General features: G+C 42.7%; 1 long non-coding RNA gene across 1 annotated transcript; it reads right to left on the reverse strand.

The window, feature by feature from the left end:
* Positions 1 to 23917: 23917 nt before the first annotated feature.
* LOC311603245 lies at positions 23918 to 25180 on the reverse strand. The gene is made up of 3 exons (XR_014781019.1): positions 25085 to 25180; positions 24859 to 24889; positions 23918 to 24407 (listed from the first exon to the last, which is right to left on the reverse strand). It is a non-coding gene; the product is annotated as an uncharacterized lncRNA (long non-coding RNA).
* Between the last annotated feature and the right edge of the window lie 46909 nt (positions 25181 to 72089).

A 72089-nucleotide genomic window follows, 5' to 3' on the forward strand; every position in this document is an offset into this window, starting at 1 on the left:
ACACACACACACACACACACACACACATTCAGGATATAATCTGAACAAATTATAATAAATTTAAATTTTACACAAACGCATGTGTATATGTGTGTGTGTGTAAATTTTTAATTTATTATAATTTGTTCAGATAGACCTCTGACAGAAGGGGACCTCCTTCACAGCATATCAGGTCTCATCAGGGTAGCCTACTTCCCCTCTATTTAACTCTGTGTGTGGCCGGGCCTCCATTCATCACACTGTCCTGCGTCATTTTGAAATACTCCAAACCCCATGAAATACTCCTGATGTGTGGGTCTGTGTCTCACCGTGCTTTGGCTGGGGGTATTTTGTTCTTAGAGCACATTTGGCAAGCATGGGTCACTCTGGGCTGTCTCAGTTGGACAAAGGATGTTAAAAAGCTTCCAGGGAGTGGAGGCCAGCATGCCACCCAGCACAAGGCCATCGGAAGGAGGTGTGTGTGTGTGGCAGGCACTGAGCCTGCATCCATGCTTCTGCTGGACACTTCGCTGCTAAAGACAAAGGGAGAAAAAGTTACACGATGAAATTGTTAAAATCACATTGGAATTGAAAGTGGCATATTGTGCCTTTCTCATGGATGTGTACAAGGTGGTGTTTATAACTTTGTGGTCACAATGAGGACTCATACCTTCTCTCTTGTTCTTAGGCCACTGTCTCCTTTCTTTCCTGAAAACCTGGGCTGTGATTCAGCCATCTTTCCTGAAAACCTGTGCTGTGTTTCAGCCATGCAGAGAGTCCAGCGCTTGAATCTGGATATTCCTAATGAGCAATTGCAGTTAGGACCCATAAGAACTTGTTGTTTATAGAATTAACTATAGAACTATTTACTATGTATGTACTGCATTTACCATGTTCTTATAATGAGGCCAACGACCAACTGCAAATCTCAAGCCTAAACTATCAGCATAATGAGCTGCATCAGGATGAGCCTGCGATCACCACGCATCATGCCCTGGCTTCAGCTTGCATGGTCCTGCACACTGTTGTGCAGGAGACACTTGCAGTCTTGGTGCTCACTCTGAAGTGTGAGCCACTAGCAGAGATAAAACTGTGACAGGTTCCTACAGTTCTATCAAATAAAATGGAAAAACTTTTTTTCACCTTGACCACAACATTATAAAACACCAACCTATACTCATCCATAAGAAATGAATAAAATGTCACTTTCAATATAATGTAATTTTGACGTTTTCATCATGTCATTTTTCTCTTCATTTTTTTGTGCATTTTAGTTTTATAGTCCAGGCTGGAACCATGACATTGGGATATAAAAATTTTAAGAATATATAAAAAAGATATAATAAAAAGATTGCAAAAAATAAACATTTTAAGAATTGACAAAGCAGGATTTCTAATCACTTGCTGAACAATTTAAAACTAAATCTGTACTTAGCAAAATGCAAAAAAAAAAAAAAAAGAATCAAAAAAGAAAGAAAGGAAAGAAAAAGGTAAATGTGACCCACAAGTACATAAGAAAAGAAAGGTAAGCTACACACATATGCAGCTGGGTCCCCGTCACAAGCAGATCTCTCGAAGTCAGTCCCATGTAGGAAATAAGAAGAGGGGAGGAGAGTTTGGTCTCTGCATTGTTGTGGGAGGAAAGGTGCTTCTGCTCCTCTGATTCATCATGCAAAACCTTGGTCTTTGGCTACTAACCTCTGACCTCAGAGTGTCCACAAAAGACTGTTGTGGTTAACTGACATTCATTTTAAGAATTTATACTTAATTCTGAATGACTACTAAAGGCTCGTTATTAGTTCTTTGCCTGCTAAATCCTATCCACATAGAACTGGAATCAACTGGGTTGGCAGAGAGCAGTCTCTGAGCCCTCTCACGTGCATGGGCTCTACCCATGTGTACCCAAAATGACCCAAGAACATGGCTTTCTTCCCACTTAGCAAAGTCTGTTTTGCTTTGATCTTGAGATCCCCTCCTGTGTCTTCACTCTTGTGTTGGGATCAAGGCTTTTTGCTGTGTAATAGGAATGGCAGTCTACCGTTGGTACTGACTCAGTTCCTACAGTCAGGAGAGCTTTGGTGGAGCAAGACAGGATACAGAGCCATCAAGAGATGCTGTTGACTTGTATGACCACTTCTTTAGCCTCAGGAGGTCTGTCTGAGGACAGGAAACACAAAGCTGTGTGCCTATATTCCATCATCAAGATGAGGATGTGACTGGATACATCCTCTCACCTTTGTCCTGAGTTTGATCTTATGTTCTATTGCCAGTGTTCAATATCTTAAGAACCCAACTTAGAATAGCACCATCTACTAAAAATAGGGATGGCATCTTGGCATCAAAAGTATCACACAGGCCTCCCATTGATACTGTCAACATATCTACATGTCCATTTTAAGTGGAAGACCACTATAAGTCAATAAAAACAAGTTGCTGTTGTAGTTTTATACATATGGAAATGCATGGTCGAAGACACCCAGAGTTGAAAAGCTGAATGAAGTAGAGAAAGGAAGAGGTTGTAGAGGATATAGAAGCAAGAAATCCTGAGTCATATAGTGCTTTTAAAGTTTGGATGGTGCTTGGACTTTGCCTGAAAGCTGAAAGCATCTTCCATCAATAGGACAACCTTAGGCATACATGAGTTTTAAGGGATTCCAACTGAGAATCTCAGAAGAATGGTTTGAGACTCTTTTTCCCCAGGATAGTGCTATGATAGTGACTCAGGAGCAGAGTATGAGGGCTTGAAGATGACCCATAGATTGATGCACTAACATCTATTAAACATGCATAAAGGGGAGAAAAATGGCCTCAAGTTTCTGGCTATTCACTTGGTGAGTATGAAAGGAGTCACAGACACTGGGATCTAAGCAAGGAAGGAAGACTTGATGCATATGGTGAGGCAAATGGCATGGTATCTGAGCTCTTGTGGGCAGATGGATTTCTGGGAGCATTGAACAGGTGGACAGCTTAATCAGGAAAGAACCCCAGGTTCTAGCTTCTGGTTAGTGTCTCTCCTTAGAATTTCCTTTCCTTTGAAATCAAAAGCCCACTTCTCCTAAGGTAAGAGAACTTATTAGTAATCCATTAGTAATCTAATTAGTATGGTACATGGATTGTCTCAAAAGACACTTTAAGGTTTTGTATAAAATATTCATACACAATGGTTCAGCCTGGAGGGTCCCTTTTCTCTACCACCAATACCACTGTTCAGTCTAACATGCAATGACATTAACATGGCAGTATCCATTTCCTGAAAAATCGTGGATAAACTTGGAAGCAATAAATGAATAAAATAGAAGGAGCCTTTTTCCATTCCATGATTAGAATACAAGAAACAGGCTGAGAATATGTCTCAGTATATATGGTGTATTTGCTTCCAGCTCTTTCACCATGGCTATTATCACCTACTTTGAGCCCACAGAATTTTTTTTTCTATTTTTAATGTTTATCTTCTGAGGTTAGATTGACTTTAAGATTGAACTAGTTTATATGTGTGAGAGCTTATTTCCTTCTGATCTTTCTAATGTTAAGCCTATTCTTGGTTGTTATAATTTAAAGGTAGGTTTTTATAATATTAATGTATTATCCAGGAATGCCTATTGTTATAGATAGCAGATGGAGTGGCCTTCCAAAGGAAGGCCCACGGTACTATGAATTAGGAGGTCTCAAAGCTTTATTTGGTAGGCTTTAGTGGGAGGAAGTTGGGCTATGGGGATGTATTTTTTAAATAGGGATTCCCTTGGGACATGAGATACGGAATGGAAGTAGGGCGGGGAGGTAGGGGTGGCAATGGTGACAGAGATGGTAAAAGTATGGAGATAAGGATATGGAAAGATACCATATTTGGTTCCCCAGTGTAGATGGAAAAGAAGGAAGGACTTTCTAAAAGTAGCTCAACTCACTACAAAGCTAGAGCATCAGCATCCTGTTATCTCCCAGATCACACTCAATCTTCTTCCTGTTGGGAGGATGGGAAAGAGGCCAAGCAATGGAGTACATGAGGGAGGGGAGAAGAGAGGAAGCTTCTTCCTCCCCAGGGCTGGGCTGTTGGTGGGAAAGGTGCATTTCCTCCTGGTCAGGAAGTGAGATCACTGACTGTAAGACCTGGGCACCTCCCTCTTCAGAGTTACTGTAAAGCGTTCTGGATGGTAGCTCTGGTAAGCCAAACCACAGGAATGGGGATGTGTTGGGAAATAGCAAGATGAAATGTATCCCTTCTCATCCTTTCACAATACAATTACCATCACAAACTTTCTAGAAAAGGGATCCGAGATAGCCACCTGATCCTCAGGATGAACAAGCACTCAACAGTGCAGATCCAGCACTCGCCCTGTCTTAGGTTACACTCGCATCCTTCTGAGCATCCCTAGGTGATTGACTCGTGCATCCCTCTGATGAGCCCAGATTCTTTTTTAATTATTGCCCACAAGGCAGCTCTAATGCGCTGCTCCCTGCCTCCCCACCAACTGCACTTGAATGAGCTGACCTACACTTGGTGAATTATTGATTAGCAGTGGACGAAGTGAAATTGGGAGACTATGGCTTAGGCTAAATAGAAAACATTTTCCCTGTTTATCCAACTTTTCAGTAAAGTGCTAGCATAAAGCCTTGAAATAGGGGTTGTTGGCATAGCATTGCAAAGTTGGTCCCCACTCTGTAACCCAGGTGACGTTACATGGACCATTGCTCAATTGATTCATTTTGGTGTGAACTTCAGGTGCTCATTTTTTTTTCTATTTTTTCTAATGTGTCTCCACTGATATTAAAGGTTGCAATTTTTTAGAAGAAAATGTGCCATCCTGGGGATAAAGTTTATATGTAAATGTTTGATCTGGCAATTCTGTCCGATCACTAGTTTTCTCATCTGTCATTTGGCAGCAGTGTAGGGGAGGGAAGGTTAGCCCACTCCTGGCTGAGGACTTGACCAACTCTGTTAGAGAGTTGACAAGGAGCTCACTCATGCCTGGATCTGACTTGCTCACTCACCAATCACTCTTTCTTAGCATGTAGTTAGTAAACAGTAAATATTTAATCAATTAATGAGCATAAAAATGGAAACATTGTACAGAATCAGCTTCAGATTTAATAGCAGCCTTTGGGGGGCAGGGGGCATGGCATTTCCTCTAGTGAGCATTGGCTGAATCAAGTGGGCTGGCTCCCAGGTCATTTCAAGACTACTGCATGTTAACTGTCAGAAAGTCTATCTGTACTTTTCCTGGGGAAAGAAAAAAAACTTCATGTCTCCATTCTGTTCCCTAGAGAAGATTCATAAGAAGACAATAGGCAAGTGGTAGCAGGCTTTGGCTCCTGTGGTTGTAGCTTCATGTCCAGAGGCCACGACACACTGTGTGTGTGGCTGTTTCCAAGACCCAGATTCCAGGTAATGATTCCAGTTGTAGGCTGTTCCTGGCTAGAAGGTATGCCCCCTTTAGAAGTTTATTATAATCTTAGAAAATTTCAATAATATTAAAAATTCAAGGTATAGCTTTATCACGGTATTTATGAGTGTTCTCTCTCTTCATAAAGAATGATAGGAGCTGAGAGTGACAATATTGCTAAAAATCACAGACTATTATTACCTTGAGTCCTTTATGGGTCAAAAGTATTTACACTACATTTCATCCTACCACTTACTTGCATTTGATTATAATTATGCTGTATTTCCCCTAATTCCAAATGCATTGTATTTTAGCAGAAGTACCTAGTCTACTTGGGTCCAGAGGGAGATGGAAGGTTACAAAACTCATTTGTCCATGCATCTACCTTCTAACATGTTTAATAAACAAAGAACAAAGACTGGGGTATGAGGTGGTACAGAGGTCAAGCTCCGCATTCAAGGCTTGAAGACAAGGATCATGAACCCGCACCCCTAGCTGAGGAGCAATGGACAGTTGATGACTTCTAAAGGAGAGAAAGTCAGTTAGCTTTCCAAAAGGATACGGTTCCTGGTACGTCAACAACACTCCAGTGTGTGTGTGGGGGGGGGCCTCCACAGCCAGAAATATATTGACAGCACAAAGTTGATTCAATAGATTACTTAATAAAATGGTAATAAAAACACCATAAAGTGATTCAAAGAGGACAGTTGCTCTAGATCTTTGAGGTCTTGTAGAAACACATTTAAAATCCTGAGGAAGATAAATTAAATGCTTTGTCCAAAGAATGGCTTCCTTAGGAAGAGGACATGCCAGACACAGAAGGTTCCGACACCATTCCCAGTGAAACCACAATCTATCCAACAGGACAGCTAGACACCTATTAATCCTGTGTGCTAGTGTATGCATTAACCACACATGAGATGACTCAATATGGATCAAAGCAAGAGAAAAATGCCAGAAATAGAAAGAAACTTTCAGTGTGATGCAGAGCAGAGGGCTTAGTGCTGCTGCTACTGTCTGCAGGGGAGGAGACCAGAGTTCAAGCTAGTAATTTCCCTGAACTAACTGCAGTCCATGGTCCAGAAAGTCCAGTAAGTGGCAAAAGTTGGAGTGTAACTGGTATATAGAAAGTAAGTGGGTATAAAACTCCCAAGCAGACAGTGTTCACATCACAAGATTTTCTGGAATGAGTCATAGACCCAAAATAGACCATAGATTCCATGCATCTACGCTTCTAAGATTTTTTAAAAATTGTATTTATTTAATCACTTTACAGCCTGATTGCAGGCCCCGTCCTCCTCTCCTCCCATTCTCACTCTCACTCCCCTTCCCAATTCCCCATCCTCTTTCCTCAAACAAGGGGAGCCCCCCCCCCATGTGTACCAACCCACCCCGGCCCATCAAGTTGCAGCAAGACTATGCCCATCCTCTTCCGCTGAGGCCAGACAAGGCAGCCAAGCTATGAGAAAGGGATCCAAAGGCAGGCAACAGAGTCAGAGATACGCCCCCTCTGCTCTAATTGTTCAGGGACCCACATGAAGAACAAGCCTCACATCTGCTACATATGTGTAGAGGGCCTAGGTCCAGCCCATGAACGCCTTTTGGTTGGTGGTTCAGTCTCTGTGAGACCCCGTGGACCCAGGTTAGCTGACTCTATAAGTCTTCTTATGGTGTCTTTGACCTCTCTGACTTCCTCAGTCCCGCACTATTGTTTGTCTATGGATTGTTGCATCTGTTTCTATCCACTGCTGGATAAAGCCCCTCAGAAGACAGTTATGCTAAGCTTCTGTCTGCAAGCATAGCAGGGCATCATAAATAGTGACAAGGGTGGACTCTCTCCCATACGGTGGGTATCAAGTTGGGCCCATCACGGGTTGGCCATTCCCACTATATCTGCTCCACTATATTTCTTGATCATTGGAGGTTTCTGCATCCACCATTCTGCTGCCATGTTCAGCAGACACAGGAATACCAGCCCCCAAGTCTCTGTCATGAGTAAAATCAAGGAAAAGGTCAAAGGAGATGATCTAAAATACAGTGTTATAAATTCACACTCCAGGAAATACTGCAAAACATCTGCTTGATGTGGCCCTTCCTTCACTCAGAGATCGGGAGATAAAGTTAAACGGAACAAATCAAAAAGAAAAAAAAAACAAGCCAAGGTTAAATTGGAATGTAATAAGGAGGAGGAAGGGCTCCAGCATCTCTCTAATGCGGGCCCTGGAAGAGCAAAGCAAGATGAAACAAATAAATGCATGCCTTTTCGCTCCGCTCGCACAGAGGCACAGCTTCACCGCAGCCCTGACTGTGTCGGAGTGAACACACACACAGCACAAAAGGAGAAAACTACACAAGGAAAGGGAGCGGTACGTGACACAGTCAATGACGGCGCTAATCTTGGAGTTGAATAATTTTAGACATAAATCTAAAAGTGTATGCTTACTTATTTTAGAAAATAAGTAAAGTATTTAACTTTGAAAGAAAAGATTTAAAGAGCTTGGTACATAAAATCAGAAGCACTGAGGGAGAAAATATTGAGGTTTGAGGAGATCAGATGTCTATTCTGCCTCTGACCTGAAAGTCTATCTTGATTTATGAAGATAAGGCAGAGATGGAATTGTGTGTCTGTGTGCCCACAGGTGACTGGGACTACTTTAGCCTTGTTGGAAAGGCGCTTGCTCTGTCTCTGTCTCTGTCTCTGTCTCGCTCCCTCCCTCCCTGCCCCGCGTGTGTGTGTGTGTGTGTGTGTGTGTGTGTGTGTGTGTGTGTGTGTGTTTGTGTGTGTGTGTGTATGTGTGTGTGTGTGTGTTCCCACAGAAGCCAGTGTCCCCTGGAACTGCAGTTAGCGGCAGTTGTGAGCGGTTGGTATAGGTATTGGGAACTGAATGTGTGTCTCTGTAAGAGCATTGTGTATCTGCAACTGCTGAGCTCTCCCTCCAGTCTCACCATATTTTTGGATACAGGGTCTCTCATTGAGCCTGGGAGTTTGCTGATTGGACAGAATTGGCTGACACACGGATTGTAGGAATCCTGCTGTGTCTGTTCCCCCAGCACATGGATTGCAAGTAGCGGCCTCTGAGCCCAACTTTTTAAAATGGGCATTATTGATCAAACTCAAGTCTTCCTATTGGTGTGGCACTTTACTCACTGAGCCATCTCCCTGGTACCTGCAGCAGCATGAAGAAAGGTCTAATGTATATTGTGTACCTCAGAATACTCACTGTAAACTACAGCTACGTGGAGAGGGTGATGGAAATGTCAAATTACAACAGCAGGAGAGTACAACAAATTAAAAAGTTAAAAGCAGCTATGCCTAGGAATATTATTTAAAATGCTCCAGATCTGCATTAAAAGTTTAGATTTCAAACATAGCATGCCTTTTACATTACTCTTTCCAAGTCCCCCCCTTACCCCCCTGAATTTTCTCTAGAGGCACCTTTTTATTTATATATTTTTAAGTTCACAACATTCTTTCTTTCACTGCACTCAGTTTGATTTTTTAATGTACTCTATTGGGCAGTTACGTCAAGGTTTTTATGACTTTACTTCTCTCGAGGGTTATGTGCAGAAGTTCAGGCGGTCTGTTTTCCTTAGGGCTTAGAGGGATGCATGGCTTTGGTTTTGTTTTCCTGGTAGCTTTTCTAGTTTGCTTTTTGCTGCTCGCCTGGTGTGTCCTTCATTGTAAGGTGCTCAGCTCTTCTTTCACGGACGCTGATGTGTGGCAGTGCCCCAGCCTGGGTTTGATTCAAGCTTCTTGAGCAAGGATTTATATTTGGGTTGTATATCAAGGTCAAGAGCACTTGAACAAATACTTATTTGAGTCTTCATGACAATGTGGCCACGGTCTGCGTGCCAGAGGAAACTCATCCCAGATTGGAAATCTGCAGGGAAATTGTTTTTTCCTCCTTAGCCACCATCTTAAAGAGGTGGTTTTCCTCACAGTGTTTTGAAGGTGGGGACGCTCTTACTTTTATTACGTAAAATAAAGCTGTTATCCTCTGGGGTCCCATCCATGTTAGACTGGCTCTCAGAAAGTCCTAAAACTCACTGTTAGAATCTACAGTCCTAGGACTCGAAATCAAATGCCATCTTTCTATCACATTTTCCTATTTTAAATTATGTTTTAGTCTTCATGGTGTTGATAAGCTTTCTTTTAATTCATGGACGTGTTTAAAGATTCTATTACTTGTGTGTCTGACCTCTCATTGTTTGAAGTTGAAGGTTTCCAGGCTGCCAGACCCACAGAGCGCTGACAGCCAAAACCATGTGTGTATTTTAAGTTTTTGGTCAGCTGCTTCAGTCCTTAACAGAATGTATTTTCCGACACAGAGGCGTGCTCAGTGCAGTTACACACAGGACATCAGGTATATTCAATTGCCTGAACGATTCTGGAAAATAAGTTAGAATGAGAGGCCTGTGAGGTCACCAAGGGAGAGCGTGTGAAGACCCAGTAAAAGGAACACATTGGAGATCTTGGGGGCCTGACTGGGGAAGGCTGGTGTAAGCTGGGTTGAAAGCCTTGGAGAACTCAAAACCTGAAAGATGAAAGATGCACAGGGGAAGGTGCATAGACTGACATGGAGGGGGAAAAAAAGACTGACTTAGAGGCTTTAGGAATAATGGTTTCATACAACTGCTTTGTGGAGAAGAAAAGAACACTGACTCAAGAGTTAAGTGCAGGCATTAGTGTCTTTCATGTCATGTCAAAGTTTGTGGTTTACTAGCGTTAGTTATTTGGACATCAGTAAGTGCCAGACTGAAGAGAATCTATCATTTGTTAGAATGTAGCTGGCACAAAAAGTCAGAGTTATTTGTGTGTCGAACTTAAATTGAATGAGGTTAATAATGCAGGGTAACCTGTTGCCATCTACTCACCTTTCTCTAATACAGAATCCATCCTGCCCCTCCCACTGCGCTTCCCACTCCAGTGCAGAACACATCTTTCCTCACTGCCCTCAATTTTCCCACAAGTTCTCCATACTCCAACGTCTTCAGGAATTCGACAAATTTCCTTTTCACTTTGTGTGTGTGTGTGTGTGTGTGTGTGTGTGTGTGTGTGTGTGTGTGTGTGTGTGTATGCGTGCACACATGCGCACTCAGTATCTGGAAGACACCTCCGCATATCTAGTGATTCCAAACGTCTACGAGCTGTCTACATGTGCACAGCCCTCCATGTCCAGTGCCCAGTTTCCAAAGTCTTTGTCAGATTTAGGCCTGAGTTTTGACAAAGTCCAGAGACTGAAGGTGGTGGCCAGGGACAGTGTGTGAACTGCTTGCTACTCTAGGGTTCATTGACTGAGTACTTTTACTTAAGCTGAAAATATTTCTGTGATATACTGACCAGCTATACTATAGCTAGCTCATAGTAGATTCACTTTTAGTTTTTGATGAGCTTCCATATTAATTTTTATAGTGATTGGACACACTTACAGATCTACCAGTATGTAAGGGGTGCTTGCTTACTACCTCCTAACTAACATTTGGTTTTGGCACGGCACGTGTGTGTGTGTGTGTGTGTCTGTGTGTGTGTGTGTGTGTGTGTGTCTGTGTCTGTGTTTATGTGAAGTAAATTCTATATACATTCCATGTCCACTGGGCTCCTCCTCTCAGTTCCTGATGAGATGGTGGCAATCACTTCTGAGCCTCCCCAAATATGTGTCCTGTAGCCCCATACATACACCTCACCCGTGTGAGATAGAGTCCCCAGTCTGGTAACAGGCCTGGAGTAACTCACAGCTGGGACTAATGTGGTTCAGTGTCGATACCTGTGCCAAGTGAGTTAACTAACCTGAGTAGCCTGGTTTGGTCATAACGATCCAGTGTTGTAATTTTGTTATTTTCTAAATGGATATGACAACAATTCTAGCACTTGAGCTACTTACTTATTTAGTTGCAGCTTATTGAAGTATTCCTAGAAGACTTACTTAAGCAGAAATTCTAACTGTATTTAATAATTAACAAGAATCACCTATGGATATGAACTCAAGCCTATACGTATTGTGAGTTATTAGAGCATATTGGAAAGAATGCCAAATAATTATAGGTTTCTCGGTGTGTAATTTTATGTTCTTATTTGTTTACTGTCCCTCCTGTCGTGTATCAGTTGTAGTGGGAGTCATAATACACCCAGGATTTACTTTTGGAGTAAGGAAGTATCATCCTGTTTGTGGTAATGCTTGGCACAGGCCACCATGGTGGTGTGTTCTCCAAGCCCTTGTGAGAACATATCCTTTAAGGACAGGTGGAGAGTGGCAATTGCAGTTGCCTTTCTGATGGCTTTGGGCATTTTCTTTAATGTTTAGTGAAGTGTGTACTTGTTTTCTATTTATTTATATAGGAAAAAGAGGCTTGATTTGAACACCATAAAAATGAATTTTTGAAAACTCATTCAGGCCCAGGATTGTCTCCAAAACATGTCACAGCCCTTGCCAGAGCTGCCAATGCAGCAATGAAATCACCCAGTGTATGTCCTCAGAGAAAGGGTAACAGCGGTTTGTTTATAAACGACCCACTTAAACTGGGAAAGCTGTGTGGAGTCATTTCCTCATGCAAATTACATGGAGTTCCAGCTGCACAGCTGTTCTGTGATGAGAGACTGGGGACTCTGGTCCTGTTGAGATGTCTCCAGGTGCCCAATTGTCTTGCTCCTCAGCTTCAGATCCCCCTGCAAGCTCCAGGAGCTTACCTTTGTGGAAATTGAAATAGGTGTCAAACAAAGTATATGCCAACTTTTACTCATCCACTCTTCATTGTCTAACAAGATAAATGATCATTACTTAAAGGTAGGAGAGTAAGTAGTAGGTTGGTAGGTAGGTAGGTAGGTAGGTAGGTGGTAGGTAGGTAGGTAGGTAGGTAGGTGGTAGGTAGGTAGGTAGGTAGGTAGGTGGTAGGTAGGTAGGTAGGTAGGTAGGTGGTAGGTAGGTAGGTAGGTAGGTAGGTGGTAGGTAGGTAGGTAGGTAGGTAGGTGGTAGGTAGGTAGGTAGGTAGGTGGTAGGTAGGTAGGTAGGTAGGTAGGTGGTAGGTAGGTAGGTAGGTAGGTAGGTGGTAGGTAGGTAGGTAGGTAGGTAGGTGGTAGGTAGGTAGGTAGGTAGGTAGGTGGTAGGTAGGTAGGTAGGTGGTAGGTAGGTAGGTGGTAGGTAGGTAGGTGGTAGGTAGGTAGGTAGGTGGTAGGTAGGTAGGTGGTAGGTAGGTAGGTAGGTGGTAGGTAGGTAGGTAGGTGGTAGGTAGGTAGGTGGTAGGTAGGTAGGTAGGTGGTAGGTAGGTAGGTGGTAGGTAGGTAGGTAGGTGGTAGGTAGGTAGGTAGGTAGGTAGGTGGTAGGTAGGTAGGTGGTAGGTAGGTAGGTGGTAGGTAGGTAGGTGGTAGGTAGGTAGGTAGGTAGGTAGGTAGGTAGGTGGTAGGTAGGTAGGTAGGTAGGTGGTAGGTAGGTAGGTAGGTGGTAGGTAGGTAGGTAGGTAGGAGAAGTAGGCGCGTTATAAAACTGACTCAAAGTCCAGGCACAGACCGCTGTTTTCTTCTATGATGGAGCATCAAAACCATAAAACATTGAGTGATCTGACATCATGTGACAGGGAGATTCTGGAAACCAGGGTTCATTCCCAGACTCATGCTCTCAACCTTGAATAGCCACCTATCTTCTGTTGGACGCAGTTTTGCTAGAAAATGTTTAGGTTTGGCTGCTAGTCATCTCCAAGCTCCAGTTAGCAGTAGATAACTCTTGGATTAAAATTAAACCGAGGCAAGAGTCAAGGATCAGTTGATTTCTTTTTCCAATTTACAAAATTAGTATCATGTGGCATCTTGAAGCTTCCAGTGCTGGTTGGATTCTCTGAGAGAATTCTGTATCTTCCAGAGGCATGAACCGTGGCAGGTATTCAGACAGGTATGAAGGATAAAGCACAAATGGGTGGTTCTGTTTTCATTAACCTGGCTGAGCTGTGCTGCAGCCTCAACCATCTGCACACTTGCCCATTTCTCTGAATCCATCTAGTATTTGACTAGAGCAAAGTCACAAGGTCAGGAAGTCAGACAGTCTGGTACTAGCCTGTACAATTTCAAAGAACTTATGGTCATCAGTTCAAATAGGCTGTAAATCTGGAACAGAGAAGCTTTTCTGTTTCAGTGGGAAATCAGAATTTACATGGAATAAAAAAATAGGCAACTGTATCATACACAGTGAAAATTACAAAGCTGAGAAAAAAGGCCATTACATGGAAAGCCATTGGCTTTACTTCCCCCACAAGGTTTATTTTTAAATGGTGGCATCATCATGTGTACATATGTCTGTTCCTTATAAGCTTTCTTGTTACACAGCTCCGTCCCAGGACATGAGAAATATACAAACAAATCTTGTCTCTCCGAGGTTATCAAAGCCATTGCTCTAACCATTGAAGGAAGGACATGCAGTCACCTGGGTTCCAGTTTTGCCTTAAACACAGTGATGAGTTCATGCCTTACTAACCTTTGCTAGTCCAGCAGGGGGCGATAGTGGGGCTTCAGTTGGGGTCACAGGGTCTAGCTTAGCGATGGGAAACTGAGAACACAGTGGATCAGCCATGGGCTTCCAGACTGATTCTCTGCTCAGACAGCTCACGAGGCCTTCAGCTTCACACTCCACATCTGTTAGGGGCCCCTGCTGGCCTCTAGTACTGCAACAAACTCTTCTTGCAGGTGGCTCTGGACTTCACTGTTTATGACTAATCAATCCATTGTACCATTATTTCACAATCAAACCATCTCTTCTCTTAGCAATGGAATTGGTTTCTTTTTTAAAAGTTAATTTCATTATAACTCAAGCAATAAATGAAACCCACACCCCAAACAAAGCTTAACCCTTTAAGATTAAAGAGTTTATTTTAACACTGACCCATTATATAGGACCTCTTGTCTACTAGACTCCCCAAAGCATGTATCTCCCATAAATCCCTTCACACATGGCCTGATGTTGTTTATTTACTATCACTGCCATCCATGCATGTAGACTAGCAATGTTCATCCATGCAGTCTGGTCTGGTCCAGTTTGCTCTCTCTCTCCTGGATCTCCAGTGGGACGTACACAGCTCCATCCTTGCTTCATCCCCTGAGTGATGTCACTTCTCACTCTTTCTCTACCTGAAGGCAGCTTCTGTCCCTACTGCCTGGCAATGACTGCCTAGAATCTACCATCCGATGAGATCAAAGAGTATTTGCTCTGATCTGGGACTAGCAGGATGCCACAAGGCCTCCGGCACTGACCTCTGAGGAGTAAATGCTGGACCTGGCCCTTTGCCTACCTGGTGATGACTATGGGGGCATTCTGCCATGCTTGGCAGGGATAATGTGTGAATGAAGACCTGAGCTTCCCATGACAATGTTTAAAGGTAGAGTATCTTTGTGTAAACAATTCATTTCAGATTCTTACATTATGTCTGTCTTGACAGGGTACTCTCCCATGCCACAGAATTCACTTCTTTTATTTAGTTTAGCAATATCCAGAGTAGACTTCCTCCAAAGGCACGTACCATGTGCTGTTTATTTTCCTAGTACATTTTTAGACCCTAGAGAAAGGTATGATACAGCATTTAGGTATGGCCCACAGAGACCTACACCATCATAGAGCACAAGCTGGGTGAACTGCATTCAGAAGTTCATACTGGAGCCAGCACTTAACACTCTCATGTGTCTGGTCAGAGGCCACACACTCCCACACCGGGGAATCTCTAGATGCTGACACCATGGATACCAAGGGATGTACCCTATACTGGGACTTCCTATTATATCTGGGGAGCAGGTAGGAAAGGTGACCCAGGTTAAGGTAAAATGGGACATAGGGAGAAGAAAGGATTCAGGAAATAAAGGACAACCTGGATGGGCAGTGACAGCAAGATGCAGAAGAGAGAGGAGGATGGGAGGTTTGACAGAGGCCTCTCAGAACTGCAAGGTGTGCGCACAGAGATGGAAGGATGAGCACATCAAGGTATGGGAGAAGGAAAGCACCTACAGCAGCAAGGAGGGCTGAGGGGCACAAGCAAGCTCTCTTCTGCATCCCATTCGTTGGTAAGAACATCAGAGTGTTTGTGTACGAATTACACGCTTCCCACCAGAGCAGGGTGCATGTCCCTTCTGTTATGACATTGTCAGAAAGCAAAGGTGATGAAAAGGAACAGAACAGTCTCCTGTCCTTCTCTCTTGCCCTGGGGTCTCTGAACACCCTGTATGTGTGAGGACCACAAGGATCTTGGCCATACAGACATCCCCCAAGTGCCAGAGCTCACTTTTGGAATCCATTTACAGCCAGGTCAGAAGGTGAGAGTGGAAGACCAAAGAGGTGTGGTTTGGGAGGGGTTGGGCCACCGGATCCTAAGTGCTGCCAGGCTACCCAAAGCACTCCTGTCACAAGCTCCTCCAATGATTCTTCTTACAGGATGTTTACCAATATCTGTGATTCCAGTGGCTGCTTCAGTTACTGTACCCTGCAATTTGCAGCTTACAGTAGAGTCAGCTGAAGTTCCCTAATACATTGGCTTGGAAATGCACAGTAATAGGTATTTTTTTTTAACTGACAAAATTCTTCCTCTAATGCCAGGAACAACTGAGAATTTTCAGGAAGAAAAACAGGAATATTTCCTTGTGTAAATAATAGATAAAGAATGAAAAAGGAAAAAATGATCATAATCCAGCAGTCATGCCCTCAGGGGCAATAAAACCTGAAACGCTCAATCTGTGCAGCAAGATCCATTAGGCAGGAAGCTGGTGAGCCAGACACTGGGCCCAGCTCTGCGGGGGAGGGGACCAGGGTCTGATGCCACAGATAAGAAAGTACCGAAGGGAAGAGCTTTGGGGCTCACATCATTCTCATTACATTAGGAAAAGCAGGCCCCTCTTGGATGAGTTCCCCTCACTCTGGGAGACACAGGGCAGCAGCCTGTGTGTGGCCACCGTGCAAGTCAGTGGAGTGCAGGCCTGGCGCTGCTCCCCTGTGATTCTGCGTAGCAGCACTCGAAAGCCTTGCTCTGAGAGTCTTAGAACCCGAAGCTTGTGGTCTTGATTCATAGACAGCTGCTTTACAAAAAGGTGACTATCTCATCAAGAGAATTAAGTTAGGCTTGTAAAAGTCAGTAAATTTAAAGCACAGCAGTCCTATGAACTTTACACACTTGTTTTCTACATGGAAAAAAAACAAGTAATTTAAGCTGAAAGCCTTCCTGTGACTGAAATTTTTCTTATAATTTTACCTAATTTTGATAAGTATAAGCCCAACACCAGGGCCTACTACTTGGTGCCACTTGCACCTGGGGCAGCAGTCAATACATTCAACATGCTGTCCTTTAATGGGAGAAGGCAATCATAAGAGGTTTTTCTTTTTTTGTCCATAAGGTAGGCCACAGGTGAGGTCCATTCATTTAGGAGAGGCATGTAAGACACTAAGCTATGCTGCACCAACTTCTGTAGTGGCCTTTTCCACACAGACCTGTTATGGGCTCACTCAGTGAAGGAAGTATGGAAGACAAGCCTGCATTTTCTGCCTTATCTAGCTGACTATCCATGTGTTTAATTTATGGTGATGTGTACAAGTATTTTCTCAGCTTTCTAATATGGTGCCTATGGGTGAAGTTTGAACTCCTTCATCTCCATACAGATTGTAAACTGACACGTGCCCCATCAGTTTGTACTTCTGTGAGCAGCAGGGGACTACATCTGATTGGCCTAGCTTCCCCCTGTGCTTTCCTTCAAAAAGGCCCTTATTAGGGCGTACACAAAGAATCACAGTCTGCTTCCTCTGTACAACAGTGAACTTGCTGGAATAATTTCTTAGCATTTTCAGAATGGGAATATTATCTGGGTTGGTACTTGTGCTTGAGACACTCAGGGGACTCGAGCTGCGAGAAAATAAGGATTATTTATGCTGAACACAGTGGCCACTTTATGGAAAATAAGTGCCATATATGTATTCAAGAAGGCTGGAATGTTGGATTCATATCATTCTTTCTACAGTTAGAAATTTATGAGTGCGTTATAGAAAGTTTGTGCAGCTTTACAACTTAACTGAGTGTGCTCATTGATCCTCTTTCTCCTTTTGGACCCAAACAGATGTCAAAAAATAATTAAAGCAAGATAAATTCCAGACAATTTCTGAGAGGCATGAAATATAAAAAGGTGTCATCAGCATACCTCAGAGTCCAGACATTCTCCCCACTGTGGCAAGGTTGGGCGACTTTTAAAGAGGCAGTTCTGAGACAGGGCTGGTGGGCAGGGAGGGTGGGTCTGATCACAGGGGAAACAGACAGAATAAAGCAAGTGGAAGAGTCATCATTCCTGCACTCAGCCAGGACACTCAGACTAGAGAAGCCAGCCATTCTCTCTCCTCAATACATGCTTAGGAAATGTTCTGGCACCTTTTCAATACGCTGAAGTAGAATTGTGAATGGCAAGGCTGATCTCAAGAAGACCGGAAATCCTTGTACCAAAACATCTAGCTGTGTGCTCACCAACCCCACAATCACAATGTTGAGCCATGGTGCTCCAAAGGAGCCTCCATCCACACTGACTAGAGAGCTGAAAGCACACAATGGGTATCTGAGAAACGTTAGTATAGGAACCATGCCTAGGTCTCCTATTTCCTGTGTGACAGGGCTGTCTTCTTTCTTTTAGGACCTCTTGTTTATAGGATCTTGCAATCCACATCACAAGTACCACAGGAAACTTCTCAGAGGAGAAGAGAACAGGCAGCCTAGGGGCCTTGGGCACTGAGGAACAACCCAGAGACAACTGCACCTCATTCTCAGCCTCCAGTCTTTCTAGATGTATCTCTGCTCCCTTGAAGCTCTTGATCGCTCAGCCCAGGTAAGACCCTGGTCCCAGGACAGCTCTCACCCAGTGCCCATGCATCTCTTTGCTTCCAGCCTCCCAAAGAGATGCACATAAACTTCTAGGCCAAGAGCATCACAAAAGTAGAATTCCAGGTAGCTGCCCTTTGGGTATGGGTTGGGCTAGATAAACCAACCATAGAAAATAAAGACCAGTATGTATCTCTTTCTAGGAAGATCAGACAGATACCTTCTCCGCACATGATTTTTACCCAATGGAAGATGAAGCTCTTATCTCTTTCCCATCACCACCATCACTTCTTGGAGATGGAACTAGGCCCTCAGAGGGACTCCATCACTACTGGACAGTTAGTTGCAGGAGGCTCTAATGCTGGCATTCTGGGGTGGGTGGGCTTGGCTGGGCAGAACAGGACTAGTTCTCCATTTTCTTTTCTAAGAGAGTGGTGACCTTATTGCTCCAGTAGCTCAGTGGTTCTTATCTCTTGAGCTTGCCCCCAATCTCACATCACAGTAGAGACCAAGTACAGAGCAGAGACACCCTATCTCTCTTGGGTGTGGCTTCAGTGAGGGCTAAGCAGGTGGTTTGAGTTTGCACTGTCCAGTGTCCTACTCTTTGCTCCTTATCTGATAGCAAGTAATCCTGGCAGTATCCTGGGACCTCGTTCTTATGTAAGGGCAATAGGTAGCACAATGAGAGGCCGTTTGCTCTAGGCTTCTGTGGGGAGCCAAAGATAAACATCTATTCAGGCTTCACGGTCCCTCACCGGAAACACAGCTCATAGTTAGAGGAGACAAACAGGACCCAGTTTCTCCCAATACAGTACATGAGACTCTGGGATGTGACCAAATCACTCACCAAGGAAAATGGGAGCATCACTGTAATACAATGAGAGATAATCTATAGCTACTGAGGCTGGCACTACCGAGGGTTAGATTCACAGTCAAGGCCTGTGTGCTAGTTATTCTTCTGCTGCTGTGAACAAAAGCAACTTGGAGTAGAAAAGGGTTTATTTTAGCTTACAATTCCAAAGGAAATCCACCCCATCGCGACTGGGATGGCATAGTGGCAGCAACAGCTTCAGGCCAGCCTGGAGGGCATTTCATCTGCACACAGGAAGGAAATATAGATAGCTTAGATGATAGATCAATAGAAAGATGACAGATAGATAGATAGATAGATAGATAGATAGATAGATAGTAGGTAGATAGATTGTTGTTACATGTGGAGGTTAGGAGAAACAAAGAACAAGAGGTAAGGCTAGGTTACAGACCCTCAAATCCTGCTTCCAGAGACATATTTCCTTTGGCAAGGCTCTATTTTCTGAAAATTCAATAATCTTCCCCGCAAAATGCCAGAGACAGGGGACCAATAATTCAAACAGATGTGCTTATGGGGGCCATGTCTCATTGAAAGCCCATAGACTGAAAGCAGCAGTATAAACAGGCTCATGAAACAAGTGAAAAAGCTAGGAAAATTTAGCAAGGTACTAGAAGATACACATTGAACATCACACAAGGCAATGTAATAATTTCAAATAATCTTCAAAAAAAGTATAGAGATAACATCAAGTATGGGCCTTTCAAAAGTGTGTCATAGTAAAATAAGACCTAAGCCTCATATTTTAATTTTTTTTATTTCAAATCAGATCATGAAGTTATATGAACTATATAAGATTACAAAACTTAAAAAAAAATAGAGACAACCAAAAAGGTTTAAGGATGAACGTGTTTGTAGATGACAACAAAACCACAATGCATAAGGAGAGAAATGATCAAAATGGCCTCTGTGATGATTAATCTCATTTATAAATTTGATGGGATTTAGAATTACCCAGCAGACAAAACTCTGGGAGTGATTCTAGGGTACCATCTTTATTAGGTTAGCAAGTGTAGGAAGGGTCACCAACTATGTGTGGCACTGCTGTCTGGGATGGAGTCCTAAGCTATACACAATACTAAAAGCAAGCTGCCCACCAGCTGACCACAATTCATTGCTCTCAGCTCCTTACTGAGGATACCATGTGACCAGCTGCCTCAAGCTCTTGCTGCTGTGTTCCCCTGAGTGATAGACTAGAACCCTGAACTCTGAGCCAAAACAAACCCTTTCTCAAGGTGCTTTTGTCAGAGTGTTTTATCACACAGAAAGGCAGGAAAAGTAACTAAGACAGATTTCATCAAAAATAAAATTCTTTAGTTTGGGAAAGATCCTATTAAGAGGAAAAGGCACAGCTACAGATGGAAATAACTTTGCAGTAACATATCCCATTGAGGTTTAGTACTACAATATATAAAGTGCCTTCGAAAATCAACAACAGCACTAAACTGGTTAGACGATAAAGTGGGGAAGAACCTGGAACACATTGGCACAGGAGACAACTTCCTGAACAGAATATCAACAGTCTAGGCCTTAAGGTCAACAATTAATAAATGGGACCTCATGAGGCTGAGAAGCTACTGTAAGGCAGGAGACACTGTCAACAGAACAAAGTGACTGCCTACATACTGGGAAAAGATCTTCACCAACCTTACATTTGACAAAGGTCTAATATCCAAATTTTATAAAGAACTCAAGAAATTAAACACCACCAAACCAAATAACCCAATTGAGAAATGGGGCTCAGAACTAAACAGAGAATTCTCAACAGAGGAATATCGAATGGCTGAGAAACACTTGAGACTTGATACCCTATGATCATATAGAGGGGGAGGTAATCCCCCTCAGGAACTGTCATAGGGGAGGGGAATAAGGGGAAAATGGGAGGGAGGGAAGAATGGGGGGATACAAGGGATGGGATAACCAATGAGATGTAACAAGAATAAATTAATAAAAAAAAATGATCAATGTCTTTAACCATCAGGGAAATGCAAATCAAAACAACTCTGAGATTCCATCTTACACCCATCAGAATGGCTAAGATCAAAAATTCAAGTGACACCACATGCTGGCGAGGATGTGGGGAGAGAGGAACACTCCTTCATTGCTGGTGGGAATGCAAACTAGTACAACCACTTTGGAAATCTATCTGGCACTATCTCAGAAATCTGGGAATAAGGCTTCCTCAAGACCCAGCTATTCCACTCCTTGGAATATACCCAGAAGATGCTCCAGCACACAGCAAGAACATTTGCTCAACCATGTTCATAGTGGCCTTACTCATAATAGCTAGAGCGTGGAAACAGCCTATGTGTCCCTCAGTAGAAGAATGGATAAAGAAATTGTGGTACACCAGGTCTCAGAGGAAGGACAGCAGGGTACCAAGAAGAGACTTGATACCCTATTAGCATATACAGGGGGAGGAAATCCCCTTCAGGAACAGTCATAGGGGAGGGGAATAAGGGGAAAATGGGAGGGAGGGAAGAATGGGAGGATACAAGGGATGGGATAACCATTGAGATGTAACAAGAATAAATTAATAAAAAAAGAAAAAACTGAATTAAAATTCAAAAAAAAAAAAGAAATTGTGGTACATTTACACTATGGAATACTACTCAGCTATTAAAAACAAGGAATTCCCAAAATTTGTGGACAAATGGATTGAACTAGAAATGATCATAATGAGTGAGTTAACCCAGAAGCAAAAACAGTCAAATGGTATATACTCACTTATATCTGGACACTAGCCCAAGAAGCATGTCCCATGAAAGTCTTCACTTACCAGGAAAGTGGGACAGAGGGGAAGACTTTCTATTGGGACTCTAGGTGAGAGAAGCAGGGGAGAATGGGGAAATAGAAGGATCCAGAGGGTCCTAGAAACCCACAAGTAGAACATTATATTGGGCAGATCTGGGCCCAGCGGTCCTGCTCAAACTATGGCACCAGCCAAGGACAATACATGCAATAAACTTTGAACCCCTACCCAGATCTAGCCAATGGACAGGACATTCTCCACCGTTGAGTGGAGAATGGGGACTGACGTTCACATGAACTGTGGTGGCCCATATTTGATCACGTCCCCTGAATGGGGAGGCCTGGCAGCACTCAGAGAAAGGATAGCAGGCTACCAAGAAGAGACTTGATACCCTATGAACATATACAGGGGGAGGAGGTCCCCCTCAGTCACAGTCATAGGGGAGGGGAGTAGGGGGAAAGCGGGAGGGAGGGAGGAATGGGAGGATACAAGGGATCGGATAACAATTGAGATGTAATATGAATAAATTAATAAAATATATTTAAAAATCAACAACAGAGCAGCACATCATGTGCTTAAGAAAATGAGCGAGGTCTTCCAACAGATGCTTTTCAGAGAAGGTGTGTCAAGGACAAAGAGCTCATGACATGATGCAGGATGTCTCTTGCAGGCATTGGAGAAATGCAAATTAGAACCTTAATGAGATATCACTGAGTAGCTATCATATTACTTCAAATAAGAATAGTGTCAAGGCCTAAATGCTGAGAAGAATGCTGAGAAGCAAGGCCGCTCACTCAGCACTAATAGGCATTTATAGTAGTGTGGCCGTTCTGGAAACAGGTATGAATGCAGAAGGGCCATGGGTCCCAACAAGTGGTTCTGGGACATTTATTTCAGAGACATAAAGATTTTTACATAACAACTGGTACTTGGATAAATCCTTGTCTTAATAGTCACAAACTGAAAAAATCCTTTAACCAGAGAATGGTTAAGTTGAGGCATATCCGCTGAGCACTGTTCAGTGAAAAGAAACTATTGGTACAAGAACTTGTGAATTATCTGTGTGTAATCTTATGTGTGTGTGTGTGCCCATGTGTGTGCATGTGTGTGTGCCTCTGTGTGTGTGTGTGTGTGTGTGTGTGTGTGTGTGTGTGTGTGTGTGTTTACTATCAGTGTTCAGGTGCATGCAGAGACCAGAGGTTGGTATCTTCCTCATTTTTTGAGACCGGGTCTCTCACTGAATCTGAAACTCACTCACTTGACTACACTAGCTAGCCATCCAGTCCTAGTGGTCCTCCTGGCTCCACTTGCCCAGGGCTGGGATTACAGGCATGCAGTCATCTCACCTGAGCTTTGTATGCAGGTTAAAACCAAGTCCTAATGCTTGCATGGTAAGCATTTAAGTGACTAAACCATCTCCTCAGTGCTGAAGAGAATTATCTGAGTGAAGTAAAGCTGCAAGGGTCACAGTCTTTGTGATTAGGTTAATTTTCTTGAAATAAAATAGAGAACAATTTTTCATTTAAACATGTATATAGTGTATAGCATTATATACTATAATGTTATATATAATATTGTACTACATTTATAAATTCTATGCATAGTGCTAACTATAACTTGTGCTATTATACATCAGATAATGCAATGGTATAGATGACATTATATAATATATATTATATAATGTAAAACAAAATTATACAATGCCTTGCAGACTAGTAGCTTTTCAGGGAATCACCTTGGAGTGAAGCTGTTCGTGACTCTGTCAAAACAGGATCACTGTTACGATTCCTTACTGATTCCTTGCGTGAAGGACTATCAGATCTCTCTGCGTGTCTAATTAACAGCATGTAAACATGCAATGGCCTGAAACATTTCTTTGTGAAAAAAAAAAAAACCAAAATGTATCAAATTAAACAAGAATAGGAGTTTAAATCCAAATAAAGAGAGGAAATACAACAACAAAAGATGACTTGAAAACAAACATAATTAATAAGCCCAGAGTGGTTTTAGCGGCTGGCCCCTAGGTTTACGAGGTACAGAGCGCTTCAGATTTGTTATCGACAAGTTGGTGTGTGCTTTATTGTGATCAAATCCCACAAAGTGACAATGAAGGAATAAAATGCACAGTGAAAGGGGGATGAGAAACAAAATTTGAGCCTGATAGTAAAAAAACAAAACAAAACAAAAACAAAAACAAAACATAAACAGGAAAATGGAGAGATGAGTGGAACCGATATCAGAGAAAACTGAGAGGCAAGTTCCTCGAGGGAAAGGCTCGAATGAGAGCAGTCTGCTGGTCCAGGTCCTTCAGTGGCTTGGCAGCAGGTGTAATCTGAGGCTGCAGTAGTAAAAGCAATAGTGACGTCACAGTCAGTACTCAGTGTTGGGTAGGAAAGCCTCTTTCTGGACACCGGCTCAGCCACCAGCCATTTCCTACATCCTGGAGCCAGCGGATGCGATACAGGATTCAGGTTCCGGAGGTGTGCCCCTCCGTCTCTAGTGTGGGTGCCGATTGCCGCTGAAGTGCACATTTGGATTTAAGAAGGCTGGAGCGTGCTTAGAGCAATGATTTAACAAGCTCCTGTGGGGCCCGTTGCTGCTGGTTGGAGGATCACACCTGCGTGTCAAGGGTCAAACAGCGGCTCACCTGTGGAGTCCCGCACACTGCTATGGCGGAGTCCCACCTGCAGAAACCCCTTAATTGGCATAGTGTGTGGCCTGGCGCTGAGGATTTAACGTCCCTGCTCTCCTGCTGACACTGTCCTCTGCCAAGACAGCAGACTCCTGAAAGAGGGGGGCATCTCTGAGGCTGAATGTGCACTTTCCAAGTGGGAATGGAGGCAAACGCAGACTTTTATAGACTGAAGAGGGAAACCTCCTGTCCCCTCTCTGAGTTGGTGCGCCAGGCAGGAGTTTGTGTGAGCCATCTGGAGGAAACTTAACCAGTGGGAAGACAAACAGAATAGAAGATTGTGTTCCAGCCAGAGAAATATACTCAGGCATACAAACACGGTGACAAGTGAAAGATGACCAGACAAGTAATTTTCCATTTGAATTGTAAAGGATACAAAATTACCCCAAACAGCTGGCAGAAGTCACCTGTAGCAAGAAACATGCGAGACATACAATTATACAAAACCATGAGCTCTGTAAGCTATAAACACAACTGGAGAACCACCTCATAGAGTGGGAAAGGTTACTATTTTAAAGCAGACATTTCATCCCAAAATTCCAAATTAACCTACTAAATTAAGTTCACAAAATTCATTCACTTAACAATATAAAGACTCTCACATGATTTTTAGTGGAACTGAAAAGCTGATTCTGGAACTCTAAGTTGAACAGCAGAAAATAGCATTTTCAAGAGATGTTCAGTGCGCTTGTCAGGATGGTAGTTGTGGTACAGGAAGTCCCTGGAGACCTCCCACGACAACTTTGGGCTTGCCCTAGCGTCTCTATGACATTGTTCGAGCCAAGGCCCAGCACTGTTCTGCCTCAATCTACGCACACATTCCTTGCTCTTCTCCTTTGGAAGTTTTCAATTATTTTCTTTTATTTTGTTATGAAATGCCATTTTGAGTTTTTCTGGCCCAAGGCTTTTCTTTTATATAGAACATATTGCCAGGAACTTGAGTCTAGAAACTTCAACCTTTTTTTTTTTTTAATCATTCTATTGCTGGGTGTGGTGGTGCACAGCTTTAAGCCCAGCACTCAGGGAGACAGAGGCAGGTGGATCACTATGCATTCGGGGCCAGCCTGGTCTACGAAGCAAGTCCAGGACAGCCAAGGCTACATAGAGAAACTCTGTCTCGAAAAAAAGAAATTTTATTAGTATGGGTGTTTTGCAGACATGCATGTCTATGCATTGCTTGCATGAAGTGACCTAGAATGACAAAAGAGGGCAGCAGGTCTCCTGAAACTAGAGTTAGAAACAGTTATGAGTTGCCTTGGGGGTGCTGGAAGTTTCTATCAGGACATCTTGAAGAGCAGCTAGTGCTCTTAACTGCTAACCCATTTCTCCAGACCCCAAAAATTTAAAGACATTAAAAAAATTTATTTACTCAAGATACTTTCTTTCCCATTATAGACTTTCTTTGTTCTTTCCTTCTGGGATTGTTATTCAAATATTGAAATTATTAAGTTTCTAGTATTCTCACATTTTTTTATTTATTGCCCTTTCTCCCCCCCCCCCTCTGGAATACCAATCACCTTCAGTAAAATTTTTTTGATGATTTTTATTTTACTTCTGCTGTTAGATTTTTGCTTTAAGTAGAGTTGCCAAAATTTTCAGATAAAAATACAAACTATTTTAAGTTTAATTTTAGATATCTAGCAAGTAATTTTTGTTTAACTATGGCAAATTGCATTGAGGAAATTATAAGCTAATCATTTGTTGCTCAAAAATTGTAATTTAACCGGGCATCTGACAATTGTCATTTTTATTTGTTTCTAACAGTTATTTTCACTTCACCTTGGCTCACTCACCCCCTACAGGCTCTTGGTGTTCTCTGTAAGAACTGTGGGCCCCTTCTCTGGTTTTCACCCACAAACTCTCTGTGTAGCTTCCTCTCAGTTCTCTCTCCTGGTCCTCTTGACTGCTGTGCACTAATGGCTATGAAGAGTGAGCACTGCCTGCTGCCTGTCCTCCTGCCTCCCTGTGACCACCATGTATAGACGCCTCCTGCAGGACTTAAAACTCCTTTTTCTCTTTTGTATAGTATTCTGTTCAAGTTTCACTATTAGCATATATTTTATTTTATTTTTTATTAATTTCTTCAGATTACAACTCAATTGTTATCCCATCACTTGTATCCTCCCGTTCCTCCCTCCCTCCTGCTTTCACCCTATTCCCCTCCCCTCCATATGGTCATAGGCTAACAAGTCTCATCTTGGTAGCCTGCTTATTCTTTCTTTGGGTGCCCTCAGGCCTCCCCACCCAGAGGGGGTGGTCAAATGTGAGGACATCCCACTGGGACTCTAGGTTAGACAAATATAGGAGATGGAGAAATAGAAGGACCCAGAGGGTCCTAGAAACTTACAAGAAGAGCATCGTGATGTGTGGATCGGGGCCCAGGAGGGTCTGCTCAAACTATTGCACTAACCAAGGACAATACAAGTAGTAAACATCAAACCCCTACTCTGATCTAGCCACTAGCCTATATTTTATAACACTGTGTAGAGCTGTAATGCTGTCACACTGAATTCTTGTCACATCCCCAGTACTACCTGAGTTTTCTTGTCCTCTACCTCTGCTCATGCTACTGTGTTCATTGAAATGGCCCTTCCACTGCTATTGCCCCTGCATCGGTCTGATTTTACCTCATCAAGCTCACTTCACCCCTGCTGATTTTGAAATAGCTGGCTCTTTAGAGTTTTCCTCACCTCACCTACTCTCATATAACTCTTGGTCTGCTTCATGTAAGTCAGTTTCAGGCATGGTCACCTTGGTTGGCATTCTAGCCTTGTTCTACTGGGAGGGAGCCTCCTCCTGGCCTCCTAGCCTCTATTTGGATGACAGGAGCATAGGTATCAAGTGATGAGGGCCTCACCCATCCTTCAACCTGTTTTGTCGTATTTGTGCATTCCTTGGAGGATGCAACTTTGGAGCCACTAAGCTCTCTGCTGGATGTTTGTGGAGGTCTTATGTCCCATGTTTACCATGTATTGGAGATAATCCTTTTTCGCTGTGTCCTGTGACTGCTCAGGGGAGGCTGTTACTCTTCCTCAGACTTGTTCCTGCTTTGGGATCCCTTTTATAAAGAATATCTTTCTGCCTTGCCAGTTTTGTTGGTGTGTAACACAGGGCTTTCAAGCACTATCTGGAGATTGCATGCATGGCTGCTCCTGTGAAGGCTGCTGTCTCAATTCTCCAACCCTGCCAATTCTCTAACCAAACTGTCTACCCATCCAAACTGTCAGACGATCCTGAACTTGACCAAATGTAAGTCCTTTGTGAGCTCTCACTCTATGCCTGGGCTTTAGCAGTGCCCTAGGTAGGATTACTATTGCTATGATGAAACAACAGGGCCCAAAAGCAAACGGGGAGGAAAGGATTTATTTGGCTATCACTTTCACATCGTTGTTCATCATTGGAGGAAATCAGGGCAGGGACTGAAGCACAGCTGGGATCTGCAGGCAGGAGCTGGGGCAGAGGTGGCCTCTAAGGGGTGCTGCTAACTGCCTTACTCCACAAGCTTTGCTCAGCCTGCTTTTGTATAGAACACATGGTCAGCAGTCTAGGGTTGGCACCACCCACAGTGGGCTCTGCCCTCCCCCATTAATCACTTAAGAAAATGCCTTGCAGGTTTGCCTACAGCTTGGCCTTACGGAGGCATTTTCTAAATTGAGCTTCCTTCTTCTCAGATGACTTTAGCTTGTGTCAAGGTGACATTAAAAAACAACAACAACAACAGCAACAAAACCTATCCAGCACAGGCAGTACTGTGCTGTTTGCCAGGTGCTGTCTTTCCTCCACATTTACGTGCTCAGAGCTCTTCTCAGGAGGGCTGACTTTGTACCCTGTCTGAGCTGTGTTAGACCTATGCGCTGCCTGAGAAGTCTCTGTAAATCTACCTTATCATATATCTGTGTCCTGTGACTGCTCAGTGGCGGGTTGCTCCCTACCTCCTCGTGACACTCAGTCCCACCATATTCCAGGAATATCTTGCTTTGTTTCTCCCACCCCAGTCACAGAGAATTGCAAACAAATATTTGCTGATAGCAGAGTCAGACAGAAATGATATCTAACCCAGAGGGATTTTTAGAAGAAAATACCATGGTCCCGTGACATGGTACCCTTGGTGATGATGACTCCAGTGATAGGAGCAGTGATACTGCTGTGAACTCTGGTTGCTATAGGATGCTGAAGAGCTCTCTGAGCCGGTAATAGATAATAGTGCTCATTACCACCCATCCCTCAGCTAGTGTCTGGATTTGCATCAGCATCCCTCTCTTTGCCTTGGCAGAATTCCTTTCCTGTTCCTCTTCCTTGCACAGGACACTTTCTGCCTTGGTGTAGTTTAAAATGCTGGTACTTCACTTCCAGGCCTTAAGAAGTTCATACATCACAGCAATGACTGTGCTTTAGATGAAAAGAAATGTAGCAGATTTTAAAACTGATTGAAAATGAACATGTAAGGGTTCCCATGTAGGACCAGCAGAGGGGCTGAATGCTTACCAGTGAAGACGTGACAGGAAAGTGTGGACTTGTCTGTCCAGACTCACTATCCAGAGATGTGCATTGTTGGGAGCCGCCTCTCTCTGTGTCATGTGGATGGGGCATAAACTAATAGACCATGATACGAAGTCTTGTAGGAAGGTAGGACAATAAGGAAAACAGAGAGGAGAAACACGCATGTACTTCTGGTCTCCTTTCCTACCTAATGACATCTTGACCTGGGCTGCCTCCTTGTGCTCTGGGACCCTAGCACCACCTGTCACGGGCTGCACCTGGCCAAACTGTTTGGGGTAGAAATTGATCTCAGCTTTGTGTTTGTTTCCAGCAGCTGAACAGAGAGAAGAGACAGTGAGCTGGGCCCCTTTGATTTTGGAATATAAATCCCAAGAGTCTTAAGAAGCCTGGGTACCCCAGTGAGCTGGGCCCCTTTGATTTTGGAATATAAATCCCAAGAGTCATAAGGAGCCTGGGTACCCCAGTTTGTAGTGTTACTGTGGTAAACACTATGAGGAAAAACCAATCTGGGGAGGAAAGCATTTATTTTAGCTTGTCGGTTAGGAAGAGAGGCAGGAGTTCGAGGAAGGATCCTGAAGGCAAGAACTGAACCTGGGACTGGAGGAACGGGGCTTACTGCCTTGCTTCTCCGGGCTTGTTCAGACACATCTTAAACCCACCTCCCATTCTCTACTCTCCCAAACTTTGTGCCCCTCTAAAAGTCTTTGAGACCTCCCCCCTTTTTTTTCTCCCCAAATAGTCTTGGATGTTTGTTCTTCTACTGGACAGTGGCCAACTTATCTGGGAATGTAATCTTATAAAATTACTTTCCTTCTCCCAGAAGCTAATAATTGCCATTTGAATACATCTAGGGCTGGGATTGTGGGTCCAGGTTCCCTTCCACGCTGGGATTTGGTCTGGCTTGGACTTGCACAGGTTTTGCTCATGCTGTAGCAACTGCTGTGAGATCACACCTGTAGCTGCTCTGCTGTGTCCAGATGTCTCTCTCTCTCTCTCTCTCTCTCTCTCTCTCTCTCTCTCTCTCTCTCTCTCTCTCTCTCTCTCTCTCTCTCTCTCTGTGTGTGTGTGTGTGTGTACACATATGCATATATACATATATATCCCTTCAGGGATGAGCATTCTTATTCTCTGCACTTTGGCCAGTTGTGAGCTCTGTGTTAATCACATCTACTGAAAAATAGAAGCTTCTCAGATGAGAACTGAGAGAAGAATTGGCTCTACAGGAATAAAAATAAATCATTAGAAGTCAGGTTAATAGTAAGTCCGCTTAGCAGCATAATAGTAGTAGATTGTCCCCTAAGGTTATGACCTGTATAAATACACGTCAGGTTTTTTGTTTGTTTGTTTTTGTTTGGGCTCTGATAAGTAACAGGCATTGGGTTTTATCCTGTGGAGCATGCTTTAAACCGATTAGAAGGTGGTTGGTTACTCCTCTGACATTTCTGCTTCTATTGCAGCAGAGGCCATGTCTTGCCAAGCTCGTCCTCATTGTAGTTTGCAGAGTTCACTTCTGGTTAAGATTGATGGTAGTGTACAGCACCGTCCACACGCTTGAGACATAGAACATGGAGAAACCAAGCTGGTACTGGTCAGGAAGCTTCATCTTTGCTTCTCCTTATAACAAGAACTACCCAAGAAAGGGGCAGTCTCTCTTCAGCCACCACAGCACTTTCCAAAGCCACTTGCCAGTCTTTTGGATAGTCTCAGAACACTAAATGTAGTGGCTCCAAGAACCTGCTCTGGCCCACATCAATAGCATCACCCGTGAGCATCACACATGGTCCCTTGGCTCTCTCATTATCCTGGCCTGCTTCACATTTCCCTGGTATCAGGATATCTGAGAGGCTGGCTTGCTTCAGCCTGCCCTCTCTTTCACTGTCACTTACTCTTTCTGTGTGACTTCTTTGGGCCAAGCTCTCCATACCCCCATCTCTGCAGAGCCCAGGTTGGATCCCCAGTTCTTCCTTCTGCAACTCTGAATTTACATTTTGAATCCTAATAGAAAGTATAGTTGGGCTGCTGAACATAGGCCTAGGAATTTTATTTTTCTTTTCTTTTCTTTTTTATTTTAAGTTGCTGCCTGCATTCTGTTCTACTGTTTCCTCATCGTGGTAACTGTCGATGAACTGTCCCTTATGCTTTGCTGCCCGCCGAATTTTTGATCACTGTTGTAGATTATCCTAAAGCTTCCAGATGTCTTTGCGACCTTGTTTGTCACATTCTTTGCTGATCTTCTTGCAAGATATTTTGGTGGTAAGCCTTCCCCTCACTCACAATGTGAATTCAGAGTCACAGAGAGACAGAGTAGGGGTCTAAACTGGGCTCTTCAGAGAGGTAGTATGGCGAGCTTGGTGATAGTGAAAAGACAGTTTTTAGTCAGGAAAGCCGATATATAAATGACAGGATGACAGGACAACAGTCAGTCTTCACAGCCCTCTTCCCTCTGAATGTTGATGACAAGGTCACTGAGGCTCAATCACTTCCCGAGGTCCAAATATGCCTGCATTGAGTCGGATGTTCTCAGTGTAACCTCTTCCTCCTGTAGGCATCCCACATCACTTCCCAGAGACCCATCTGTGTCTCCTCATGGATCTGCAACTCCTTTTCACCTATAATAGAGTTCTACAAGCAAGTGGTTCTGAATTATTCTCAGTAGTTTGGATAAGGATACAAACTAAGACAATATTTGGCAAGTTAAATCCAAGCCCAAAGCCATAACATTACTCAAGAGTTACTCAAGCTGTTTAGAGTGTGGCTCAATGAGGACTTGACACGGTGGGGGTGACTAAGTGGGTTAGACCCTCAGATTCAACTTTACAGTCCCTAGGGTAGCAGTGTTTACTCAGCTACCTCCTATTGGAATATGGCTGCTTTAAAATTCCTTTTAAATGATGAACTTGCAAAAAGCTGCTCAGCTTTTTCTCTAACAGGCTTGGACATTTTCCTTAGAGAGATTTCCATCTGCTTCTCCCCCATTTGTAAATAGAGAAATATCCCAACATCTGGGTACCAAATGCCCAGAACTTGTGGGTGCATCCTTGGGAAAGCTGATCTGTGAGCAGCATGTGTGGCCACAGGCTGTGTAATTGACTCATCTGCAAAACCTCTTTTTGGGGTTGTGACTTCCACCATTCGGGTCAGCATGCAGTCTACTTGCAGTGATCCACTCCTTGTATAGAGGACTAATGCATCTTACCCAGTGAGGCCAGTCTACAACGTACCTAAAGCAAAGCAAAGCTGCATGCATGCTTAAGTGATTCCATGATACAAGCCCTCATCTAAGATGGTCTGAGGCCTGAGAACTTGGGTCCTGAGACTGCTCAGCTCCACCACTGAGTTATGAGGGTTCTGTCTACCCAGCCTCTACCATCCTGTAGTAGTGCAGTTCTGATACCATGAAGACCCTAGAAAGTGGGAGCTCACCCGGAAGGGCCTTAAGACCAATTGCAGTCCTTCAGCAGATTCTGGGGCCCAGGCATGTTGACACAGGTAGAAATAATATCAGCAAATATTCAAGTTATATCACTGATTATGCTGCTGGATCTATAATCATAGTTTTATACAAATGAGTTCATTATATTATTATTTTTACTTATTTGTTCTTAAAAGATGAGGAAGGAAAATGGGTCTGATGTTTATTGAATTTTATGTATGCATTTGGTGTGGACACATATGCACAAGTATGTTTATATACTTGTGTGTGCATATACATGAATATATGATCTGTGCATGTTATGTAAGGCTATGTTTGCATACATGTGTGCATATATCTGTGTGTATACATGTATAGACATATACATGGCTGCATGTAAACATACATGTGGTATAAGTGCATGTATACCCATGGCTGTACACACATACATGACTGTATATGAACAATATGCCCTTATACTAACTACAAAGTTAGTCATTTTTCAAGTCATTTTTCAAAGTTCCAAGTGCTGGAGAGATGATTCGGTGGGTAAAGGTGTTTGCCACCAGAGTTTAATCCCTGGGACACACACAAGAAAGAAAACAAACACTTACAAGCTGTCCTCCAATTTTCATAAGTATGCCATGTTACAGGCACATGCACACACACACACACACACACACACACACACACACACACACACACACAGAGAGAGAGAGAGAGAGAGAGGGGGGGGAGGTGGGAGCACTGTGTGTGCACATGCCCTTGCATAAACAAAATGAATATTTTGGGGGAAAACCCCCAGTAAACATGGGTAACTTTCTTAGGTACGGTCAGCATTTAATCCTACATGTGGACACTTCATATAGGAAATAATAAGTGGTGATGTGTGGCTTGTGGTGGGGAGTAGAATTATTCTGAGCCAACTGGAAATGACCCAAAGAGGAACTCCCTGAGAACTGCCGGTAAAAGGTCTTGGTAGAATGGGTGCTAGACATGGGGCAGGCTTCAGGGAAGAAGGGTCAGTAGGATACCCAAACTTTCCCTTCAGCTTAAGATGCTGCAAAGGAAATCACTTAAAATTAGATTATTTTCTGTCTCCCTACATGCTTCTGCCCCAGGATGTTGAGCTAGGAGAAAGAGAGAGAAGTGAGAGTGGGGCACTGTCTCTGTATGTATGATGTTTGTATGTATATATGTCTCTGTGTGTTTCTGTGTGTGAGTAAGGGTTTGTATATGACATGGCATATGACATGACAAAGGCAAGAGAGCCCACTGTGGGTGCTAGTTATCATTGTCCACCTCATGTGAAGGAGGGGTTTCCATCATTCGCCATTTGTGTACTCTAGACTAACTGGCCAATGAGCTTCTAACAATATTTCCATCTGTTTCCCGTTTTCCATGGCACAGGGATTGCAAATCACGTGCAACCATCCCTGGCTTCTTACACTTTTTATGTGAGTTCAGGAATCCAAATTCAGGTTGTCAGGCTTGTACAACAAGCACGTTACCCACTGAGACATTCCCTCATCCTTTCCCTAGGGTGTGTTGTTGTTGTTGTTGTTGTTGTTGTTATTATTATTATTATTATTATTATTATTATTATTACTGTTACTACTATTGATTTCATCTCCTCTGCTGCAGCTGAGAATTGTCCACTTGGCTCTTGCATTAGCTAAGTCCATCAAGATAAGTTGCTGTCCAATGCCAGGTGGTCTACAGGGTGTGTTTTGGTCCATCTAAGTAGCAAACTCTCTCTCTCTCTCTCTCTCTCTCTCTCTCTCTCTCTCTCTCTCTCTCTATCTCTCTCCCCTCCCTCTTTCTCTCTCTCGTGCTTTTCTGCATGATTGTCTCTTTCACAGCTTGTATCTGTTCCCGATGTGGCCAGTTTGCAGCCAGTCTTCATTTGCTACTGGGCCACAGGCTCTACTGCCTCTTGGATCATTACTTTCCTCAGCTGTGAATGCTCTGGGACCAGCTTGGGCTCCTTTGCTTATCATATGCTTATGGCTTAACTGTGTATGCACCCCAGTAACAAACTTTTTAAAAAATTACACTAAAAACAGTTTCACATTTGGGCACATCTTAAGTCTTGGCAGTGGTGTCAAGGGCCATTAGTCCACACAATCTGCTTCTCATCCTTCTTGACCCTCAATCCTGTGAGTTTTTCCAAGTCTTCTTCCAGCTGGAGACTTAGAGGCACACAGAGGTTAAATAGCTGTTCAAGGGCTTTGGAGGAAAGCAGCCTTCTCTACTGACTCTGGAGCCATAATCTGTCCTCCTTCTGTGCCATCAACGCCCAGAGTGAAGCAGGAATCCCCACAGGTTACTGCTTAGTCTTTGCCCACACCAGCCATACCCTCAGCTAAAATGTTCTACTTTTACTATGACAGGCACAGTCTTCCAAAGTACATCGCAGTGAAGGTAGTCAACCATACTTTCAAGGAGGTGAAAATAATAGTCAAGCCTAAAAACAACTGTTTGGATGATATCTATCGTAATATCCAGATCAAAAGGGGGAAAACCAGACACTAAGAAACATGCTTTTGTTTTACCTGTTGTAATCACACTACCAGTGGGACTCCTTTGTAAGAGATTTTACTTCATTAAAAAAAAAACAGTTTTCTGTTATTTGCAGTAATACAGGTCTTGTAGAGCCACTCTTCTGTAAAGAGACATTAAGTATGTGGCCCAGGGGAAAGATGGAAAGCAGAAATGAGGAAGAGCCACACAATTTGATACTGGGAGGTGGCATACTTTGGAGACTGGTAACAGACTCAATGTCATACTTTGGAACAAGCAGGACAGTTAACAAACAGGCAGCTAAGTGACAATTGTGACAAGAATCAAGGAAAAAATTAATCATGCTTGATGTCTCCAAGAATCCTCAAAGTGTTGGCTAGACAACTTCTGGGCAAATAGATTAAATCTGAGTTTTCCTGTAAACCCAATCTCCCTCCTAGTTCTTTACTTGACACCTCAGCATAGCATGGCTGATAACTTGGGTTGTGTCTCTCAGGCAGCTTTAAAAGAGGGGAACATCAGAAGTAGCAAGGATCCCACCTCCATGCCTGGTATGACTCACAGAGCTGAAATCTGTCCCCAGGAGATGTGGGAGGTTGTATTTTCCAGTAGTTTGTTCATCCGGAAAAAAAAAGCTCCCTGCCACACACATGTGCTGTCTTCCTTATATCTCAAGAACATTGCTGCCCTCGTATGGTGCAGCTCATGTGAATCTCCTACCAACAGCAGGTGGAAGTCAGTCCTTGTTTATTGACACGAGACTTGGTTACTAATATGTTCATAAGAATGGCACTGTAGTTCTACAAATTCTGGGTCAGCCACCAGGCCATCTTGCAGAGTTGCCATGCTTACTACATGGTTTTGGGGTTGACAAGACTAGGGCAATGAGGAAATTAAGAAAGCATATACAGATAAACGTACATACAAAAAAGCCAGGGTTGGGTGTGCATTGTGTTCTTGTGGGCCAGCAGTGTCCTGGAACTCAGTGTTTATTTTACACATCTGAATTGAGGAGGTAGACCCATTTTCTCTATTTAATTCACATGCCTCAATCTTACCTACCAATCCATAGCTTTACACAATGTAAAGCTGTATATACTCTCCTGTACCTACTCAAACACAATGTAAAGCTGTATATACTGTCCTGTACCTACTCAAACACAAGTCAAGGAGCCATTGTCCAGCATCATTATGCCCAGATCATCTGCCCAGTCTTCCTTCCTTCTTCCTTCTTCCTTCTTTCCTTCCTTCCTACCTTCTTCCTTGTTCCTTCCTTCCTCCTTCCTTTCTTCTCTTTCTTTCCTTTGTTTCTCCATTATTCATTCCTCTCTCCCTCCTTTCACTTTTTATTGTCTGAGCACACAAAATTAATTGGCTTTTAACGATACATTGGTATATTTGAAGAAATGCCAGGGTTTGCAGAGAGGCCACTGCTCTGTTTTCTATATATGGAATCTGCAGCTATCAATCCATCAAGCAAATTAAATCACACATTCACTGAGATGTTCCACAACATTTCGATCAAAGTAATTTACTTGATTCTTCTAGAAAATTGAAAGAAGATGGGAGCTAACAACTTATGAGTCTGTCTCTAGCAGTGTCTGCTCCATCCCTAATAGCCCCTACCTCAGCCCAGAAGCCGTTGCCCTGAAGAGTGAGTGAACATATATTGTTAACATGGGCATAGCTCTGGTGAAGACTCCAATGCTGCAGCCCCATGGGAGTGGCAAAGCCTTACTCTTGATAAGACTCAGAGTGATGACTCCATTGGGGTCCAATGAGAGAAAGAGTGACCAGTATGCATCCAAACTAGCAACTGGAGCTTTCTCCTCCTTGCTAATTTACAGCTTGAGGTTGCTTGCCCACACACACCTTCTACTGAGACCAGTTAGCTCCTCCTCTATGTAATAAACATGCTGAGGTTCAGGGTTGAAGATTAGTGGGTGTGGCTCCAACAGAACACATACCCCACCTGACCTGAGGTCTCCTGTATGTGTACGCATTTGTTGTTTTTTTCATTCCCTGCTGCCTGTCATCAGGGTTCCAGATACAAGATGCACAGGTCAAGGCACTACCCAGACCCAGAAGTCCCTGCTCCATTTCAGAAGCTCCTTCTCTGTCACCATCAGCCCTTGTCCCATCCCAGTAGCCCCTGCCCTGTCCCAGCAATCCTTGCCCTGTCACCACCAGCCCTTGCCTCAGTCTGTTCTCTTCTCGTCCTTCAGTGAGTCTACCATTGTGCCAGACGGTCTTGGTGGCTGCAAAACCTGATGTTGTGGTTTACATTGCTTGTCAACCTGACAGGGTCTAGAATCACTTTGAAGGCCTATTTCTGGACAGGGCTCTCGGGAATTTTCAAGCTTAGGTTAACTGATGTGGGCAGACCCACCCCAAATGCAGGCAGCATAAGCCCATGGGACAGGGTCCCAGGCTGCATAAAAAGAAGAAAGGTAGCTCAGCATGAGCATTCATCTCTTTGTAATGACTGCCTGTGGCTATACGGTGGCCTGCTACATCTTGCTCTGGATGTCATGACTTCCCAACACAATGTACCATGTTCTCACATTGTCAGCAAAAGAATCCTTCCTTTCTTTAAAAAAAAAATTATCTACTTATTATTATGTATACAGTGCTCTGCCTGCACGTATACCTGCAGGCCAGAAGAGAACATCAGATCATATTATAGATGGTTGTGAGCCACCATGTGGTTGCTGGGAATTGCACTCAGGACCCCCAGAGAAGCAGTCAGCATGCTTAACCTCTGAGCCATCTCTCCAGCCCACAGAATCCTCCCTTTCTTAAGTTGCTTCTTATCAAATATCTTGTCACAGCTACAAAGAAAAGTAGCCAAGATACATGAGTTATATTTTTCTTATAGATTTTCACTATCCCCCTTTCTGATCATTCTATGTGCATGTGTAGACTTTCAGAAATATTCTTTTTCTTTATTAGAAAATTCTGGTTTTTCCTTGACTACAAAAGACATTGTCTCATGTAGGAAAAAAAACCCAGCATTTCCCTTGCAAAGCATCTAGGCTTGAATAAAGCTACATAATACATGGATGCCCGTAAGAAAGTCTGAGACTCCTCCACTCCTCCAGTGGATTCTTCCATTAAATGTTCATAAGAACTTTCTCCTCATATATATCACATAACAAGCCAATAAAATAATGCTTGGAGTATTGCTACAATCAAGCTGTAACTTCTACTGTTACTATTCTGTTCATATTAACCTGGAGCTCTTGTCTTACCGATTTCCAATTCGTTTTGGCTCAAATGGTATATTTTCTCCATAGTGATCCTGAATGTCACTGAATAAGAGCCAGATCTCTCTAACTGGAAGCGTCAGGACATTAGGTGACCCCCTGATGTCAGACTATACACCCTGCTGTAATTACGCCCTATCACCCAGCTTCCTAGAAAGGTTATGTGGTCCCTGGCGCTTGCTCACACTAGTTCTGCTTGTTTTTTTTACACGTCCTAGTGAAGACCTTTGCACAAGGGTGTCCCTTAAACACACAGGTAGTTAAGCTAACTATGGGGCCTGAAAAATGTAATTATCCATGCCCCTATCCTCCACTGCACCCCTTCCACAGTGGAAATTCTGCACAGTCACCTTGAAAAGAAAAAAAAATATCATCTCATGGAAGCAATTTCTGAACACCTGGCAGGGAGGTTGGTTTGTTGACACATGAGGTGTTCATTCTTTAACGCAGTGTTACCCCCATGGAGCCATCAATACAGCCCAGAGGCCGGGGCTGCTTTGTGTGGCCCTTCTGCAGGCAGCTTAGTGCTGTCCCCACAATTTCTATAACACAGCCGCATTCAATAACTCCAAAGCAAGTCTTGGAATTAAACCTTTGTGATTTTTGTATTACACAGAATGAAAAATGCCCTATTGCCTGCCAAAACTAAATCAGGAGAATTGAGTAGAAAAAAAATGCACGGGCTTTCCTGCTATTATGAGGCACAGTTACTGTCTCTCAGCATCGTTCACAGCTTCAGCCCAGTGTAGCTTCCTTGAGAAGGTAAGGGCCTTCTTGGTAGTCCTCCCAGCTCTGAGACCCACCTCACATATGGCTAGTGTCCAACAAACACGTAGAAAATGAATATATGTTTGTCCCCAGACCCTGAAAAATAGCTAAATATGCGAGTCAAACCACTAGCATATACACGTAGCAGAGACATCAGAAAAAGAAATTCTATTCTGCTCTTTTTGAGTGACACAAAGCTCAGGGCAGCTTTTCTCTTTACCTGACGTGGGATGGGAAGATGACCCTAACACATACATTTCTTTTTTTGTCCTCCCTTGATTATGTGCGTTTCCTTCTGTACTAATTGTGTCATCTGTTAATGTGCACCATTTGCATTTTTCCTGTTTTCGTATTTACAAGCTAAATATGAGAATTTAATAATAATAATAATAATAATAATAATAATAATAATAATAATAATAATAATAATAATAAATCATAGTGCTAAAATGGCTGTTCTGAGTCAGTTTTGCTCTAAGGAATGACCACTGGTCCACATTCCACACTGTACTCTGTAGACAAACTAGAAAATTCCAGTGTGAATCAGGATATAGTTTCAAGGTCTTGACTCTAAAGAATGCTCCAACTTTCTGTTTCTCCGAAGCAAGCTGAGATGACCTGGGCCTAATGTGATGGCATAGTGACACCAATCCCCTCATATTAAAGAGCTGCTCCAGGAATCGCCCCGAGCCTGCCTGCAAAGCCACATCATGCTTCAAAACTGAGGCCCAATCTGTAATGAACATCAGAAGAAGCAGGTGGCCTCCATGCACTCAGAAGTGAGGGTGGGTTGGGATCATGACAACAAGGGTTCCACAGTCTGCTCAGAGTGCATTCCACAGGCTTCTCAGGAGACCGAGCAGCAGGGAGGGCATATGCAGGCACCCTAAACACAATTGACTTCTCTTTGTTGTCAGCTCTATTGCCTTCACAGATTGTCACCAGCTTGTGTTCATAGGGTACAATGGAAGGTAGGGTCCATTTGGTGATGTTGTTGTCATTGTCAGCAATAGGGAGGAACGAGAGCCTCTAGGGATATGCTGTATATAATGAGGCTAAATCAGCAGGTTCCTACAACTACAGTGGATAGGAGATTAAACGTAGATTTCTGTAGGAGCCTGACACTAAAATTACAGTTGAAATAATCCTTTATATTATCAAGAAGAGAACATGTGAACCATTTCTGTAGTTTTTCTTATTAGCAAAAGAAGGTTGATTTACACAATAATTTTCAGAACTTTTCTGTATGGTTGCTAAAAAGCAGATAGTCAATAGACAATTTATACTTGTCTTCCTTACATTTATGAAACACATGGATGTGCATGCTTCAGGGTATGCAGAGTTCTGCATACATGTTAGGTACCAAAGTAGTGTTTTCCAATTGTTTGCAAGAAAAGAGAAGGAAGCAGATGTAGGAGACAGACATGGGTGTTCAGCCATGGAGCTTGCTGCCATGGCAACAAAGGAGGAGGGACTGGGGTCAGAAGACACCGCTGCCAACTTCCACCAACTCTGAAACTGATCTCAAGCTCAAGGCGTCCTCCACGGGTGAAATCCCTAGAGACAATATGCAGTGTCTCTGCTCTGGGACAGGACTCCCCTAGGAACATTCCTGAAAAGCCAGAGAGCTGTTTTCGAGAATACAAAGAGAGCTACCCAGACTTGAGCTTCAAGTTCTACAGTTTTCCTCAGGGATTCCACGTCACAGTCTGAAAAGTATCAAGCCAGACCTCTCAGTTTCCTGTGAAGAGATTATTTATCTTTCATCCTCCTGATTCCTGGTGTAGATGAAGCAGCCTGAATCCCTTTGCATATGTAATCAGGCTTTATTATGCTAAGAGCAATTTTTGAAGTTTATGATTTTTGCTAAGTTTGTGGCAGTTCAATGTGGGTAGCAAGGACATATGTATCTGAGCCCCATCTGTCATTTCCACTAGTGATGAAGCCAAATTTATAATTTAGCTCCCAAAACCTAATAATCACCAAATGTTTCACCAGACCCCCTTGGCCACTCCTAGTATAGCAGAGATATGTAAATATAATTCAATGAAGATGAAGTGCTTCCATGTGGATATTATTTTTTTTAAACTGTCCCATCTTTATTCTGCATCAAGAGCTCTCTGACACATATTACATGATTCGATCTTTCAAGGTCTTGAACCTTGGTCACACAGATATACATGTGTCTGCAGGCATGTGGCCACTGGCAGACCAGAACAATGGAACATACAGGCAGGAATTTCCCTCCAAGACATAAGAATATTTATAATGTCCTGGAGTTCCCAGGACAAAGATCATCCTTGGGAATAGATGAATTACCCTTATGTACTGTATTTCATTTTTAAAATAAGAGTTATAGGCTTTACACACACACACACACACACACACACACACACACACACACACACACACACACACACACGTTTTTCAAGACATGGTTTTGCTGGGTAGCCTTGGATGTCCTGGCACTTGCTCTGTAGACCAGGCTGACCTCAAGCTCTCACAGAGATCCACCTGCTTCTGCTTCCTGAGTTCTGGAACTAAAGACATGAGCCACCGCCTCCTGGTGAGCAGTTCTCTAGTCCCTGAAAATCACGCAGACAGTGCAGTGTGCTCACATACTCCTCTGCCTTCAAATTTTACAGTTTTTACTCTAGCCCATCCTCACAGGTAATGGCCCCAAACTGACACTATTACCATGCAAAGTCCACAGTTAGTGTTGGAGATCACATCCCCTGAGTCTTGACTGATGCCCAGTGTCGTATACCCACCATACAGTGTCAGGCAAAACAGTTCTACTGAATAAAATTCCCTTCCATTGATTCCTCCTTAAGTAAGAGTCTTACTTAACATAGTATGAGATCTGCACCTATATTGTTCTTCTCTCTGAAATCTTTTCAATCCTGCAATGATCTCTAGACTTGAAATTCATCTGTTCTCATTTGAGAAAAACCCTTCTCATCTTCATATTTAAAGGGCAGCTTTACTAGGGACATAATTCTAAACTGGCTGATTATATGTCTCTTTCAACATGTTAAATATATCTTCCTTCACTCTACCTTTATGTCTCCTTAACAGAAATCAGATTCAGTTATTACCCTTGCTCTTTTCTAGGTTAAGGTCCATCTCTGAAAGCTTTCAAGGTTTTCTGTTTGTCTTTGGTTTTCTGAAGCTTTGCTATTAATCTTGGGATTAGAGTTTTGGGGTTTGTTGTCCTGCTGTTGAAATTCCAAAGCTGTGGTTTGGAAGCTATGGATATGCACTGAGGTCCACGCATCCTTTCTTAGCCATGTGCAGGGTGCTTCCCAGCCACCCGTGATAGTCTCCATTTCTGTGACAGTGATCTTAGTGGTTCCTGACCTTTCATGTCAGCTATCCCATTGCTGTTGTTGAAGGTTGGGGAAGCAGTGGAGGTAGAAAGAGGAAGGTAAGACCTCTAGCCAGTGTGTCTAGTCTTTTGTTGCCATGAGAGAAATAATTCAGATAGTAGGCAAAGCAAGTAACTGGGTGGAAATTTTACTGTGGAATGAAAGTACATATCCAAGAGGGAATGTGGGCATCACCAAAGAAAGATGTTCAGTGTGGGCTTCTTCTTCTTCTTCTTCTTCTTCTTCTTCTTCTTCTTCTTCTTCTTCTTCTTCTTCTTCAACATTCTTTTATTTTTTACTACACATGATATCTGAATCTGAACATTATGTCATGAAAATTTCTTTTCATAAAAGCTCAAAGTAGAACATTAAATTGCCTATGGGAGATATTTACTTCTGCATCTTCTAAAGGAGAAGGTCATAGGTCCAAAGCAGAGGTTAAGAATGTGGGTTTTGATTTGAGATAGGTGTATTTCAAGTTACAACCATCTGCTTAGCAGATGCTGTTAGTTTCTGAACTTGCATGGATGCGATGGTGCCTCTGGGATAGCTTCTTCATCTGTGATGCAATTGTGTGACTCGGACATATCTGCCAGGGTGGTGGGGGTTAAACTGTGAAGTTCTGTGAAATTGAGGGTCAAAAGTGTTAGGATCTCAGCTACTGTTATTAATCGTGTACTGTGAAATTCCACCCTTAGGATACATTGTTATCTAGAATATAACAATGTGGGGATTTTGATAAATTCTTACAGGAAAAGTTCGGTGGGAAGCAGGCTTGTTCATGAGCTACGGTGGAGAATTCTGAAAACAGTCCAAGATTTACTGGAAATTAAATTTACTCCACTTTTCTCTCTTTGCATCACATCTTCAGATATGTCACAGTGTCAGATACCTGATGACATAGTCAATAGTCTTGCGCAGGTGGTTTGGAGATGCCCTGTAATGAGGCAGAGGGCAGTTAATGCTCATCTCGGTCAGCCATGTGGGTCCCAGCTGACTTGAAGTGGTCTTATGCACTGACTATTTGAGAAGTCACATGACATCCTGGTGCCACGTGGCCCTGTGGTTGCTAAGCCTTGAGCCCACATGTAGTTTGCCCTAGTATCCCCTCTGCCTGCCCGGTCCACTTCACTCTTTGGGTTTCCATCTTGCTCCTTACATTACCATACTTCTTGTAAGCTGTTCACTTTCCCATTAGATCCCTTGGTATATTATCCATAGTTGTTTTAATTCTTAAGCTTTTGTCAGATGGCAGCGCTTATATACACTAATGATAACAAAATGACTGAAAAATAATTCAAGAAAAGAAGAGCATTGACTACAATAACTGCAACATAGAAAATTGACCTAGGATAAATTTAACTAAGAAACTTTGTACTAAATATTATAAAATAATGCTAAAAGAAGTCAAAGGCATGGATGAATAGAAGGACATCCTGAGCTCAAGAGGTACAATGATTAATATTGCTAAATATCTTTACTATGCAAAATCCCCTAACAAAATTCTCTTGTCATTCTTCACAAAAATAGAAAAAAATTCTCAAAATTAATATGCAATCACAAAAGGTCCCAACAGCCAATGGCCATCATGAGAATCCCTTGCTCCTTTCTCTGAAAGTGTGTAAGAGAGTGCATAGGAGTAGCTGGACTTTCCTTCTCTAAGGGATGAGCCTCCCTCTTGGCCAACAAGGCTAGACAGGCTTCAGAAGTGCCATCATCCCTCCTTGCTTTTTCCGTTCTGCATCAGAGAACCTGGTAGAGTTTCTGGTTGATCCCAGAGGAATTTTGGCTCCTAAATGATCCATTCTCAGTCTCCAGCAATTATCCCACCACCCCGAGCATGTTTCTACCATGATGGCCCCGGAGACTTTTGCTCCTTTGAAGAGCGGCTACCTGTTCTTTCCCATCCATCTTTCCAGTTTTTAGGGTGACAGTTGGCCCACACATAACCCTGGCTTCCTGAAAAGGCCTGAGGACAGCTGCAAGTTTCAAACTTGTAAACTTCTGGTGGCTGTGACAAGAACCCATGCTCCCTGGCCCAGATGCTGAGTGCCCTCTCTTCTTTGCAGTTTGGTCTCCAAGGACATACTCTCAGTCTCACCAGGCCCAGTTTTTGAAAGAAGCATCATAAATGATTAATCTGTTGTGGACTATTTTGCTTTGCAATAAGTGACTTAGGAGATATTATCATTCTCTAAACATGTGCATGATGCTAAAGTTCTGAACCATCTTCATGCATCTGCCCTGAGTTTGGGAATTTTTTTTCTCCTTAAACATTTGTCAATCTTAATATTTCCAAACATATGGAAGCATTTTTAAATTCATAGTTAACAATTTCTGTGTCTGAAATAATAAGTAATGTGGGAGGCTGGGTGAGCACAGTCAGAGCCATTCCTCCTATATTACTGCATTCAGAGTCCCCCCCCCCCCCGCTTACTGCCCCCCCAAATACTGTGTTGACAGAGAAACAAAAAATGAGCACTTTTAAAGAAAAAGGGCATTTTACTTTTGCTTCATAAAAACTAAATGCTTATTAGGAAAATGATGGCTTTTGAGGGTGAAAGAAAGAAAGAAAGAAAAAAAGAAAGAAAGAAAGAAAGAAAGAAAGAAAGAAAGGAAAAATGCTTTATACAGGGGGAGGTAATCCCCCTCAGGAACAGTCATAGGGGAGGGGAATAAGGGGAAAATGGGAGGGATGGAAGAATGGGAGGATACAAGGGATGGGATAACCATTGAGATGTAACAAGAATAAATTAATAAAAAATTTATTTAAAAAAGAAAACAAACAAACAAAAGAAATATCATCTTTTAGTGAACTGGAATTTGCTTTAAATGGTGACAATTTTGTGATATTTTAGCATTATATTTTTATTTTTAATGGAATGATTATTAAACACTTCATTCATACTCTAAAATTAATAAGAAAATATTTAGCATACACATATGACACACTTGGATTTAACAATATGTACTTGTAGTTGTTTCAATGTTTTCTTCTTGTTTGTCCTTCTTTTCTCCCTTACTCCTTTCCTTCCTCTTTCTTTCCTTCCTCTCTCTCTTTTTAATATATTGTAGCTATTCCTTAAGTGTTGTCATCTTGCACAATTCTTCTATGGATCCTTCCTACTAAGAAATGATAAACTTATTTATATTGAAAAATGCTTAAGTTCACATAATGGTTCAATCACTAAGGAAAGCACACTAATTTCTTATAAATATAGATTTACCTGGATTATTTATACACAGTGGACATGCACAGGCCAGTTGGCCTGTGGCCTTCCACAGGCTCATAAGCGCCTCCCATCCAGAGCAGCACAGGATTCTCCTCGACACATGGTGATTGAGGTTTCTGATTTTCCAACATAACCAACAGCCTGATGTTGACTCTGGAGGCAAAGACCCTTTGTGTGCTTAAAAAAGCTCATTCCAGAACTGTCATTAGAAAGGCCAGTAGCTGTACAGTGACAGAGCCTTAGAAACAAAAAACAAAACAGTGTACAGAGCCTTAGAAACTGTTTTGTCCTTTGCCCCAATGCAAAGCCTATAGATGTGACTAAAAACTGATTGGCAGCAGGGCAGGGCAAGTGGCAAGTGGGCGTCTTGTGGAAACACTCTTCTTACCACTCTGTGTATGGAGAAGAGTCTCCAGGAGCTATGGCATCTTGGACATCATGTCTACACTTGATTTCATACTACCGTGCTAGAGAATGAACCGAGAAACAGAAGACACTGGCACAAAGGGAATAGTAGAAAAGCTTGTACCAACACAGGTTTGTCTTCATCAATGTTCACAACCCAAATCATATGTTCAAAGCAGGGATCAAGCTCACCAAGCCAGGGCTAGGCATGGTAGAGCAGTGGTTGATGGATAGGGCAAGGCATGGTAGAGCAGTGGTTGATCGATAGGGCAAGGCATGGTAGAGCAATGGTTGATGGATAGGGCAAGGCATGGTAGAGCAGTGGTTGATGGATAGGGCAAGGCATGGTAGAGCAATAGTTGATGGATAGGGCTAGCCATGGTAGAGCAGTGGTTGATGGATAGGGCAAGGCATGGTAGAGCAATAGTTGATGGGTAAGGCTAGGCATGGTAGAGCAATGGTTGATGAGTAGGAGTAGTCACAGTAGAGCAGTGGTTGATGGATAAGGCTGAGCACGGTAGAGCAGTGGTTGATGGGTAAGGCTAGGCATGGTAGAGCAGTGGTTGATGGATAAGGCTGGGCACGGTAGAGCAATGGTTGATGGGTAAGGCTAGGCATGGTAGAGCAGTGGTTGATGGATAAGGCTAGGCATGGTAGAGCAATGGTTGATGGGTAAGGCTAGGCATGGTAGAGCAATGGTTGATGGGTAAGGCTAGGCATGGTAGAGCAGTGGTTGATGGATAAGGCTGGGCAAGGCAGAGCAGTGGTTGATGGGTAAGGCTAGGCATGGTAGAGCAATGGTTGATGGGTAAGGCTAGGCATGGTAGAGCAATGGTTGATGGATAAGGCTGGGCACGGTAGAGCAATGGTTGATGGGTAAGGCTAGGCATGGTAAAGCAATGGTTGATGAATTCAAGGAGTAACTCATTGCCAATTAGATTTGGAAGTGCTTTCTGACACGTCACTTGGAACACCTGGAGAATGACAGGCAGGTGGATCTTACTTCCATCCTGCTTGAGAGCAATCCCACAGGTAGCTGTGTCGACTCGGGCCCACAAGCTATTCATGGAGCTAACAGGCGCTCTGGCCTCGGTGTCTTCCTTGAAGCTTCACTTGACTCACTCCAAAGCTGGCTTTACAGAACCTGGATTTCTTCTCTTTATATGTGAAGTATTAATAGGTTCCAGAAAAACCTTAGGGAAATGGGAAAAATTAAAAATAAACTGGTAATTTAGTTTGCAGTCTTTAAATGTCCTTTAAAAATCTTTGCTTACATTCAAGCATTTGACTTGTGTATGGATATAGCAAAATCTCTAGTCACACAATTCCTCCAGAATTCAAAACGTAACTGCTGCACAGTTTCTCTAAATTTCCCTTTGCTATTTTTTTCCCAGCTGGCTCCACAGTGATATCACAGCTATTAGGGGACAATCAGCTCACGGGTGGCTCTGTGAATGGCGCTCAGACAGACACATCTGCCGTTCTGACTTGCGCAGCTCCTTGGGCTCCATCCTGGCTCAGAAGCTCAGTCACAGGATTCTAAATAGGAGCCGGACCAACTGGGACTTCCTGCGTCAGGCGACTTTGTTTGGAATTGTTTTGCTTCTGCAACGCCCCCTTAATCAAGTAATGCTGTGGGTATTTTGGGCATGTGAGCATGTGGCTGTGAATAGATGCTAAAATCTTCCAGCTTTCAAAGATTCTGGTGTTTCTTTGTGAATGTCTGCATGACAGTCCCCCAGCATATTTGAAAGGAACCATTTGGCTTATGGAGGCAGAACAGGGTAGCTTGGAATAGAAGGTGTCCACTCAGCCTCCCACCCAGTGAGAACTCTGGCCCACCACCAAAGCCTGTGGATGGAGTCATTTTTATGAATTGAGTGTTCTATGTGCTGTTTCTTAAGTCATCATAACAGTCTTTAACTTTGCAACTTCTTGTGTCAAGTATTTACCTGTCCTTTTCTTTTTCAGCTATTTAATGCATGGCCTCACTACGCAGCCCAGGCTGCCCTTAACCTCTTGATTCTTGTACCTTAGCTTGCCAAAGTTCTGGATTTTAGGCATGTGCCATTGTGTTTGGCCAAATCTCTGTTTGTCTGTCTGTCTGTCTGTCTGTCTGTCTGTCTGTCTGTCTCTGTCTCTCTGTCTCTCACACACAGGCACTAATTTGAAAAACTATATTGAAAAACCATATTAAAATACTAATTAGAGATGAATGTTTCGGAGCCCCTCTTCTGTCTGGAGTGGAGACCAGTGCTACCCAATCCTGTAATGGTTTTGAGCCTCTCTGTGCTGAACACACGAGCTGCTAGCTTGTTTTGTTTTTGTTTTTGTTTGTGTGAAAGAAGGCCCTCTCCTTATACTTTACCACTCACTGCTATTTACAAAAATTAGGAAAAATTGACTTGTCAATGCTAGCTTTGAAAAAATACCTAATGTCCTGAAACAAAAACCTCACCCAAAGGACTGGCAGCACCTAAGCAGGTCAACCAAATGACACTTTACAAACAAATTCATCCCTGAAACAGAAGAAAGAGCTGGCAGTACTCAAGATATCTGATGGCCAGAAGTACACATGCCCTGTGGAACTCAAGACTAGCCATGGGTGTGTACTACAGTCACTGCCTCAGCAAGGAGGAAGGATCTCTCCTGGTCACTGATCTTCTTCTCCTCAGCTGAATTATCAATCCATTCATTACTTTCTGTCCTTGTTCTGAAATTTGCTGAGCACATATAAAGAAAATGACATCTGTCAGTCATTAACATGGAGAATTTATGGAAATAGCCAGACCGCTAGACTAAGAATAGATTTGGGGAGTTATGATTGAAACAGCAGGCCAGTCCACCTCAGACCCTTGAGGATGTAGGGATCCCCACTGAAGGCAGCAGGTCCTCTCCAGGTAGTGCAACCAAAACTTATCCCTCTCCGATAACCTTTTCCTTTATCCTGAAGGACTGAAGAACCTCAGAACCAATCACATTGTCTATCCTACATCTGTCCCCTCCAGTCTGGGTTTACAGTGTCTTGTCTGTGTCCTGCTCAAGGCCTAGGTACTCACTAGGTGGTCACGTGGTTGTTCAGTGTCCTCCTGCAGCCTTGTTGCATAGCTCTTTCCCGTGTTGGGTATAACCATTGGAATCCTGAGTCAGAGTGGCTGTGGTCACTTAGGCAAGACCACCATGAGATTAAGCCTACTAACTGTCCTTCGTGGGGGGGAAGTGAGGGGTGAGGTGGGAATGAACTGTGAAGTCCAAGAGGTTTTGGACATTTAGGAGAGCTTCCATTCCATCCCCAGGGTTATATGGAGGTAAAAGCTTACCTGGTGGAACTCTTCTTTAATGTTGCTGCTGTGGATTGCTTAGTGCACTTCTTAATGGTGTGTTTGGGTCACCCATGTTCATGCAAGTAACCTCAAGTTCACCAGCCTGCACTAGATAGAATTCTTACTTTGTTCTATGGGTACTCTCTACCTGGAGTGAATATCATTTATTTTCTGTCTCTACGAAAAGCCACAGAGCAGCTGTGTGCTTTGCCAGTAGTAGGTTGCATTTGTGATCCCTGGGGGAAAATCCACGTGGGTAATGGTCACCTTAGGGCCTAAGTGATGGTATTTCTTCAGGTCCAGGGGGTTCCTGGGGATTTTTCTTCCCCTCAGCTCTTTTGGAACAGGAATTGTTGATTGGCTGTTAGGAGTACATGTCTTTTCTGAAAAGTTCTGTAGAATAGAACAGTCTCCCATGTATGTGTCTTGTCCAAGCTCTGACAGTGGCTTCTGGTGACAAATCAGAGGGTCTGCCTCCTTTATACCCATTCAGTTGCACATGCTAGGTGTGCCCTGTTGCTTGGCTTCCATTGCATTTTGTTGTTCTAAACATTTCAGATTTTTAAAAAGTTTATTCTATGTACTTGGAAGCTGAGCTGGTTCTCTGGGACTCTGAAGACCCTGTGAAATGTACCTTATCATAGTAACTGGGCAGAGTCTATTTGCTTTGGCTGAAGAACGATTTGTAAGAATTGGGAGCACAAAGAGCCAAACTCCCTGTTGTTCTTTTTAAATTTTCACATAACATATATCAGATTGACCCAGTACGTGGCTCAAGAAGAAGCAACAGTTGAGTGGGGATGGGCATGGAGAATTCTAGAGAGGGGCAACTGAGGGTCTGGAAAAAGACACGGGTGACAGTGTGGAACTTGCACACCTCTCTCTCTCTCTCTCTCTCTCTCTCTCTCTCTCTCTCTCTCTCTCTCTCTCTCTCTCTCTCTCCCTCTCATGCTCAGAAAACTTAGTGATCATTGTACTTGAAGCCAGAGACCTCAGGTGCCAGGTGGACTAGATCATCTGAGAGTGGGCTATGAGGTTGTGCATGAGCATCTTGAGCTGCACAGTGAGAGATGGGACTACAGCTGGGTGGATAGAGAAAATGCTAAAGCAGCAGGCTGGGAAAGAAAAGTAAGAGACACGCCCTTTGGAAGGTTAGAGGGTGGTCGTATAGTAGCACCTCCATGTGAAGGGATTATTGTAGAGAGCCGGAAGCTTCAGGTTCATGGTATCAGGAGCCTTGAAAAGGAGTCTGCAGAGCAGGTGTCCTTACCAGGGGCTGTTTCTGAGGCAGCTGAAGCTAACCTGAAGACAGTGGGCTGATTAAAAAGATGTGATTTAACTATTGAGATGTAATCAAAGTAAATTAATAATAAAAAAGATGTGATGTATTATTAGTGTGCGATAGTGATTATTGGATTATTCTACAAACATGTGGGAGTGAGGGGAAGAAGGATAGGGATGATGGGAGCTAGAGATGCTGCAGACAGACAAGTCCCTAAGAGCCTCAGAAAATAATACCTCCCGCAGGGATGACATGGAAGACAACCAGTGTAGTCCTTACTGGTAGGAACAGAAATGAGGCGCTAGGCCCAGGTACAAGGAAGGTGAGAATAGGAACCCTGTGTCCAGGCCTACTGGGTGATTGTGGTGTATAGAGCTCAGCCAAGTCCTGTAGAGTCACAGGTCATGGATCTCCAGAAATATGTCTTTAGTACCACTTTTAGTAACTATACGCTTGGAGGTCCCATCTATGGTGATGTCCATAGTTTTAGGGCTCTGGGGGGGGGGGTGGATCAGAATATCATGGTAAGAACGTGTGGCCTAGTAGAGCTGTTCACTTAATGCTGGAACATAAACAGAGAGAAGAGAGTCGGGTCCTATGTCACCTTTCCATGTACTTTTCTAATGTCCAAAGATTTCCCACTGTGTCTCTCAAAGGTCCTATCTCCTGAGAGTTTGAGGACATGTACGATCCAAACCATAGCAAGAGCTCAGTGGACCAAGTGGACCAAGGAACCATGACTGAGTATTGAAGCGTGTGTATGTGTGTGTGTGTGTGTGTGTGTGTGTGTGTGTGTGTGTGTGTGTGTGTGTGTCTGAGTATATGGCAGATACTTATCATACCATGAGCTGGTAACATGTCTTGGGGACAGAGGCAAATGAAGTTGTGTCCAGGCCCATCACAGAGCTTGGGAAATCCAGATGGCCTACACTGCTTGCTGAAAGCTTTGATGTATCTGCTGAGTGCCTCTGCCCAGGGTTCTAACATGGAGGACCTTGCACCCAGTGGTCATGTCAAATATGGAGAATATCACTTTGAGTAAGTGATGGGTACTGATTCTAGTCTCTAAGCTCATTTGCAACTGTGGCTTATAGCCAGAGGAGAGGAAGTAATGAGGTATTTTTACAACAGAGAGTTGGAGTGCAGAGGGGCCTTGTCCTGCCTGAGGCTAAGAGGGTGTTTGATGGCAGAGCTGGGTCCAATGCCAAAGTCCACATTACTGTAATGGTGTTATCTTTTTTATCACTCTGCCATGCTTTTTAAAGAGGAATCAAGTTTAAGTTTCGTCCTTCCAGGCCATGATTACTCTACCAGAATCCATAAAAAAAAAAAGAGACTTCTTAAGCCCTATACTGTATTTCTTTCTAATGAAAGACAGGTGAACTTGGAGCCTTCTGTTCACAAATCCTGTGAAGCTGTTGAGTGACAGTGGGAAGTAGCAGTAGACAGGCCTTGTCCATCACATACTGTTGACTTGCAGGGTTGGGGGCTGTTCCAGGCTAGAATAAGGCGTAACGATGACTCAGTTTAACATTCTGGGATGAACTGGCTAAGTGATGCTGGAAGAGATCAGTTTACTTGTGAACTTCCAGAGGGGACAAGGGGGAGGGCAGACGTCAGGGCCCAGGAATGGCCTGCAGGGATACAGACAGCATCTAGCTAAGGCTGTCAACACGCCCAGGATGGGAATTCTACAAGAACAATGCACTTCTGTCCCCTGAACAGGGAAAAGAAACTCGTACAAAGGAGGGGCCTCCCTCACCTCAGCTCCCAAGAATCACACAGACATGCAGAGGGCATTGCTGAGGAAATTAGAGGAAGAAAGTACACAAAACTTGGAGGAAATTATCCAGTGTTTTGAAAAGAATGAAGATGGAAGGCATTAGCAGATTTGTAGCACTGTAGATCTCTGACCCTGAGAGGTGTGGCTGAGTTAAAGACTCACTTTAAGCAGGCATTTCTTAGTACACGTTGTATACCAGTGTGCTTTGAAAACTTAATTCTCTAAGTTGTATATGTGAATCCCATCAAGTTCAGATCCAGCTGTGGATGTGCTGGGATTCCTTTATTTATTCTTGTTTTTCTCAAGTGTCCTCAGCTAATTCTCAGAAGCTAATCTGAGGATACACAGCAGAGATGGGACAATGAATCTGGTCCAAGATCTTCACAGGTGAGCCTTGACTGGAAAGTCTGATGGCCCCTAACCTCAGGAACACATCTCTTGTGCAAAGGTTGGTGAGCAGGGGAACATAATGCAATTTATCTGACAGAGAAACTCTGAGCAAGATGCAGCTCACTCCCACTGGATGTATAAGCCTAATCCAAGACAGGTCTTGACCCATCAGGAGGAGATGCCAAATTCCTCCTGAGCCATATTATTGGAGGGAGTGGTAGATCATAGAGCTGTGTGGGGCCTGTTCTTATTGTCAGCATTTTATGCCTCCCTGGTTTATGTTGTTCTTGTAGCTAAGACCTGTCAACCACAAGGGACACAAGGCTCATTCTTGTTCCATGGGAAAAACAGTAACATCAGGGCATTTACATTCAAGATCTTCACAGGGAAGCTGACCAAGGATGATACAAGTAGCTTTCAGCCCCAACACATCTCTCTCTGCTGACAGGGGACATACGGATGACAAGGCCTAGCACTGACCTCTGACAGGATGTTCCCATTTTTGCATGAGGAGACATGACCATAGGTTCTCACAAGCTGAAAATCAGAAGAAACCAAATATCCACAGCTTTGAGACAGATAGACGCATCGAGGTAATCAGGACAAGATCTCACAGCAGTCCCCAAAGGACAGTGTGCATCTACGGCTGTGCATTTGCATATATATATATATAGCTATATATAGCTACTTATGTCAACTTCCTGTCACATGCATAGTGAAAACACAAAGCCTTTTATGAAATGACTCAGCGACTTCAAAATTTGTCCTTAAGGAAATTGCTGGGCATGCAATGGAGGAGCTTATGGGGGAATATCAAGGTAGCTTCATTTCCTTAAGTAATAAAACCAGAAGACAATGTGTTAAAATATTTTCACATTTATTTATGTTTCCCCTATATAGCCAGTATGTGAATAGACAATTATTTTCTCTATTTTTCAGGGTGGTATAAATATCCCCTAGTTAAAAAGGAGATATGTGCTAAAATTGATAGTGTTCTAGACATGTAGGAATTTTTGTCATAATTTGTAATTATCTAATGACTTATTTTCCTTATTTTGTATTTTTTGTGTTCTTAATGAACTCTTATTGTAGCTTCGGGAAGAGCCTGTATATACTGTGTATATTAACATGTATGTGCTGTGTCTTAAAAAATATATCTGCAGTTTCAAGGAGTCAGAGTATCATGAGCCAGTGTATAAAGCCATGTGGATTACCTAGAGTGTACACATGTATGCACATGTGTATGTGTGTGCTCTGTGCAAGTGTGTATATTCATGGACAAGTATGTATGTATGTACGTATATGCCTGTATGCAACCCTTTTATATATGCATTGTGTGTACATGAATGCATACATGTATGTGCCTCTGTGCACTCTGTGTATGAGTATTCCAGTGTGTGAGTACATGTATCTGGGTAAGTCTATGTGCCTGAATACACACATATGTTTGTGCCTGTGTACATATGTGAATACATATATAACATAAAATAACATAAAAGCATGGAGGTGTGTTCACAAAACTCAAGAGCCTTAACAACACTAGGAAAGCACAATGAATGCTGTGTTGAGGGTTAAGTAAATCCACAACCTAAAGTGCTTGTTCCTGTAAATCCAGAGGTCAGGCACATGGAGCTCTGTAGCCCACGGCTTCCTTCCTTCCTTCCTTCCTTTCTTCTTTCCTTTCTTTCCTTTTTTGTTGCTTGTTTGTTTCCTCGTGAAAGAAAAGAGTGAGCAGACTTGGGTGGTAGGGCTATGGGGAGGATCTAGGAGGAACTGTATGAGGGAAAACCATGATCAGCATGTATTGTATGAAAAACATCTATTTTCAATAAATATTGAATTCCTGTCGCTTTAATTTGACACTGATAATTACTCTTGATGACTTCTTTCATGTCCATAGGTTATTTATATTTGTTATTTCACAAAATATTGGCTCTTATTTTTAATGATTTTTTTTTCTTTTAGGAGCTGGGGAAAGGACACAGGGTCCTATATATGTTAGCCACACACTCTTTCAGGATCCCAGGCAGGGAACTTCTTTAAAGTAATACAAATTTAAAATTTTAGAAGTAACATATTGAGTTAAAAAAAATACTCTGCTGAGAATAACAGCAAAGTCTTAAATTTCCACCTTCCCAAATAACCTTCAAAGATATAAAATCATAAAATAAATGTTTGTAAAAAGAAATACACTCTCGACATATGGGATGACAGAAGTTGCTCAAATTTATAACTACCTGTAAGAGGAAGAAGGGGGTGGGCATACCTTTCACACTCCTTCAGCAGCCTTTGCAGTGAGCACAGACACTTAAAAATCTAATCTTTTGGGCTGCAGGCCATCATCAAATCACCATCGTAGTGAGAAAAATCACCCAAATGGAGCAAAGATGGAAAGACGCTCTGGTATTTCAGAGACGTGACATGGGGATTGAGCCTGTGATGGATATATGGTGAGCTCTCAGTCTCAAAAGGGTTTGCTATGGAAGAACGGTAGATGAGGGAGACGGAGACATTATGTAGAAGCTGAGAGGAGTTTACAGAGCTACAGAATGAGGACATTTTAAAAGTCAGCCAACACCCTCTGCCTTTACTCACATCAGAAATCTAGGCGGGACACATACTGCCCCATATGGGCAGAAGAGGGTGCTGTTGACCTAGAAATTTTGCAAGCCACCAAGCCCCCCCAAATTAATGAGGACATATTAATTATGCTAAAAGAACTACACTAAAGGCAACAGTCAAAACCAATGCTAAGTCTTCCTTTATCCCCTTTAAAGGAACATGAAGTAGATAAATATTTAACTTATTATTTCAAAATAAGGTAAACTACCCTCTTATATTTTGGTTGTGAGCCTAGCCTTTAATGGATGAACCATCTCTCCGACATAAGGTAACTATTCTCAATAACTATTTGAGACACAGAAAAGTACTGGATAGTAATAGCACTTATATTTGCACTATCATGAAAAAAAAAAGACTTTGTTGAATTCAAGAAAGAAATGGGAGAAAATATTTCACACATAAGGGATTAATTAAAATCTTCACAAATACATTGAATATAGTTAGGAAAGTGGTCAATACAATAAATAAAAAGAGTCACTAAAAAGTAGGACTGGCCAAAGGAAAAATAGATGAAGCAACATACATAGAATTGGAGTCTATGTATGAAAGAGGACAAATCTGTAAAATCATAATCCAAGAAGGCTTCCAAAGCAGTAATCCATATATTTTACCCAGAATGGTCAATAGCATCACACACATGCACACACACACACCCACACACACACACACACACACACACACACATACACATACACACACACACAGAGAGAGAGAGAGAGAGAGAGAGAGAGAGAGAGAGAGAGAGAGAGAGAGAGAGACAGAGACAGAGACAGAGACAGAGAGAGACAGAGAGAGACAGAGAGAGAGAGAGACAGAGAGAGACAGAGAGAGAGAGACAGAGAGACAGAGAGAGAGAGAGACAGAGAGAGAGAGACAGAGAGAGAGACAGAGACACAGACACAGACAGAGAGACAGACAGAGACAGACAGAGAGACAGAGACAGAGAGAGAGAGAGACAGAGAGAGAGAGAGACAGAGAGAGAGAGAGAGAGAGAGAGAGAGAGAGAGAGAGAGAGAGAGGTGCTGATGCTTATTTACAAGGCAATGGAATTAGCAAGGCAAGACTGGAGTATAACATAACATACAAACTCAAGAAAAGAAAGTCCAGGGAGAAAAATTACAGTCCCTAGAGTTTTTCTTCAAGTGTTAAATATACAAGAACTTATGGAACTCTGTGTTCAAAAGTTCACACAGAGCAATGAGCATCACTCACTAATAGTTCCAAGAAAACTGTTGGGGTGGTTGGTGGTGCATATCAATGTGTTTCCTGTAGGCCTAGGGCTGAAGAGCACCAGAATGGAACAGAATGTTTGATTCTTTCTCCTTGAGGAGACCATTTCAATTCACCTCAGTTAGAAAGAGCAAAAGCTAAAGAATGATTCCATCTAAGTCCTGTTTGGTAAGCTATTGAATTCTTTGAGGGTAACTTATAGGAACACGGGCAAAGAGTCACTCATGCGAGCATGGGTCTTGTCCCAAACCATATGGCTCAGGAGTTGACCTAATTGGGATGATGAAGAGAAGTTAGGACCAAGTGGGCCATGTGCTCTGATGGAGGTGCTCTAGGAGCAGCCCAGACACTCAGCACATTTATTACACACAGCAGCAATGAGGAGTTGGCTAGCAAATCTCAGTAGGAGGTTTGTTAGTGGAGCAGTCTCAGGTTGCAGTCATTTGAGAAGAGGAAGCTGCTGTTGATAGTTTCTGTACATAAGGTCAACACCCATACTCAAACCAGAGGAAAGCTTTGCTGTTCCTCTGAGTCTGACCCAAGGATAGCCTTGCCATTCCCATGGGTTTGAGGCATTGTGGTCCTTGACATGGCTATGCTCTTGTCAATAATACACACTTGCTTAGACTTCAGAGTTGCTTACAGAAGCATGGATGACTCCTACAGCTACATTTCTAAAAGTCCCACTTCACCATGAGTGACAAATCATTCCTTATTCCAAGAGGTACTGTTTCAATTCAGAAGAAACAACTACACAACCAAGAAATGGGAGGAGTTAGGAGGAAAGGTGCAATGCCTCAAATGATAGGCAATACCTTTAAAAAATGTCAAAATGAGGATCAGAAGAAAACCATTTCCTCCTCCTCCTCCTCCTCCTCCTCCTCTTCTTCTTCCTCTTCCTCTTCATCCTCCTCCTCCTCTTCTTCTTCTGCTTCTTTTTTTTTTTGTGAGACATGTTTCTCTATGTAACCTTGCCTGTCCTGGGCTCACTTTGTAGATTGGAGTAGCCTCAAACTAATTGTTCTTAATGCTTCTTTTAATACAGACAAAACAATTGAAGTAAACAAAATTTTACAGGTGCTGTTCTTCAATGTACTGGCTATAGACAGCTTCAATGTACTGGCTATAGACAGCTAAAAAAGAAATTAAAGAACATATCAGAAAGATCTTTCATGCTCATGGATAGGTAGGATTAATATAGTAAAAATAGTCATCTTACCAAAAGTGATTCGATGCAATTCCCATCAAAATATCAACATAATTCTTTACAGATCTTTAAAGAACAATTCTCAACTTCTTATGGAAAAATAAAAAAAACAAGGGTGATGAAAACAACCCTATACAATAAATGAACTTCTGGAAGTATCACCATCCCTGATTTCAAGTGGTACTACAGAGAAATAGTGATTTAAAAACCCACAAAAGTGCATGATATTACCATAGAAACAAACAGACCTACCAATGGAATTGAATTGAAGACCTAAAAATAAAACTACACACCCTAAGACACTTGACTTTTGACAAAGAAGTCAAAACCATACAATGGAAAAAACAAAGCACCTTCAACAAATGGTGCTGGTCTAACTGGATGTCAGCATGTAGAGGAATGCAAATAGATCCATATTTATCATCCTGCACAGAATTCAAGTTCAAGTGGATCAAAGACCTCAACATAAAACCAAGTACACTAAATCTAATAGAAGAGAAAATGGGGAAGAGCCTTGAATTCATTGGCACAGGAGACAATTTCCTGAACAGAACACCAACAGCTTAGAAACTAAGACCAACAATTAATAAATGGGACCTCTTGAAACTGAAAAACCTTCTGCAAGACAAAGGACACCTTCAATAGGATAAAATGGCAGCCTACAGATTGGAAAAAGATCTTCGCTAGTCCTACATCTAGTAAAAAGCTAACATCTAAAATATATAAAGAAATCAAGAAATTAAACACCAACAAACCAAATAGCTCAATTTAAAAAATGGGTACAGAGCTAAACAGAAGATTCTCAAAAGAGGAATCTCATCAGAGAAATGCAAATAAAAATTACTCTGAGATTCCATCCCATCAGAATAGCTAAGATAAAAAACTCAAGTGACAGCACATGCTGGCAAGGATGTGAAGCAAAGGAAACACTCAGTCCTTCATTGCTGGTGGAAGTGAAAACTTGTACAACCACTTTGGAACTCAATCTAATGGGTTTTTAGAAAATTGGGAAAATCTCTACCTCAAGACACAGCTATACCACTTTTGGGCATATACCCAAAAGATGCTCCACCATACAACAAGGACATTTGTTCAACTATGTTCATTTCAGCTTTATTCATAATAGCCAGAAACTGAAAACCACCTAGATGTCCCTCAACTGAAGAATAGATAAAGAAACTGTGGTACATTTACACAATGCAATACTACTCAGCTATTAAAAACAAGGACATCATGAAATTTGCAGGCAGTAAACAGAACTAGAAAAGATCATCCTGAGTGAGGCAACCTAGACCCAGACTCACTCATAAGTGGATATTAGCCATATAGTATATGATAATCATATTACAATGTACAGACTCAAAGAAGATAAGTAACAAGGACGGTTCAGGGGAGGATGCTTGAATATCATTAAAAAGAAGAAATAAAATAGACATCAAAAGTGGAGAGAGAGGGTGAATGGGTGAAAGAGGGGTTAGAGAGGGAGATGGGGTGGTAGATCAGATGTGGGGAGAGTGGAGGTGGGGGAGTGAGAGAGCTGGGAGAGAGAAGGGAAATTGGTGCTGGGGCATCTCTGGAATAAGCTGGAGGACTAGAATGGGGGAGACTCCTGGGAAGATATGGTGGTCACCCTAGCTGAGACTCTTAGCAGTGAGGGATATGGAGACTGACGTGGCCACTTCCTGTAACCAGGTAAGACTTCCAGTGGAGGAAAGGGAACACCAACCCACACATAAAACCCTCAACCCCAAATTTGTCCTGCCTACAAGATGTGCAGGGATAAAAGACTGAGCAGAGATTGAGAGAATGTCAGGCCAATGATTAGCCCAACTTGAGACCCACCCCATGGGAAAGAGCCACCCACTGTTAATGATACTCTGCTGCCCTTGCAGACAGGAACCTAGCCAGCACAACTGTCATCTGAGAAGCTTCATCCAGCAGATAATGGAAACAGATGCAGAGACTCACAGGCAAATACTAGGCAGAACTCAGAGTGTTCTTGTGGAAGAGTTAGGGGAAGGATTGAGGGGGCTGAAAGGGTCAAGGGCACCACAAAAAGACATACATAGCCAACTAACCTGGCCTAATGGGGGCTCACAGAGACTGAACCACAAACCACAGAACATATATGAACTGATCCTAGGCCCCCTACACATATGAAGCTTGGTCCTCAAGTGAGTCCTCTAACAATTGGAGCAGGGGCTGTCTCTGACTTGGACTCTGTTGCCTCCCTCTGGACCCTATTTCCGTAGCAGGGCTGCCTTGTCTTGCTTCAGCGAAAGAGGAGGTACTTAGTCCTGATGTGACTTGATATGCCAGAGTCAGTTGGTTCCAGGCACGTAGATATGAGGTGGTATGGGGGACGTGGGTGGGATGGTGGGACTCGGTGGAGAGGAGACAGTGGGTTTGCAATTGGGACATAAAATGAACAAATAAATAAATTAATGAAAAAAAAAACCCACAATTTTCTTCCACAATTCAAAATCAAGATACAATAGAAAAAATAATAGTTAAATTTGATAATGCTTAAATTTTTGAGGCAACCCTATACACGAATTACCAAACAACCATAAATATTTGTGAATTTTTCTTGCTCCTTTCTATTGAATTTATTAGGAATAGCTGGTGGAAATTGTTTACAATTGTCCTAACGTGTGAAGATAATAAAGTGTCCAAAGGTTTTGATAGAGAGATTGGGGCAAAAAATGTCCACACACAGATTCTGAAAAACCATTTATTAATTCCTGGGATGTTCCAGGCTGTGTGACTATGCCAGTCTATGTTCACTTCAGAAAGGAGATCTAATAAGAGCTGTCTCTCTCTTTTGGCTGCCCTCTAGAACTACACTGCAGGAAGGAAAGGCCCAGGAATGGTTGAAATAGTCAAGGCTCAAACATGTACGCCGCTACACGTAATGGCACATTGGCCACTTGACTTACTGATATTGAATATCACTATATGCCTAGTTATCAGCCATCAGCCTATGTAACCGAGCATCACAGGCAACATTTGCAGACTTAGCCTGAGAAAGTAGCTAGCAAACTAGCAGTGGCTCAAGACCACCACCAAAAAAAATCTAAAAGCAACATCAGAACTAGAATATATCCTCTCCAAGTTGACTAATCATTTTCAATATGCAGTTTTAAAAATCCCCAAAACATTATGAGCTGTGCTCAGAAACAAGAAGGCATCATGCTGATACTGGAGGAAAAACTGCCTAGAAGACACCAGCCTGAGAGACATCAGCTGTGCTAGAAAAAGACCTAAGTAAAATACACTATGAACAGAACTGATGACAACGGTGTCTAGAGAATTCAACAGCAAATATGATGTGGATATCAATGATTCTCCAAATGTAATATTATCAATATCAAGGGGGAAATTATAAGAAGTGTTAAGCCTACCATTGGAAAGTTGAAGAGCTGAAGTAAAATTTTCACTAAAGACGTTGACTACATGCCTCAGTTAGCTTAAGAGAGAGTACTCACTTGAGGGCACAGCAACTGTGTTGCATCCCAGGAAGAGAAAAGGGGAAAACACTGAATAAAGAGCATAGTCAGAGATTCCACGACCGCCTTAATTAGTTCCAGCTGCTGCAGAAAACACACCACACACTGGGACGTGACGAACAACAGAGATTTGTACCTCTCAGGATGGTGGCTGAAGTCTGAGGCAGGGGCCAGTACTGGGGGTGGGAGTCAGGATCTAGGGAGAAATCTGTCTGGCCTTAAATTGTCTTATTTTCAGATAATAACTTAAAGTTCCACTTTCTGAAATTGGAGAAGATATCAAGCAAGTCCAACATCGAGAAACCATAAGAAAAGGAATGCTAAAGATTTACTGTGGAAATAAATAGAGTAATAAAAAAGGCATTAAAAAAATCAAAATTGACAGACATACTTGATGAAACTAGAAAACTTAAATAAAATTAAGCAAGAAAGAAAGATCACGAAAGATCAGAGGGCGTGGAGGAAGGCAGAGGAGTTTACTACAAACTTCTGTCAGCAAACTAGATAAGATGAATTAAGTGAGCATATTTCTAAAAAGAAAGACCAAAGACACAGACATTTTAAGAAAAGCTAAATAAAGTTGTTACAAATGAAGAATTGAATTAGTAATTTGAAAACATCCCCAGGTTCAGACTTGACTGATGATTTCTATTGGGTATTGAACCATGATGACTACAGAGAGATGGCTTGAGGCATTCATCGCTTAATGCTTGTTCTAAAGCAGGAGGATAGAATAGATTAGTCAAACCATCCACATGCAGGCATCACAAAGCTTGGTTCATTCATATCAAAGTCAACAGGTTTTAGACAAATGATGTAGTGTTTTATTGTAGAAACAGAGTGGTTTCTCCTACTGGCTTCTCTGTAGGTAAACCTTAGACCCACAGCCTATGTGCCTTGCTGGGACTCCATACATTCTGCATGCCTGTGGACATGAGTGACTCTGTGCCTTGCTTTCATCACTAACAGACAGTTAGACCTAGAAAGGTTTGTTAGCTAGGCAATGAATCCATTTGAGAGTGTATTTAGAAAGTTTCCTCAGTTCTCTGCTTCTTTTTTACCTTTCCCCTGGCAAAGCCCCTTGGAAGATATTTTCAGCAAGTGTCAGTTTAGAAATGTGAAGTCTTGATAAAAAGCCCAGGTCTTCCAATGAGCCAGCTTACCTATTTAGCTTGTTCAATGCAGAGAGAGAAGCTTAATTATTTCTCCAGAAGGCATATTATGTAGACAAGTCACACAGTGCATGGAGGTACTGGTAAGAGGCTTTCGGGCTCCTTTTCTCTGCTCCCTGATACCTGCAGTGTCTTGAGCTGTTCATGTGGCCCTGAAAAGAGACCAAGAGATGCTCTCTCTGTCTTCTCTTCTGCCTGACTGCATTCCTAGTGAGTATAGAGGAAACTTGTAAGCAACACAATTGACCTTCCAGTCTTTCACAGTTGTTGCCTCATAGACAGAACAAGGATCCAGAGTGGCCCAGAAGTCATCAGCCAGCACCTGATACCCCACAAGCTCCCACATCATCCCTCAGTTCTATGCCATCTGCTGTCCAGTGTCTTCCTGAGGACATTTGAAATGGTGAGTTGATATCCATGTCTGTATTTAGTTTGCATGAGACAACAAACAAACAAACAAACAAATAACCCAAGCCTAGTCTGATTTTAAAAGACTTCTCACAGGAACATAAGTAGCATATATTTTAAATTTTCTAGTTCTATGTTTTGCTTCTTTGTTAATTCATGTAAGAGGAATATTGTTTTGTGATTTCTTGAGATCATCAAGGAAAATGCCTTGTTGATTTAAGAATACCTCATTCAACATAACATGAAGCCTTCGAGGCAAAACCCTTTCATAACAAGCATGCTCCTCGGCTTCCTTTCTAAACTGCCCGTTGTCAGGTGCTGTGTTTCCAGCAGAGCTAAAGACAATGAATTATTTATACAGGTGGCTGCTGAAAATGAAACACCCTTTAGAAAGGAAGCAAAAAAAAAGATTCCTGTGTTCAAATATCACAGAGTTATTCTCTTTTTGCCATGACTTTTCATATTATCCACAAAAAGAAAAGTCATCAGAATGTCTTAGCAGACATAAAATTATCAAAAATGTTCTAGCCTAAAAAATCATTAAGAACCATTGAGGTACAAAAATAAGCCACATAAAATTGCAAGCTGCAGAAACATTTTATTTGAGTAATTTTATACTAATCACACACATTAATTACTATAGTTTTTTCTTTCAGGAAGTCGACTTTTGAAACGAAAATAACTACTACTACTGAGTTGGTTTTCATGGGGGAGAAATTGTACTTTTCCATATTATGAAGTCCATGTGTCCCTGAACTTCCATGCATGTATTCAGGAGCCTGCTTAGTGTCTATACCGGGAGAACCTATGTTTTAACCTGAGCTTGCCACTTCCCCACACAAAGCAGACCCATCCACAGCCTCCTCTACCAGCATCTACAGACAAGCTGTGTCTCAGCTACCCAAGCCAGGACGAGTCCACTTTATGAGATGAATCTTGTACGGGCCAGTAGAGGGCACAGTCTTCAGTGGGATACCATCAGTACAGTGTACAGTGAGTAGAGAGAGCCACTGGCAGAGGACACTGCGTGCCAGCAGAGGATCCAAGACACTGGGCTGTGGCACACCACACTGTAGTTGGACAGTTATTTAGGATGCTTTTGACATGCCTGCTGGAACAAATAAAGTAAAAGTGTTTGGCACCAGAGTAAATAAGCCATGTCTTCTCACACGCACAGCTATGGCAGGACCAAGACTAAGAACTCTCACACACATCATAGGGAGTCACACATACGACACCTTCAATAACTTAGTCCAGGACCTTTGGTACCCTAGATGATTTCAATACTATTTCTCGGTTGCTCAGGTCAAACATTTAAATTAATCATTAATCTTTATTATCCTTTATACCTTAAATCGAATCCTTAAGGAACTTCCATTGGCTTTACTTTCAAAACACATCCAACATGTAGTTCTCACGGTTTATCTTAGCCACCTTGACCTGGGGTACAGAACACTCACAGGGCTATAACAAAAGCTCCATGCCTTGTCTCTAGCCCCACCCCTGCCCTTTGTAGCTCCTTAGCTTAATAACACACTTGGAACTGTGTCATATGTCACAAGTCTGTTAAAACCTCCGTGAAGCTCCAGGTTCCCTCTGGGTAAAGCTGTCGTTGTCCTCTTTCTCCCTGGGCTCCCTTAGCAAGGTAGTACAAACCCTTATGTCTTCCGTGCTCTCCTCTGCGCCTGCTCTTCTCTGGTCAGTTGCCCTTTCCTGGTCTCTCTCCTGGGCAGGATGCCTACCCCAGAGCTTTGTGATGTCTCTTCCTCTTATCTGGACTGTGGGTTCCTTTCTCTGAGTGGCTGATCTGAGAATCTGGTCACAGAGTTTTCTTCAGCCTTCTGGAGGCTAGCTAAAAACAGCTCTGTCCTGAGACCAGATCAGGAAGAAGGCCTTCTGGGCCAGGAGGGAGCACAGGGCAGCCATGCTCAGTCTGGGTTGAGACAATAGAAATGTATATCTCTTCTAGAGGGGGAAGGGAGCCTCTGGCTTGTGAAAGGCCTGCCTGCACTTGATCAAAATCAAAACAGTCAAGAGTCAAAGAACTAGATTTTAATTCACAAAGTAGTCAGATGTAGGGTTGGTGAAGATCTTTTCCCAGTCTGTAGGCTGTCGCTTTGTTCTGTTGACAGTGTTTCCTGCCTTACAGAAGCTTCTCAGCCTCATGAGGTCCCATTTGTTAATTGTTGACCTTAAGGCCTGGGCTGTTGGTGTTCTGCTCAGGAAGTTGTCTCCTGTGTCAATGTGTTCCAGGCTCTTCCCCACTTTTTCCTCTAACCTATTTAATGTCTCTGGTTTTATGTTGAGGTCTTTAATCCACTTGGACTTGAGTTTTATGCATGGTAACAAATATGGGTCTAATTGCATTTTTCTACATGTAGACATCCAGTTAGAGCATCACCATTTGCTGAAGATGCTATCGTTTTTCTATTGAATAGATTTGCCTTCTTTGTCTGGGTCTTCAATTCAATTCCATTGATCCACCAGCCTATCACTGTGTCAGTACCATGGTGTTTTTATTACTGTTGCTCTATAGTACAGGCATGGAGATTCCTATGGAGGATCTTTTATTGTATAGGATTGTTTTTGCTATTCTGGTGTCCCATGAAAGTCTTCACTTACCAGGAAAATGGGTCAGAGGGGAGGACATCCTATTGGGACTTTAGGTGAGAGAAACATGGGAGAATGGGGTAATAGAAGGATCCAGAGGGTCCTAGAAATCTACAAGAAGAACATTATGATGGGCGGAATATGGGCCTAGGGGTCTTGCTCACACTATGGCACCAGCCAAGGACAAAACGGGCAGTAAACTTTGAACCCCTACCCAGATCTAGCCGATGGACAGGACATTCTCCACCGTTGAATGGAGAGTGGGGATTGACTTTCACATGAACTCTGGTGCCTGATTTTTAACCACATCTCCTTGATGGAGAGGCCTGGTGGCACTCAGAAGAAGGATAGCAGGCTACCAAGAAGAGACTTGATACCCTATGAGCATATACAGGGGGAGGAGGTCCCCCTCAGTCACAGACATAGGAGAGGGGAGTAGGGGGAAATCAGGAGGGAGGGAGTAATGGGAGGATACAAGGGATGGGCTAACAACTGAGATGTAATCTGAATAAATTAATAAAATAATTTTTTAAAAAGTCAAGGACAGAGAGCTACAGGGTAGAAACGGGGAGTGCACGTCCAAACCTTCCAGCCTCTGGGCTTTTAAACTAAGCATACTTGAATAGCAGGAGACAATCCCAGGACACTTCTAGGGCTTGTCTCCAGGGTATCTTTGATACGTTTTTCTTCAAAGAGCCAGCTTTTGACACCTTTTGTGTGGGTTAGGGTCTGCAAGGAACTATTTTTTTTTTGTTTTTTGTTTTTTGTTTTTAGCACATTTGGGTCTGGTGGCTTGTTATGAAGAGCAGGGGGTCCGCTCAGCTATGTCCCAGCATGAAGCTTACCAGGAGCATCTCCTCTGTCTGCAGACAAGGGCCCACACTGGACCCCCTTTACTCAACATTTTCTCATCAGAACCTTGACTGGGATGTTACCTTTCCAAGAAGCTGCCTGATCAGGCCAATTAGGATAGCACCATGGCTTATACCCTCTCTCTATGTCCTTACCTCCATGTCTTTTTTTTTTTAAAGCACACAAATGCAAAACAAAACCTCCAGCACCAATCCATTTGGTATATACCATATGATTTTTTTTTACCATATGTGTTTGTTGTTTATTACCATGTCAGCCAAAAGAGCAAAGTTTGACAAGACACATGTTGTCTGTTTATGTGCCATGAGGAATCTTGCAGAGCTGGAAAATGGAGATCAATAAATATTTGATGAGCGAACAAAAAAAAATTACAATAAACAAGTAACATCAATATTGCCTTAATATAAACAAAGCAAATGAGACTATCATTTCCAACAAACATTCCCCTGTCCCAGTAGACTTTGACTGCCTGGAGAAAGCTATTAATGTTTGCATAGCCGTGTCATGAATGCAGGAGACAAAATATATGTATAATGCTGTAGCTTCTGAGTCCCCATATACATTTATGTCCATTAAGGACCCTCAAAATATAATGTGCAAGAGAATGGTGATTTCCTTTCCTCCTACCCACCCCAAGCTCAATCAGCTAGCCTTTCTGCTCTACGGAAAGGCAAACCTATTTATTATTGGTATAATTCAACCTGATTAGAAGTCTGTCTGGATGCCAAAATAAGATGTATTCCTATATAAGCACCGTGCACAAGACACCCCCCCCCACCATGCGCTTGGACCATGCCTGCTCCTCATGCATATGGATTATTGGGGTGTCTAATTTCCACATTCATCTATTAAGCATTTCCCATGACTTGCTACAGCGTATAAGAATGCACTATAGGTTGCATAGGTCTCAATTCAAATGCTTAACCCATGTGGTAGGATATAATTTACTTTCAATGGGAAAGAGTCCTGTTGGCCAACTCTCACTCCTGCCCTAGCGATCATGGTAAAGGCTCCTCTTGGCAGCTCCTCTTGGCAGCTCCTCTGGGTGCCATGGCATTGCAGCAACGCTGAGTAGAAGAGTATAACTAGGGGTTTGGAGAGAAGGCTCAGAGGTTAAGAGCACTGGCTGCCAAAGAAATTTCGGATTGTAAGAACAACTTTAATTGCCATATTCTGTGTGTCTCTGGGGCTTTTGAAGACCTTATTCAACTATTTTACCACATATATCGATAGAGTCCTATCTATCTGTTAGACTTAGGATACGTACTATTGTGTTAAACTCTGCCAAGTATTTGACAAGCCCATGTTTTGTATCAACCCACACTGCTGGTTCACTCAGGAATTTAAGTTTTATTCCTTCTCAAGTCTCTGAGGGGTATTGAAGACAAGATAGTATAGTTCTACAACGAAGTTTAGTTGGTTACGGGATAAGATCGTTTTAGATCAAGATAAAGAAGTTAGGGTTGAGATGGGATGGATATTGAATTTCATTCCGAAATTTAGACCCAGCAAGATAGGAAAGACACTTACTTCAAATGGGACAAATGCAGATGGCAAATTCACTATGAATGTAACATGTATAGATCTCATTATTCTCATGATTGTCACATGGTTCTCCCTGCTGTATGTAGCTTGTTTTATACATGTGTAATAAAATAAATCTATAAAAAAAAAAGAGCACTGGCGGTTCTTCCAGAGGACCCAGGTTCAATTCCCAGCACCCACATGGCAGCTCATAACTATCTGTAACTCCAGATCTAAAGAATCTGATACCCAATGCACATAAAATAAAAATAAAACAATCATAATAAGAAGCGTATAGCTGATCATGTGAGACATCTTTGAGAAACAAGTCCTGGTTGACCCTCAGACTCTGATATTGAATGATGCCCCTCATCCTCATTCAGTTTTATGAAAACCAAGAGGTAACTTTGTCCCATCTCATGCCAAACCTTACTCATGTACTTTCCTGGCTTTTGCCAGAGTGCAAAGCTGGCTTGTAGCACCTTGAGATGACCTTGCAAACCTCACTCATATGAGATACTTCATGATGTGCATATTTGGCTAACTGGTCCCAACTCTCCTAGGGCTTGTAGTTTAATTCTCAGTAGAGCTTGTGGTACCTTTCCCAGATCTGCTAAGTACAGGCTTTCCTAGGGACCCTTTCCTACTCAAGGATCAACCCAGCCTCATGACTTAGTTATTGAAGATTTATGATGCTTTTCCATGAAATTTCGCAAAGATTTCTGTAGGTTTGGTGATCCCGTGAGGAAATGAGGAGACCTGTCACATGTGTCTACTGGTCTTCTCATAGGCTCCACAAAGGCTGACCTGAGAGATGGAGACTTACTTCCTTGTTGAAGTTATTTTTATAAAGCAGTATTTCTCTCAGCTTATTACTTAACCAGGATATCACACAAATAGTTGAGACTCTATTATAATGCAAGGCTTCACAGCATAACCTGAGCAGTTTAAATCTGTTCTTAACCCTCTATGCTATTTTGTCTTACTCCCAGCAAACATCCCAGAAATGCTTGCACTTTGTAGCTTTCCTGGGCTCCAGCTCCTTCCTCCTGATCCTCCTTGGACTCCTCCCTGTGGCTCAATCCCCTGATGCCTCTCCTAACTCCTCCCCTGACCTGGCTGGCAGGAAGTCCAGCCCTATTCGCTTCCCTGTTCATCGATTGGCTGTAAGCTACTTTATTGATATAACAGGGAGAAAATTGGGGAGCAGAGTTTACACAAAGTTTAGACAGGAAATCAGAATTTGAACTACAAAATATCCTAATGCCTACACCTCCTCTTTGGGAAGGCCCCAGGTCCTGAGCACTGTGAAATCTGAAGGTGCATATTTCCCTTCCTGTTACCTTCACATACCTGCTCCTTTATCCAGACTCACCTTGGAAGAAATAGCGAGAAGTTTAAAGTACCTTATAAACAAGTGGTATATGTAAATCTACTTATGGAGTCTGCCTACCCCAAGCATTGGCATTCATTCCAATGACAGAACTGGGGACCCATCTGTGTAGTCATGACTACACTGAAGTGAAAACTTTGGAGACAATAAAGACAATTATTACTATAATATTTTCACTTACCATAAATATATACTATTTTTAAATGTTAGACCAAGGAAGTCTAAGACTTCCTGGGTGATTTTCATATAGCTTATGGAGTCCACAAACACTTGTAGGAATAACCACTTTCAACAGAAACCCTTTAATTAAAGCCTGTGTCACCAGAGGAGAGTATGCCTGCAGGATACGGAGTATTTCCTTGTGACCCATTCAGCAAATGTCCAGTCCTTGCAGCGACTGGGTGCTCCAGATACACTGGACATATGGTCTGGGGAATCAGTGCAGATGACTCCATCCTCCATCACTGTGATGAAGTTCTGGGTCCCTGGATTCCCAGCCCCCAATGTGACTCTGTAGTTTCCCACATGATCAGTACACTTTCTCACTTTTCTTCTGGCTACTCTGTGAGGTCAGCCTGGCTCCTAAGACAGAAATCCTCTTCTGCTTGGGTGTCCCTTGGGAGAATCCTCAGGAAGAGTCCCCTCCTGGAGTTCACCTGGCACTCTGGAAGAATGTGTGACTCAGAGTTTTTTATAGAGGTGCCAAATACCTTCAAGAAACCACTTGAAGAAGAAAATGTTTATCTTGGTTCACTGATACAGAGGGTTAAACCCAATTCCACTTGGTTTGTCACTCTGTGACCTGTGCAGGTGGGGCAGAGCATCGTGTGTGTGTGTGTGTGTGTGTGTGTGTGTGTGTGTGTGTTAGATTGTGATTACCAGCAGGGCAGTGATGGCACATGCCACGAGGTGGAGCTATGAGTTCAAAACCAGCCTGATCTATGAAGTGAATTTCAGTAAACCCAGGGTTACACAGAGAAACAACAACAACAAAAACATGAATACCAATAATACATACTTTAAATGTGTTGATTACATTTTGTTCTTTATATAATTGATTTTCATATACATCTGGCAATGCTCTCTTTCTCTTGGGACAATACAAGGAAGGTCCTTGAAGTGTTTGAACAGGATGCAAGTTGTTCCTTTCTCTCTCCTATATTCAGGGAAGAAAATAGCCATTGGCTCTCTTTGGTGGCTCTGTGGACGTCAGTGCTTGGATCAGCCAGAAAGCAGAGCAGTGGGCTCAGCTCCCCTCCCTTCCTTCTGTCCTTTATGAGAAATTCTGCTTCAGTCTTCAGCAGCACTGACTCAGACATCGACATTCTACAACCATCGTGTAGATTGGAGCAATAAATGTTTCTAAGGGAGCGGACAGTGAGGAGAATGGAGCAGAGCAGGCATGAGCTGGAAGTGTACGGTGCAAAACCTTTCTCTTGGCAGTTGGCACACAAGCGACTTACTGCAGCAACATATATCTCTGTGTCTGGAGTGGAGAACAGGGCCACAGCAGGGTGAAGTCTTCTGTTTCCCGTATGGGCCTGCATTGTCCTACATATGCCCCAAATATGTGTTGTTGTGCTCAGTTGACAAATATTCTTTTACAATTAATTAATTTGGATAAACAATGAAACTTTCATTTGAAATACGCCCCAGTCTTTCTAGACAGAGTGACAAAAAGACATTGTGTGGTGCATCCTGCAAACACTGGCTCTTAGTGGTACTGTTGGTTGTCTGGGGGCTGGACGTCCAAGCACAACATCACAGGTTATATGTTAGGACCATGATATAGTGTGAGGTCTATCTAATTCTTATATTTAAAGGATTTTTCATGATACTTGTGAAAAGTAAAATTTTAAACATAAAATCTGACACATAAATAACACATGCTATATTTGGGTAAAGTTATCTTTCATAATAAAACAAAATGTACAGCTTTTCATCACAGAAAAATAAAAATGATTGTGTTCTGGGGGAATGCTGCACTAATTTTTCACATTTTACAAAGATGATGTTTTTTTTCAAACCAAGTAATAACTTCCTTTCTGGCTTCCCCTATGTGGGCGTAACCAAGACATGGGGTGGAAAGGATGGAGGGAGGAAGTTTAACACCCTATGGCTACTCATTCTTAAATTTTGGTGTAATTTTTTAATGATGTGCTTCAGAGAACCCATAAATGATGAAGTTCTAGAATACAATGGGTGCCGAGACCATCCCCCCCCCAGCCCCAAATTAAACTAGACTGTAGACCCAGATAATACTCAACAATATCTTACTGGCATGATCATATAAATCAGTCATTCACTGCTGTGTGCACACCGACACATGCCAGCATAAACACGTTCTTACACATACATACTTGAACACACAGGCACACACAGCATGCACATGTACAAACACACCTGCTCCCAGAAGGCCGGTATGATCTCATATTCTTGATCCTCTCTCACATGTGTATCAAGGAGGGTAGAATGGTTTCCCTGTACTGTCCTACACCTAACTCAACGAGAGTTAAAAGCGCAAATGAATGAAAAAATGAACAATCTGGTTCTTATTTTTAACTCGGTTTCAAAAACAGATTCACAAATGGTCTTCATTTTTAACCAGGATCATGTTGAACACACAGCAGACTTGAGACACACTTTCCTGGGTAGGATGGATAGCATTCATCCTCATTCTCCACTTCTTCCAGACATCCCTCAAGGACAAGGGAACCTGTCAGCACAGGTGGGTCGAGGCATTTTGGATCATGATTCTATCCACACCTACCTGTCACTCCAAGTGTTGGAGCCTGCACAGGTTTGG

Source organism: Acomys minous, assembly GCF_964271855.1.
Source record: "Acomys minous genome assembly, chromosome: 8".
NCBI lineage: Eukaryota > Metazoa > Chordata > Mammalia > Rodentia > Muridae > Acomys > Acomys minous.